We start from the raw sequence: 72,089 nt of genomic DNA on the forward strand, positions 1-72,089 counted from the left end.
TACAGAGGGGTTACAGGTATTGAGTGCATTTCTTTTTGAACAGTGTCATCTCTTCCCTCTTCTTCTCCCAGTTCACTGGATATTTTTCTTGACCTACTTCCTTAGGTAGATTTTACTCTCTGGTAAAATGTGATGCATTTTCTTTAAGCAAAAAAAAAAGTACCTATAAGATTCTTTTATCATCCAGAGCAAAGAATATAACGATTAAGATAACTTTCTATATCACCCAACACTAAGGTCATGGTAAGAGGTAACAAAGTCAGCCATCTTGGCAACCAGACATTGGTGATTGGTTTTATGTTTTAACAACAACAACAAACCTTTACATAAAGACACAAAGTTGATATTATGAAACTGGGGATCTTGCCAGCTGTTGGCTAGTTGCTTAGTTTCGATAGTTGTGATCCTAATTTCTGTAAAATAATGCGCTTCCCCAATCTCTTCTAACTGCTAGCCTTGCTCACGAAGGCACTCTGTGTGCCGCTGGCTGTGTTCTCCTGTCCACATCTTCAACGGCATCCGGCAAGAAACACAAAACACAGGGATGCGCATGAATAATGCAAGCTTTCCAAGAGAAGGGCATTCAATACTGACCTCACATAAACCTCTGCCGTCAAACAACAACACAAACAACAACAACAACAACAAAAATCCTGAAACAAAAAGAAGAAAAAACTAACCCCGGGAAAGCGAACTTCTTCTAGACGGGCCAGCACGCAAGTCAGTTCTGACTTGCCAGCCCGAGAGATCTTCAAATAAGAAAATCAATTCAAACCCAAAGTGACATTTCGGTTCTATTAAGTCAGCATTGTCTGGCTTGCATTATTTAATAGGGTGTATCTATCACGACCTCTGAAAAGTTAAGTCTCATGAACGGTGAGAATGGAATGCCATCTATTATCATTTCTAGTTGAATGATCAGAATTCATTACTTGGCTGAAAGTGCACTCTGAAAGGATTTTCATTTCAATGCACCTATCCCAAGGAGCAAAACTCCGGAGTCTGCTCACCTCCTTTCAATCTCATGCACCATTTGTTTGAGCTTTGAGAATGGATACTCAAACATGAGGAAGAATTTGGGCTGGCCTGGGTCTCCAGGGAGAAAATGACACCTTGCTCAAGACAGAGCAAGGACAGAGCAGGACCCCAAAGAATAAACTACAAGCTTCATTGACAATGTGAAGTGCTCTGTTTTTTTTTTTATTTTTAATTCAGCAATTGTAGGTCTTGAACTCAGGCCTTATGCTTGCTAGGCAGGAGATCTAACACTTGAGTCATGCATTGGATGTCTGAGTTTGTAACCGGACAGTGATGGAACTCATCCTAATGACATGTGGCTCTAATGTCAGCAACTTCTTCTAGACTTTCGTTCCCAAGATTCATACTCTGTAAAGAGTGTTACAAATTAGGGAAGTATATTTGTATGAATTTTGGAGTCATGTTATCACTTACACCACCATTTGACCTTGGGTAAATCATTTTTTCTTCTCTGAAGTCAGATGACTGTGATTGGTTGATAAAGTTTCATACATTCATAGGATTTTCCTGGTGACATCTGGCAGAAAGATTACTCAATGAATGTAAAGGTATTTTCTACATTAATATATTCAGACTATGAATTTCATCAAGGTACCAGGCTAACCATCAAGAAAACATGATATTTAAAAATAGGATTATAAGCCCATAGCTATTGAATCTTTCTGATTCTCTCTTAAGAATATCCTCCTTTGGTCTGACTATGTGAACGTCTAGAGTCCTGTATAATTTATCGTGTCCAAGTATATTTTTTGTCTTTTACCGTCCAGTGTGTTTACTTGTAGATTTATAGGCACTTTCTAGATACAACAAATGAGAGAAACCACTTAACCTGTGTTTATTTGGGTCTGGCTTACTTCCTTAATATAATTTTTCCGCCTTTCCATTTCCTTACAAATGGGGCAATGTCATTCTTTCTGATGGAAGCATGCAGTTCCATTGTGAATATGTACAAATTTTCTTGATCTGTTTATCCACTGAGGGGTATCTGGGTTAATTCCCTATCTTGCCTATGGTGATGTATGCTGCAATGAACATGTTTGTGCTGGTCGTTTAAGCATGGCCTGGTTTGTGTTCTATTGGATAAATGCTCCAGAGTGGGATTGCTAGGTCATAGGGAAGCTCTATGTGTAGTCTTTTGAGGAACCTTCATACTGCTTTCCAGAGTGGTTGAACAAGTCTATATTCCCACCAAGAGTGGTCACATCCCTGCCAGCCTCTGTTACTGTTAGTTTTCTTGATAATGGCCATTCTAACTGGGGTCAGGTGAAATATCAATGTTGATTGAAATAAACTCCAAGAAATGGAAACAAGAGGTTTTATATTATTTTGATTCTTCCCTTTCCTTTGTCACTGTTTATGGTATCTGTACCTTTTATCTTGTATATAAATTATCTGTTTGGGAGAGGGTAAGGGGGAGCATAGAAATGGTGGAACAAAGGGTGAACAAAGCAGTGATACTCACCAGAGACTATGTTGAAAATGAACTATACAGCTTATGGGGGGATCAGGTGGGAGGGAAGGAGAGAAGAGGAGACATTGTTCAAAAAGAAATGTACGCCTCATCTAACTTTTGTACCTGTAACCCTCGGTATATCACCTTTACAATAACAGTAAGCTTAAAAAAGAAAACTCGATCTTAAAATCACATAGGCGGAATTGGACTAAAACCCCACATTTCAGACCCACCACTTCGTATCTTTCCCACCGACGTCTTTGCTTTTCAAGGCATAACAGATCCTCGTCTAACACCTCACACCAGAGAGGGAAAAAGGTAAGAAAGCAAAAACACCCTCATTGTAGCTTGCTTTGCTAAAATTTCCAGGCTCATTTCATAAATTTAATTGGATTGGCATAGACAAGATTTGTCTTATGTTTTTTTTTTAATGGCATTCATGAGGTTGTAAAGTACAGTCCCAAGCAGGAGACAGCATGTGACAAATTACAGAAATAACGAGGCTCTGAGTGGCCGAGCGAACACACCTGCAGCCATCCCACCGGCGGCTGTGATTTCATTACCCTCATAAACCAAGTCCAGGTCAGCCTTAGTCAGACGTTAATTAAGAGGCCCCTAAGGAGGACCCAGGTGCAAAGGGAGTGGATGGAGATGCAACCAGAGATACATGAGAACTTCCCTTTCCTGTCCTGAAGCAGGCCTTGTTGGGCAGCCATGACAGGGGTAAGAGGTAAGACTTTCCCACAAAGCAGTGGGCCGAAGCCAGGAAACATGGGTTCAATTTGTTTTCGGTCTTTGTTACGAGTGGAAACCAGGGAAAGTTTGCATAAACTGTATTCGAACTTCACCTCGCCAGTTTGTTCAGGTGCGGCAGTTTCTCTCGGGGACAGGAAGAATAAATCTGTTCCTTGATTTGCTGGTAAGTGGTCCGTCTGCTGTGTGAGCTCATGAGGATGGAGCCAACGTTCTTGGACCCTGGGAGTGGCATGTGACTCCTGCTGACCTGGCTGCATTTCAGGTCTCCCGGCGAGATCTGCTTTTCTAACGGATTCCTGAAGTTTCATATTTTCCTTCTCAGAACTGACCGTGAAAAATGATCCCCGGTGGTGGCATATCTTTTTCCAACACTAGTTGGCAAGCCGTCTCGGGCACTGCCTGGGGCAGGTGTAGCCATGCTTTCAAGGTACAGATAGAGATACAGATATCAGGCCATCTGAGGAGTTACTTCAGAGACCACATGGCTAGGAATTTAGGGATGAAATATTCGGTGCCTTGAAGACCGAGGGTTGTAGACAACGTCCAATGATTACAAACAAGTGAAACGGGATATTTCTTGATGGAGCACCAGAAGGCAAATGTTACATCTGGGCAGGTCCTCATCTCACTTGAACCTACAAATCATTGGCATTGTCCTTGGTTTCTGAGGTTGAGAACATTCCAAGGAGTCTGAAATGTTGGGGGTACGACATGGAGCTAGGCTGGCATGGGACTTCAAGTAGGTTGATCAGGCCCCGCTGGGGCATGTGTGTGTGTGTGTGTGTGTGTGTGTGTGTGTGTGTGTATGTGTGTGCGTGTGTGAACCCTGGCCAGTCCTAAGATGCAAGAGAGTTAAGTCAGTTGATGTCTGAGGAAAACACAAGTGTGTCAGAAAGTCTGCAGGTACCACCAAGCAGGAAAGGATTGGTACAGCAGGATCTTGCGATATTCACTTCTGGTTAGAGCTACAGGTTTGTTTTTCCCCCCTTATTTTATTCCATTCCATTCCATTTTGTTTGCTTGTTTTGGTTGGATCTGTGGTGCACAAACATGCCTACTTTGAGCTCTTCCTAACTTCTCTGAAATCTGTATGCATTGTTTTTACCTTTTTTTTTTGCTAGAATTACTCCAATTAAATGATTCTGAAGGATATATACCTTGAGGCTTAGTTATTGAATCATTTGGTGAGGCCCAAAACCTAATTTTTTTTTAAAAAAAAACTTCAATTATCTAGCTGATTTAGGTCTATAAATACAACTGCAGATTTTTTTTAAAGCAGGGCAAAATATCACAAAATCAAAATAAAATTTGATTAAAAAATAAGATAGGGCAGGGCTGGGAAGGTGGCTCAGTGGTAGAGTGCTTGCCTTGCATGCTCGAGGCCCTGGGTTCGATTCCTCAGCACCACATAAGCAAAAAGAAAAAAGCCGGAAGTGGTGCTGTGGCTCAAGTGGTAGAGCGCTAGCCTTGAGCTGAAGAGCTGAGGGACAGCGCCCAGGCCCAGAGTTCAGGCCCCACGACCGGACCCCCAAAAAAAAATAAGATAGGGCAGATGCCAGATTCCCAAAGCATCAAAGTTAGTAAGGTACCCATGTGGGTTTACTGGGCAAAGAGATTGCTTTGGCATTTTAGAAATGAATGATTTTTTTTTCTCCCAGTAAGCAAACATCAGATTCTAGTAAGCAATTGCCCTTCCTGCTAATAAAAGTCTAATGATAAAACCTAGAGCTATATCATCTCGTTTTTCCTCCTCCTTTGTCTTTCTATCTCTTTCTTCCCCCTCTTTCTTTCTGTTTCTGTCTCTGTCTCTCTGACTCATACCAAACTGGTACTAATTTGGTTAAGAGTCTGAGAGAAGGATTTATTGCCCTCAAAGGAACTTATAAAGTCCATGTCCCTTCACATGCACCTCCATGTTTATTGCAGCTCTGTTCACAATAGCCAGGATATGGAAACAACCCAGATGCCCCACCACAGATGAGTGGATCCAAAAATTGTGGTATCTATACACAATGGAATAGTAGGCAGCCATTAGAAACAACCAAATAATGGCATTTTCAGAGAAATGGATGGAGCTAGAAAAAACCATGTTGAGCAAGGTAAGCCAAGAGCAAAGAGACAAACAGCACATGGTCTCCCTGATAAGTGGATGTTAAATCTAAAACGTAAGGTGATACGACAAAATTAACAGGACTTAAGAAACAAAGGACTTCCACTCATCTGGTCAAATCACTACTAAATAACCTCATACTGCTGATCACATGTATTGTATATATGTGCACACCGGAGGGGAACCAGGAAGACGACACAGAACTAGAGGGAATCAGGGAAAAACATACAACAGCGGGACCCATCTGCTGCACTGGACATTGACCAAAATGAACTAAGCAACTCAAGGGCAGCGATGGGAGGGAGGGAACAAGTGAGAAAGAGGGAACAGCTGATGCTATGCAAAACAAAAGAAATGTACATACCATCCAATGTGGAAGAAATAACTGTATCGCAAAGCTCATAGAACTCATAAATGTTATAGACCGTGATAGACAATTTGCTCCATGAAAGTTGTAATGTGTTTGTGACTTTAACTCAGCTTCAGTATCCCACAATACTGTGAAATTTGGGAAATTATGTAACCACTTAATCACAATAAAAAAATTTGAAAAAAAAAGTCCATATCCCTAAAAGCTTCCTATCACCTGCCCAATATGAAGTGTGCTGACGCCAGAGAGAGAGAGAGAAAAACGCAACAGATTATGCCAGCCCTCAGATCGCCAAGGCCAAAGCAAATGTTCTCTGGAGAAAGGTGTGGGTTCTTCTTCAAGGCCCCTTCGAGAAAGCTCAGGGAGAGGGAAGGGTGCCAGGCAGATCGCCACTATTGGGGTGATCACTGGATCTGGGTCATTTGAGATACTGGGAGTCTGGTGGGGTGTCTTAGTCCCCCGAGGAGTTAAGCGTTAAGAGTGAGATGTGACAGAGCCACGTCGTGAAATTTTGAGATGCCCTGAGATAAATTGCCAATCTCTTGAATTTTCGGCAGGTGTGTGAGTTGCTAGTAGACTTGTCACTTCAAAAAGATAACGAGTTAGGAGCAATGAGTGGTCTTGTCTTCGTGAAGGCACGTTTTGATGACTTGAAGGTCATGTGTGTGGGAAGGAAGGGGAGAAAGCGCGATGGTACTAGTGTCCTCTCACAGCTCGCTGGTTAGCTGGGCAGCTGCACATTCTAAGTCTGCTCTGGTGTCTTAGAGCCAGGTTGCTTTCAAGGATCCAGGAGAGATCCATCCTTTGAGGCAGTCTGGGGTGTGGTGTCACACAGTAGGGCTTCTGGAAGACGTACAGCCGGATTATTGTGAGGATTAAATAAATGAATTAGCCCGTGTCCAACTCTTGAGATAGTGTCTGAGGCTGGCTGGGGGTAATTATTGCCAATGATTATTCAAGGGTTTGATGAAAGCCATGGAAACTCAGCCCACACAACCCTACATACCCATAACCCTCTGACATTGGCAAATTACTTGCATGTGAGGTAGAGTCAGGGGCTAAAGAACAACCATACCGTGGATTTAGATTATTTTACTACTTTTGCTGCAGATCAGAGACTGAAGACAAAAACAAAGAGGGTTGGGGGGGGCAGTGTGGCCCAATGATAGAGTTGATCTTGCAGTCTCTCTCTCTCTGTTACACACACACACACAGCAGATAGAAAAGTATTCTATTTCTGTTTAGTAAGTACATTTTCAAATGCAACAGGAATTTCATGTGATAGTCAGAAGCTATGAACCCCTTAAAAGAGTGTACCCCTGGAACTTCACATTCACTTATCACAGAATGCAATATACATACATACGTATATATATATATATATATATATATATATATGTATAGTTCAGTGATTGATATCGTGGCACTTGACTGTAATTGCAGTATCTGGGATGTGCAGACAAGAAGATTGCAAGTTCAGGGCTAACCCAGGATACACAGGAAGACCCTGTCTTAAACAAACAGACAAAGAATGTTCCGTTGAATGACAGCAACTTGCTTGTAATGATATTGGTATTCCTATACTCACGTCCTTCCTCCTGTCCAATACTGTACTACTCTTGTTGCTAATGGTGTAGTCAAATTCTGAGGAGGGGAAATGTGCTAGCTTAAACACACCGTGGTGTTGGCTTGACACCAAGAGTTTTCCCAAAGAGAGATGGATTTCTCTTAGTGATATGGAAATAGCCATGACAGCATCGCCCCTTCCCTGTGAAGGCCCAGGAAAACACCCTCCTGTTGTCACAGTGATTAGAAGGTGAGGACTGAGGTGTTTTGAATCTGTCGGTGTCTTTTCTAGCGCTGAGAAGGTGCAGCCTGGTCACTGCAGTTGAATTAACTCTGTAGGCTCAACCTGGCCACAAAATTGGACTTAATTGCTGCTTTTGTGGGGAACCACACACACACACACACACACACACACACACACACACACCTTTAGCACTCAGTAGCTTCTCAGAATCCCCTTGTAGGTCCCCTCTCCTCCCCTCCCAGGGAGGCCTATGTCTTTCTCCTCTCCTCTCCCCATCTTCTTTTAGCTTGAACGCAAAGATTCAATCCTGGGGCTTCCTAGAGATGTTGGTCATGTATTGTTTAAGTCCCCATAGTTCTGGGGGGTATATTGTATTCAGTTTTTTTTTTGATAAATTTTGTTTTTGTGCCAGTCCTGGGGCTTGAACTCACGCCCTGGGGTGCTATCCCCGGCACTCTATCACTTGAGCCACAGCTCCATTTCCAGCTTTTTTCGGTGGTTCATTGGAGATGGGGGGGTATCACAGATTTTCCTGCCTCAGTGGGGTTCCTGAGAAGCTAGGATTGGAGGCGTGTGCAGTTTGTATTGGACTTTCATTTGTTTTGTGTTTTGCCAGCCGCGGGGCTTGAACTCAGAGCCTGGGCACTATCTCTGAGCTTCTGTGGCTCAAGGCTAGCACTCTACCACTTAAGCCCCAGCACTACCTCTGGCTTTTTCTGTGTATGTGGTACTGAGGAATCGAACCCAGGGCTTCATGCATGTGAGGCAAGCACTCCACCACTAGACCACATTCCCAGCCCTGTATGCGATTTTTAAGGGGAGTGATTCACAAGAATCGCCACTCGATGTCCGCTCACTCTACGGAACACGCATGACTACTGGGTCCACGACTTCACCACAATGCCGCTGTGTTGCCCACCCCGGGGGGGGGGCGTTCTGCCTGAGGACCCAGGATAGAGTTTTCCCTCTAAGACAGGTCCTTGAGCCTCGTTGCTCCCGTTCCACGGCAGTCTGTGACAGAGACGTGAGTTTAGCTTGCACAAGTGACATGGGTGTCGTTTATTTTTTAGATCACACAGTTGGAGGGCCTGTGGTGGGGGGTGTGGGTTGGGCACAAGGAGTCTCTCACATTTAGAGTGAATAGGGTGGTGCATGTCATTAAGTACATTTGCTACTGAACCAAAAAAAATGCTAATAATGGAGCAAATTAGAGATGTGCACTTAGTACATTATTCATGGCAGCCAAACGCCCTCTGTGGTAGAAGTCTGATTAATCAGAGATGCAGAGATGTGTGTGCCCTTCCCCCCCTCCCTCCCTGGCCCTGCACACGGGGCTGGCTCCAGCTCTTCCATTTTCAGGAATGAAGATCCTGATAAGAGAGACAGGGTACCAGGGTGACTTCAAATGTGCGTGACATGTTGATAGAGTCTTTGAATCGTGCATGCCCTTGGGTCATCATTTTCTAATCTGTCGGGAGACGTTGGAAAGTGGGAGATAGAAGAGGACAACCTTTAGAAAATTGGCATGTAAGGACAGAAAGAAAAAACGCCACACGAGGAACTTCTGTGGCCAAAAGGTAGCTATGGGAATGGCGTGGGAGAACGCCATTTTCTTGAGGACCAGCGTCGAGAGTGACTTCTTTGTATCTGGTGTCACCTGAGTTCATTTGTGCCCTGAGAATTTCGGAAGATGCCTCATGCTATTGAGATTTGATTTTCAGTTCATTCAAACCACATCTTTGGAGATTCCCCTGTGGTCACAAACTATTAGAAACACCTTTCTTCCTCCTTCCCTTGATGGTTTTAGAAGTGATATTCTTTTTCATGGCCCAGTGGCTGAGCTTTTGTACCTGGGCATCGAGCCTCTTAACTCAAATAACACAGATTCTAAAATGAAGAATGTGGTGTGCCTTTTTCCCTTTGTATTTCTTTAATCCAGTCTCCCTCTGGTCTTAATGAAAACGGAATGCTCATTAGCCTCATGTTTATGAAGCATTTTAAATGATTCTCGGTGCCCTAGTGTGTCAGTCTTTGTTTTAGGCCCTTGGGATGTGTTAGGAAACGAAACAGACAAAGATCTTTGCTGGCATAGACACACTCACTTTGGGAAGAAGCAGAAAATAAAAATAACAGCAAAACAGCAATTGAGAGGGAACGGCAAAAGGTTTAAGTGTTGCAGTGGAGTGAAATCAGAACAGGAAGGAGAGATCCGATGTGAGAGGTGAGGGAAGGTTTGATCATTGTAAGTAGTACAGTGTGGGATCAACTTCTTGTGATGACGTTGAGTTTTGATCTGTTGCTGGACTGAGTTGAAGGCATTTGAAGGTGATCTCATCTTATTGCTTGCCATCATCCTATTTAAATGGTTTCTAACCTCTCGGCTCCATTTTGGTAGGTTGAGGCTATCCAGGGAATCATCCATTTCGACTAGATTTTCTAGCTTAGAGGAATAAAGGTGTGCTGAGTATTCCCCCATGATCCTGTAAAATTTCCTGTGACATCTCCAATTTCCACCCCTAATTTCATTCATTCCGGTGATTTCTTCTTTCGAGCAGACTGGGTAAGGCTTTCTCAATTTTGTCTATTTTTCTGAAGAACCAACTTTCTGCTTCACTGATGGTTCTTGTATAGTTTTTTTTAAAGTCTCGATTTCATTGGCTTCTACCATTATCTTTATCATTTCTCCACCTACTGGTTTTATGTTGGGCTCCTACATGTTTTTCTAAGAGCTTAAGGTGCATCATTAGGGCATGAATTTGAGCTCTTTCCATTTCATTGATGTAGGCACTCCTATCTATAAACATTCCTCTTAGAACTGCCTTTGATGTGTCCCAGTGATGCTGACACGTTGTGCTTCTATTCTCACTGGACTTTAGAAACAATTGGATAGGCAAGCGTGAGATTCTGCAGTGTAACCCCTATGAACAATGAACGGTTTGATAAGATGCATACGGGGAGCGGAGGCATGTCTTGGCTGGGAGGCTGGGGGCTAACACTGGGAGGCAGATGAATGGAAAGCACAATGGTGGATGAATAGCCAGTAACGCTCAATGTCCGTACCTGAAAATAGAGCCAGGAGACTTGATAAAGTGGGTGAGATGGGGACAGGTGGGAGGAAGGAGAGCAAGGGAAGAGGTCACTGACCAAGATGCACTGTACAGAAAAATGGACATGTTAAACTGTGACCCCTTCGTACAATGATTGAAGATAATAAATTTAAAAAATTACTTCCAATGGTAAGAGGTAAAACTAAGGAGTGAAAAATGGTCAGTTAAAACTCATCTTCTTTTAAAAAAATACAAGGCACAGATCAGTGATTGATCTGTGTGATGGATTGAGGTGTCTAACGGTAAAACTTCAATTAAGAGGTTGCAGCCACTTCACCTTGAATCTTAAAAAAAAAAAAAAAGAAGGCTTAGATTAATGATACTCAATGTGTGGCCCTCCCATAAAACCTAGGAAATTCACAGTACTTGGTGATAAAATAGAGGAAGATCTGGCTATGGTATCAACATAAAAATAGAGAGACAGAAGCCGGTGCCGGTGGCTGACACCTGTAATCCTAGCTACTCAGGAGGCTGAGATCTGAGGATCACGGTTCAAACCCAGCCCTGGCAGGAAAGTCTGTGGGACTATCTCTAATGAACCACCAGAAAACCAAAAGTGGTGCTGTGGCTCAAAGTGGTAGAGTGCTGGCCTTGAACAAAAAGTGGTCTGGAATAACACCCAGACCCCAGGTTCAAGCCCCACGATCAATGAAATAAATAGATAATAGAGAGACAGAGAAGAGAACTGTGGATGTGACCACAGATACAAGTAATTGGCAGGTGTCAGTGGATGAAGCAGTTCCTTACATTGGTTCGTCTGTCATCCTATTATGATGGTGGGTTATCTCCTCCGATTTTTGGATACTTGGAATGGTCTTTGACCCCCCAAGATCCTTGGCCTGAGAAGATGGCTGAGAGAGCTGTTTCAATCCCGTGAGGACTATATCTCTAATCTCTACTCTTCTAGATGTCATCATAGAAGACAATGAAAAGGAAGAACTTTACAGCACCAAAGGCCAAAGACCCAAGGGCCCTTCCCAGAGAGCAGTTCCCCTCCTCCTCACCCCCCCCCCGCCCCGGAGCCATTCAACAGGTGTTCAGTCTGGCTGCAGATTTAGCCCTGCTGTGTTACCTCCCACTCTTCCCTTTCTGAGTTGTGTTTCCTTCCAGGAATGAATGATCTCTTTTTCATCCTTGCTTCATGATGGATCTAGGCTCCCTGTACCTAATTTAGTCTATTTCCTTTCTCCCCCCCCCTCCCTTTCTCTCTTCTCTCCCTCTTCTTCTCTCTTTTCCCTAGTACTAGGAATTGAACCCAAGCCGTTATGCATGCCAGTTAAGAGCTCTACCCCTTGAGCCTTATTGTTTTTACTTTGTTTTTGAGACAGTTTCTTGCCAACTTTGCTTTGGTCGGGCTCCAACTTGTGATCACCCCTCCTCTACTTCCCAATAGTAGCTGGATTCCAAGCAACCACCATACCTAACTCCATTCTCTTTTAAAGAGGGTGGGTTGAGCAACACAGACATCTCAAGAGATACTAGAATTGTCCCACTTTGCTGAAAAAGTATATCAGGATTATGGTTTTCTTTCCCCCTTCACACCCTTGCATCACGTTCCATCCTCTGTCTTCCTTGAATTTCTCCTGCTCCCTCAGAGTTGCAAACATTTTGTTCGATATTATGTGTTGCCCTTTCTTATGAGTAAAATAAATGCATAATCACTTTTAAAAAATGTCCATGTTGGTGCCTTTAATTTTTCCTTTGTGTTTCCCTGGGCTGTGACAAGATAATGTAATTTAGCATAACATGCTGGCTAAGAAGGGGTGAAGAAGAGCAGAATACCAAGTAGGCTGGTGGTATTCTGAAAGGGGTTGTGTGTGTGTGTGTGTGTGTGTGTGTGTGTGTGTGTGTGTGTGTGATGTTGGGTCTTCATCTGTCCCACAAAAGACTGACGGGGTCCGAGGAAAGGTAAGTGCGGCGCTCACCCGTTCCCTAGCTTCCCTCAGCCCAGGAGACAATAAGACACAACGGGGAGCCAAATCCAGCTGGTAGAAAAACTCATTTATTAACAGAGAGCAGCAGCCTCTTTTAAAGACAAAAAGGGTGGGTGGTATGGTAAGGGAGGAAGAGGAACCAATCACTGTCAAGGTCACACCCTATCATTCACCTGAGCCTTCAGGGGCAGGTTAGGCACTGATCAGAAGATCAGTTGGGGTCTGCCCACTCTATTCTCTCCCAGAGCCATCTTGGCTGGCCATGTGCTCTTACGGTAAATTAGGCTCTGCCCACTCAACCCCCTCCCAGAGCCATCTTTGCTGCCCATGTGCTCCACATGTGTGTGTGTGTGTGAAGTCGGTAAGTGCTGAGGAAATGTGAGCTCTGGCCAGGGGTTGGAAGGTCTACTGCAGGCTTTGTGTCCTGCCTGCATCTGCTACCGGTGAGATTTTGAAGTGAGGCGGAGGGAATGAAAAGGTGCAACTTGGGATCTAGAATGTTTCCTGATTTTCAGTCCGACTTTTCATGTTGTCCCATTGTGGGTTGGGACCAAAAAAAAAAAAAAGAGAGAGAGAGAGAGAAAAAGGTGAGAAATTGAGAGGGTGATGACATAAGTCCAAAAATGAAGACCTGAAAACAACAACAGCCACCAAACCAAGCAGGAGCAACAAACTGAGCAGGAGGCCTCTATTTCCAGCAGAGTCAGTTCCTCTCACCCGGTGCCAAGAACTGATTTGCCTTCCTGATATTAATAAGATACAGGTGAGTGGAGGTGCACGCAGTTGGTATGCTCAGACAGCCCTCAGACAGAAAACATAAAAAAAAAAGAAGTGGCTTGAAAATTATGCCTTGGAGGGCCTTGGGCTTGGGTTTTCCATAATTGGATACAAATACTTGGCCCTGGAAGGGAATTACTGTGAGATTTAGCATGGGATTATTTAATCATGTATTTAAAAGGCAAAATTCTGTGGGCACCAAGAAACCACAGGATTTTAAAGCAGAAATGTGGTTACAGAAGAATAGGCCCACCACCTGTGTGTCTGCACCTGCTTACGATGAGCCTGAGAGTTTCATTGATTCGGCCATAATCTCCCCATTCCTTCCTTAGGGTGACACGGAACACTGTGTTAGGAATTGCTTGGGGTTGAACTGTGTACCTCTTAAAGGTAGGCTGAGAGGTACATGGGAATATGATCTCACTTGGAAAACAAAAAGAGAGCCTTTGCAAATGGAATTAAGATACAAGGTAAGAGGAGAGCATATTGAAATAGGGCGAGCCCTTCGTGAAAGATGACTGCTGTCTTTATAAACAAAAAGTAGGGAGCTGGTGGCTCACGCCTGTAATCCTAGCAACTCAGGAGGCTGAGATCTGAGGTTCATAGCTCAGCCAGCCTGGGCAAGGAAAGACTATGAGACTAATAAACTACTCAGAAAAAGCCGGAAGTGGTGCCACGGCTCAAGTGGTAGAACGCTAGCCTTAAGAAAAACAATCTCAGGCCCAGAGTTCAAACCGTAGGACTGGCACCAAAAAGAGAAAAGAAAAGTAGGGATGGTTAATTATACCAAATTTTGGGTCACATTATGTTTTTTATAACAGGGGCAGGGGAGAAGGAAGGATGAGTAATAGAGGAGGCATGATCAAAGTTTATTGTACACGTGCAAAACATGCATAGAAATATCATAAATCCCCTTCGTGCAACTAATAGAGAAGAATCATTGACAAAAAGAACAAAAAGTGTAACACTCTACAGGGTCACAATGAGAGAGGAGAAGCAATTCTGTGTCTGAGTTTCTGATTTCCACACTCTGTAGTCTAGTTTTTCACAATCGTAATTTTGCCCTCCCCCACCCCCAACCATCATGGTTCCCTGGGTTTCCCTGTCTTTGAAATCAGGGGTCCCATGCACAGGTACTCACAGAGCAGCATTCCACCCACTTCTGTCGTCTGTTCAACACAAGTACCAAGCATTGGACTTGCTGTTCTGAGCTGGAGCTATTGAGAATGCTGTCTCTTCATTTGACTGTAGGCATTGGGCCGATTGCTCTCTTCTCCTCCAGGGTAGACCCTGGCTTTGAATGCTTTGTTAAAAAAGCAAGAGAGGGCTGGGTGCCAATGGCTCACACCTATAACCCTAGATACTCAGGAAGCTAAGATCTGAGATTCAAAGCCAGTCAGGGCGGGCAAGTCCCTGAGACTCCCATCTCCAATGAACCACCAGAAACCCAGAAGTGGTGCTGTGGCTCAAAGTGGTAGAGTACTCACCCTGAGCAAAAGGAGCTCAGGGACAGTGCCCAGCCTCTGAGTTCAAGCTCCATGACCCATGTTTCTCTACACATGCTGAAAATTTCTTTTGCTTAACATATAATGGATAGTTGTAGCTTATATATAGATGCCTACATGTACATCTAGGTTGGAGGTTTAAATATCTTCCTGGGACTATCTAGTAATACACACATTTATGAAGTATTAAAACAATATAACCTCTAAACAATGCCCATGAGTGCTTCCATGTTTCAACAGATTAAAATGTCCCTGACAACTCAGGAGATAGAGATAAGAAGATCCTGGTCCTTGGCCAGCTTAGGCTGATAAACAAAAGCAAAAGTACTGGGGGCATAGCTCAAGGGGTAGAGCATTTGCCTAGGAAGCAGTAAGTAGGTCCTGTGTTTGGGCTGAGCCTACTCCCAGACTCTTCAAAATGTAGTTGACAGTCTGGCCTAGTCAGGCCTACAGAGACAGAGCAACTGTGTTATCAGCTTTGGATAGTGCCCTGAAAAAAAAAAAGTCAAGGGCATTAGGTAACAACCAAGAAATCTGAATAAGTCATTGATTTTAGTTAACAATACTGCATTGATGTTGGTTTTATTCATTGCAACAAGTGTACCATCCTGATTAAATAAAAATTAATACTAGGAGAAAGTCAGTAATAGACCATATAGGATCTCTGTGTAGCCTCTTCACAATTTTTTCCCCTCTAAATCCACAACCATTGTAAAAAATAAGAAAAGAAAATGTAATCGACATTTTTCTCTGGGTGAGTCACTCTGTCTCTGTCTCTGTCTCTCTCTCTCTTCCCTTGGATTGGATTCTTCTTTGCTTTGTCAGCTATTTTTCTGTGATTTAGAAGGAAAGCCACATTAGATAGCTAAGGGGCAGCTTGGGCTAGAAGCAATGAATTCTTGCCTTGAAGTGTGGCTGTCACTCGTGACAAATTGACAGACAGGGACAAATGAGGAAGAATTCTGCCTGAGAAGTGTCTCGGGGCAAGGTGAAAAGTATGCGAGATTCCTGCCAAGAGCCTTGAGGAAAATTCTTCCTGGAACCAAACTTTATTGACCAGTGTAACTCAATCGATGTCAGAGATCATCTTTAAAGTAATACTTCATGCTGTATACATCACAAAATCCTCTGAAAAGTATTCTCAGCGTGAACTTTTCAGAACACAGATTTTTTGCCTATTGCCTTTTCAAGTGAATTATTTTTTTCTGTTTAGAAACAGTACATATTCATTTTAAGGACTATAAAATTAATGATATGATTTAAAAAAAATCAATGATAGCTGGATGCCGGTGGCTCACGCCTGTCATCCTAGCTCAGGAGGCTGAGATCTGAGGATCATGGTTCAAAGCCAGCCCGGGCAGGAAAGTCCGTGAGACTCCTATCTCCAATAAACCACCAGGAAACCGGAAGTGGCGCTGTAGCTCAAGTGGTAGAGCGCTCACCTTGAGCTGAAGAGCTGAGGGACAATGCCCAGGCCCTGAGTTCAAACTCATAGCAAGAAAAAAAAAATCAATCCTTTGATACTCTAGCATGAAAAGTCTCTTATGTAGTGTATTCCTTCTGGTTGGAGGGAATCTTGCTTTCTAGAGAACTTGGTGCAGGCTGTTCTTGTTTGCTTGTGGAAGCATGAGAATCTCTCTGTAGTTTTAGCCCACAAGGAATGAACTGAATCCCAGCACATTCTCCCATCATCCCTCACCTTCATTTCCCACCATCACTGGCTGAGTTCTGGAGAAGCATCACTAAAGAGTGAAGGATTCTGGGAAAAATTCCATTTTCCACTTTCCTACCTTCCCTTCATTCCCCTTGGTTTTTTTTTTTTTTTTTGGTCTGGTCGTGAGGCCTGAACTCTGGGCCTGGGCGCTGTCCCTCAGCTCTTCAGCTCAAGGCTAGCGCTCTACCACTTGAGCCACAGCGCCACTTCCGGCTTTTTTTTTCTTTTTGCTTATGTGGTGCTGAGGAATCGAACCCAGGGCCTCAGGCATGCAAGGCAGTGCTCTACCACTGAGCCACCTTCCCAGCTCCTCCCCTTGGTTTTGATTCCAACTTTACTTACGTTCTCCCCCTTTGCTGAAGTGGTCAAAAGAAGGAAGAAATTCGTACTTCAAATAGCATTGGAGGAATTTTTTATTTTTTTACATTTGGATTTTCTGATGGTTAGTCTTTGATCAATTTCATTTTGGGTCTATAGATTTAAAATGAAGATTATTCTTTCTCCTGTACATACATTTAAAATAATCCCACCAGGTTTTTCTTTTGTGCCCCCTATGCTGCACTTTTTAGTGGAGGGAAAAAAGTCACTCTTGCTTTTTAATTTGATCTTGCATGGAGATAGCCCATCCACTGATTTAATGACGTTCTGCTTGTCTTGATGTAGGGTAATGTTTCTATCCTCAGAATTACCAGAAATAAAAAGAAAACACAAAGTATCGTTGAATGTAAAAAAAAAAGTTTTAACAACAACAAGGACAATATCTCTGGCCTTTCCAATAGCTCTCAGCTGCTTCCTGCCCATCGAAGTGTTACCCATCAACCCTGAACCAAGCGAAAAGGTGTCCTGCATCCTCTGTGCTTGGACCACTCCTGAGTCTCCCTGGAGTGTGACCTACAGCGTATTAAAAACCAGTTTGTGTCCAGGATTACATCATCCCTTGAGAGGCCCGTATGGGAAGGGCAAGAAGCCATGGAACACCCCCCTCCCTCTTCTTTTAAGTCATGTGCTACACCACCTCGCAGTGTTTACATATTTAATAGGTGATGAGAGAATTTTCAATAGAGTGTGTACATCTTGACCCAAATAGGGAATGATTTGAGGAGACCCTGGCCTTATATGAATAGTGAGCGTTCATACCCCTCGACTCATTCATCACTGCAGAAGGCTGAGCTCATGTCTGCTTCTTACTACACAAAGAGTCTATAAATTCTACCCTGGTCAAACCATTCTTCTAAATCATTAAATTCTGGAGCTGGGACTTTTATCATGCGGGGCTTGGCCTTTGAAAATTCATCATTCTGAAGAAGGATTATAGCTGTGTGTTGATGTGGAGCATCCCCCAGGTAAAATATTCTACTTGGAGATCCATGGGGCATTTTCTGCACCAGGAATCAATGATGACCGGAGGGTTTCTTCTTGTTTGGTGTACAACAGTGGTTTTACTTTTCATTCTGAGCGCAAGGTTAGAGGCTTTATATTAATTAAACTTGAGCAGGTATGTTATAGAAGCTTGTGGCTGTGTTACCGAAATGGCTGAGAAACCAGTCAGCGGGGAATCTACAAAAGATAACTTAATTTTCTCAGCTTCCAAGTTTCTCTTGCACAGCGAAAAGAAAAGCCACAGTTTCCAAATGAGCCATTAAATGTGAGCATGACTATGAAAATAAAAATCCTTCTGTTCTTGTAGCTTTGCTTCCACAGTTTATTTTCTGCTTGCCCTTTAAGTGTGTGTGGTAAGGTCTCACAGTCGTGAAAATCCCACGATTCAGAAGGAATTGCCACAGCAGGTTGACTTTGTAGGTCTGGACAAGCGGCACCTGCAGCTCTCCAGAGATTTCCATGAGACGTCTGACAGTCAGTCTGTATTGCTTCCATCTCCCATAGCCTAGACCTGGTACCAGGCTGGAATGGCAGTGACTGAGATTGAATCCACTGTTATCGACATTTAGATATCAGGCGCTCACGTTTAATTTCATTGTAAGATCACAGGAAACCTTTGAAGAAGAGACTCTTACTTTAGTCCACTTCAGTTTACACCAGACAGGTGAATATACATACAAGATTTAGGACTTCAGTAACCTGAAAGTTAGATGTCTAGACTTATCTCACATTGCTGAAGTTGACTGACAAGAAGAGACGCAGCTCCTGAGCATTCCCCCTCCTTCCTGAATCATACTGTAGATGCAACAGACATCCAGCACATGAGCACAGTGCTGTCATTTGAGACTGATCATGAACCAGGGCCAGGCCCCTGAAAATATGGAAGGAGTGTCTCTCAGAGATGTAATGTGAACCAAGGGATATGTCTTTCAATACCTCCCCGATTTCCTTCTTCTCATGTTGCCATGGATCTAAAAATTAGGATTAAAGAAAAAAAATACCCCAGGAGTGAAGGACAGCCATGGAAGGATTCTTTTCTGGAAAGAGGCTGGAGCTGTCAAATTCATGCATCAGAAACAGAAGGACAGTTGGCGAAGCTTGATGGGGTGGGAGGATTCTGTTCCATAGAGGTGGGTGGAAAGATCTGGAGATGGATGGTAGGTGTAACAAATGCTACACATCTCTACGCTTAAAGATAATTGAAAAATGTAATTTTCATAATATGCATGGTTTACCATCATAGAAAAAACCATGAGTGTTCTATATACATTCACTAGTACATGGAGACATTGTTTACAAAGCCCAAGGACCCAAGCCACAAGATCTGACACACAAAAGGAATAGAACAGCATTTTTTCTCTGAGAGGGCACAGTTATCTTTCCCACCTCAGATCTTGTTATTCCATTATTTGTGTTTCAAAAGCTTTCTGGAGGTATTTTTCTCTCCTTTAAATGGGGGTGATGAAAGGGGCTCTCTTTTTAAGAGAACCCTATTTATCCTTCAGTGATTGAAGCCATGGGTGTCACGAAGAGCCACACATAAGTGGTGTGGGGGAAAGATGTGCAGGACAGAGCTGTAACTTTATTTCACTTCCAGGGTCTAACGAAACCTTGAATGGGGAGAGGGGCTCACAGAAAGAAGACCTCTGCCCAGTTGCGGGTATTTCCAGGAAAAGAAGAAAGGGTGGATGGAAATGGAAGGCAGAGGAGAGAGGAAAGAACACAGCAGATGCAAATAAGATGCACCGAGATGCTGCTTCCAAGCACCAGCGAGCAAGGAGCGGTGATGGAGCAGATGGATACAGGCTCTATAATTTTTGCTTTCTGACGTTCCCTTGGTTTTGATCTCCACGGGGAACCATTTAGCTCTAATTAACTATCATTGCCTGGACTATGTATAGCAAGCTTCTCAGTCAAGTAGGCACCAAGCCCACATTTGCTCAGTTTAACTGAAAACAATAGTCAATTTGAAGAAGCAAGATCAGCCATCGTACCCAGCTGGCATGTGGCAATGAGTGGCTAAGGGAGTCACAGTAGCTCTTGCCATCTATGAAGCCAGCAGTTAAGAAAGGAGTGCTGGATTGCCAGTGCTCCTCAGATAAATCAGAGAGATGCTTCACGTTGTCTTCCTTGGGATGTCCCAGCCCGGATGACCTTCGAGGAGAAATGACGTGAAAGACAGCTCAGGAGCAATGAGGGTGTGGATAAGCTCCCCGTGAACCAGGTTTTATCTTGTGGGTTGATATCAAGCCTGTGTGTATATGCCGGAGGTATTTGTGCTTGCAGCTGAAAGATGTTTGGATATTTATGAGCTAGCTGAGCACTGTTTCTTAAAATTAATTTTTACGTTTTGTTGTTATTATAAAGGTGATGTACAGAGGGGGGTTCCAGTGACGTAAATCAGGTAGAGAGCACATTTCTTTTTGGACAATGTCACGCCTTCCTTTGCTCTCTCTCTCTCTCCCAGTTTCTCCCTCCCCTCCTCACCCACAGGTTTGTCCAGTTCATTTTCCACACAGTGTCCAGTGAGGAGCACTGCTGCATTGAATCACCCTTTGTTCCTCCACTGCAGAGCTTCCTCTTACTCCACCCACCAAGACCGACAAATGAACAAGCAAGATAAAAAGAAAACAACAACAGAGAACGGAACCTCTTACAAATATTATTTCAGATGAACAGAGCCCATAGGCCTTGTGCCTTTGTGAGAGTCATTTTCTCAAGAAACATTCTGGTTCAGCAAGGAGCCCGGAGGAGAACAGAGAAGAATGCTTTCTGCATACACATGAAGGAATCGGAAGGCCTCCCAGAGATGGCGAGGAGGGACAGGGCGTTAGAAGTCTTATTTTGAGAGAAACACGAATGAGCCCATCCCAGCACTCTGCCGACAGAGATGACTGGAACCAAAATCTCCCAAATGTTCTTCTCCCTTTTAACCGTGGCCGTGTAAGATCACGTCAGTCACGGCTTCCTCCCCCATTTCAGAGACAAAAATACAAAGAACTTTGTATTTATTTATTTATTTATTTTTGTTTGATCGTGGGGCCTGAACTCTGGGCCTGGGCGCTGTCCCTCAGCTCTTCAGCTCAAGGCTAGCGCTCTACCGCTTGAGCCACAGCGCCACTTCCAGCTCTTTCTGCATATGTCGTGCTGAGGAATCAAACCCAGGGCCTCATGCATGCGAGGCAAGCACTCTACCACTGAGCCACTTTCTCAGCCTTGTATTTATTAAAGACAGAATGCATTCTACCCATGGTGTGAGGATTTCCCTCCTGAGTTCTTCAAGGACCCATGAAACCTTCATCCACCCTGAACTAACATTGCTATGGGCGGCTGCCCTTCTAGCTTCAACACCCCCGGCTACCACTTTCAAGTAGATCCCAAACTCTTTCTCAACACTGCCTTTTTGAGTTCTGCCTTCTCCTCCTCCCTCCTCTTAACTCCCCTGCTTGCTGGTGTTAAACGCTCCTGTCAAAAGCATCTATTAACAGGCCATTAACAACAGAAGGGATGATTTAGGCTCTGTCTGTGCATGAATAATGCATGCTACCAGTCAGTGATTTTTACCACCCAGGCCTGGGTGGACAGCTCTCTCTGAGAGCTGGATATTGCTCATCTTCGGAGATAATTTGTGTGTAGGGAAAATTTTAGTCTTTGTGAGCTCTGATTTTTTTGTGTGTGTGTTTTATGGCTTGAACTCAGGGCCCTGGGGTGCTGTCCCTGAGTTTTTGTCCTCAAGGCGAGCGCTCTACCACTTTGAGCCACAGTGCCACTTCTGATTTTCTGGTGGTTTCATTGGAGAGAAGAGTCTCATGGATTTTCTTGCCTGGGCTGGCTTTGGAGTGGGAGCCTCAGATCTCAGCCTCCTGAGTCTCTAGGATGACAGGCTGAGCCACCAGTGTCCGCCAGAGTCCAGCTCCACTCTGCTGCTCCTCCCCCCCAAAGGTGTGTTCTCAAATGCATAGACCCTGTGGTCCATTCATAGACCCACTTCAGGTTGGATTTTCATCTTCCTTTTTATTTTAAAAACACTATATTTTTTTTGCCAGTCCTGGGGCTTGAACTTAGGGTCTGGGCGCTGTCCCTGAGCTTCTTTTGCTCAGAGCTAGCACGCTACCACTTGAGCCACAGTGCCACTTCCACCTTTTTCTGTTTTTATGGTACCAGGGAATTGAACCCAGGGCTTCATACATGCTGGGTGATTACTGACAGCCCCAGCATGCACTTATAGACACGCGCCATTACGTCTAGCGCGAGGACTGCGTTCACCTAGTTTTCGGAATACGTCATTGGAGGGCTAAATATATCTGGTTCCAATAGGGTTTTGTAGGCACATTAACACGGTGATTATTTGGAAGGTCTGGATCTGCAGGGGGAAAGCCCTGGTCTGGCAGTCTGGAATTCCAGTGCCTGTGCCAGCTGTGGGACCCTGGTGAGTCACCGTCCCTCTCCCCCTTCTTCTGGGATGTCGCATTTGTAGGAATAACAAGGACCCAGTGATTGGTGGGCTTCCTTCCTCCCTCCTCCGCCCCTCTGCGAAGGTCGAGTGTGGGTCTGGATCTGCCAGATAGATGTTGGGTTTTCAAACTGAGTTTGTGAATAAGTCTTTCGTGTTGGAACGGGAGCTTTCCCACCCAGGCAAGAGAGTCTTTTTCTTGGTTCGGGTGGAGTGAGGGAATTGGAATTTTCTCTAGAGAGAGGTGTTTTCCTTTGGGGTTGAGAAGGCTGGGTGGTGTGGTTTGCCCACCGGGAGAAGTTGTTAGCTGGAATAACATCCCACAAGCAATGAAGAGAGAAACACAAGTCAGGACGAATGACTAACCTTGGCCTTGCCCTGGCAGAAAAGCTGGTGAAATGTAGAAATATAGTTATGTCTCTATTCACCCAGGCTCTCTACCTGAACTAACAACGTGTGAAAAGTTTCCACATTAAGCCTTCAGTTCCAGTAAAGTTCATGGCGGCCTCTAAAGCCACACGGGAAGGTGACAACACAACATTCCTTTGAGGCTTATGCCTGGCGGCTGAAAAGGAGGCGGCCAAAGAGAGCATCAGGGACCAACCCCGGGTCTACCAGGTGCCAACAGCACCCAAGGATGACCTCTGCTGAAGGTTTATTGTGTATTATTTCTAGTCTTTCTCAAACTCTAACAGACCAGGACACTTGAGGACAAGAAAACTGAGGCCCAAACCTGGGTAGATAAACAGCCCAGTTTTATTTAGCTCTAAAGTGTTCATCTGACTTTATTTTGGTGCCAGTCCTGAGGCTTGAACTCAGAGCCTGGCCGCTGTCCCTGAGCTTCTTTTTGCTCAAGGTTAGCACTCTACCACTTGAGCCACAGCGCCACTTCCAGTTTTTTCTGTGTATGTAGTACTGAGGAAGCAAACCCAGGGCTTCATGCATGCTAGGCGAGCACTCTACCCCTGAGCCACCTTCCCAGCCCTTCCTCTGACTTTTGAATTCATGTCTGCCTGCGTCTCTTTGCACATGGCCCTATCATTTAGCTCCTGTTCTTGCTTGGCTCCTGTCTCTATAACGCTTTCTTTGGCCTTCCAGAGAATCTGATTCCTTTCTCACCCCCCTCTACGGTTGTTTTCTCGTGTGGATCGGTGTTTTATTTCTGCAGTCACATAATTTTCTCTTCTACAAGGCTGTGAATGTCTGTAAAACACGGACAGAGTTTTATTGGCCTCACAATCCTCAGTCCCTGGCAAATGCCAGCTGCCCAGAAAACATTTGCTGAGCCAAAGTCCCACAATTCCCTGCACAGAGAGCCAGAGTGAAGTCCAGCCCTCTCGACACCCAGCCCAAACTATTTTACCACCCCATAATTACTTTAAAATTCTTCATCACATCCAACTACCAGATAAAACCTCCTTGTTTCCTTTCCCCGGCTTTCTGTGGGCAGAGGCAAAGTTTTCATCACAGTTTGCAAAGGCTTACACCTGCTGCGGACTTGATGTGTGGTAGGGAGGTGCAGGCTGACTGCGTGCTAAGCCCCTTCTTGTGAAATCTCTTTCATCTGGAAAATTCCCCAGAGGAGTCACGATATTAACCTCACCAGGTTCCTCTGATCAACGAGAAAGCTGAGGAATAGAGGTGGTTATGTGGTCAAATTCTCAACTCTGGGGATGAAAGCGTATCATTCGCTGCAGACGGTCCTGGAAGATGGGGTATCCTACCTCAGGGTTGGGGCCCAGAGCTAGCAACATTGTGCAGGTTTCATCTCTTGCCTGTGAGATGGCAGGTAGGATTTCTTTTCTTCGGTGGAGGGAACACTGAGCTGGGGATGCTTTAGGACCTAATTGAGCTCACCCACTCCCTTTAATCCCTGAAAACTTCCACTCAGAGCTTGGGGGGAGGGGCACCCTAGCAAGTACATCCAGTACTGACTCTCCTCATATACTGATTTCTTTACAAGGTCATATGGAGGACAAGATTTAGAGAATTCCGGGGGGATTAGGCTCAAACTGCAAAAACCTGAAAAAGCAATTGATAAAGGCTTAGCTGCATTAGCCCGGGGAAATTTGGTGCTGTGGTGTAATTATACCAAGAGACCCTCATGAGGTTCTGAGGTTTATGTCACTTTATACGAATTTCCCCCCTCCCCCACCCTTGGTGAATCCAAATCCTCCCTGGAGATTAAAACGTAATGACACAGTGAGATAGAAAAGCATCGAAAACGTTACGTGGAATCACCGGAGGCTGGAGCTGATATTATGCCCAGACACGGGAATTTGGTGGGCAAGGCGACGCATAAATACATTTCTATTTTGATGAAGACTTAAACTTCTATACCTTTGTAGGAAGGGTGGCTCTACAGAGGCCCTCCCTCTCCCCCACCCCGCCCTGTGCCAGCCAGAGGGAAGACCGGAGAGAAAACAGCTGCATTTGAGGAGTGACAGTGAAGTATAAGAGGCAGGACACCAAGCCTGGCCATTGACCTCTGCCGGTGACTGTGATCGCTGACACCCTCCATAGTCCATTCCCTCTACGACGCTTTGCTCTGTGTCATTCTTGGCACTGGAAGGGGGCACAATCGGGGACAGAGCCAGGCAACAGTTCCTGCCAGCTCCAAGTTGAGGTGGCCATGGGATTAAATAATGGGGCTGTGTCCATAGTTTTAGGATTTTTTGCTTGATCTGGAACAACTATCAAATGTGGGGGTGTCAAGAAAGGCAAAGAAAACCATCGCGGGGGGCTGATTTGGGGCAGCAGCAGGTGACAATTATGATACAGGGTCATCTGGAGAGCAGTAGAGAGAATGGAGCTCATCCAAGTGCGTTGTCGCCAGGTTTGGAAATGTCCAAGGAAACCCTTTTGCCCGTTGTGTATGTGCTGATGAAATGCCGTAATGCGGGAGACGTAAATAATCAGTTCTGGAGGATGGAAGTCGGGATGCAGTGGCCAGCTCACTGGCTTTTGGAAAGGAGCCTCTTCTTGCTAAGCCCTCCCTCCCATAGGCTTTCTTAGGTGTCTGCAGAGAGAGAGAGAGAGAGAGAGAGAGAGAGAGAGAGAGAGAGAGAGATCAGTTGTGAGCTAGGCTGTGTGCCCCAGGGAATTAACACATCTGGAGATGAGCAAGTCATGTGGCAGGAAGAGGCAGCTGCGCAGAGGAGCAAAAAACATGAACATGACCTCCAACACTGGAGGTGACCTTTTCTGCCTCCTCCCTTTCCTCCTCCTCCTCCTTCTTTCCCCCTCCTCCCCCTCCACCTCCTCTCTCTTCCTCCCCTTCTTCTTCCTCTTCCTCCTCCTCTTCCTCCTCCTCCTCTTTCTTTTTTCTTCTTTCTTGTTTGGCCATTCTGAGATTGAGATATTGTTCTTGAGGTGAAGGTTGTCAGTCAGCCAAGTTCTGAGCAATCCCTCTTCTCAGAGGAGAGAGACACTCTTAAGTAACCGGTGGCTGCAGCGTCCCCAGCCCCGTCCGAATTTTCTTAGGTAAAGAAAGAGGATTTAATGAAGGCCTTGTGAGAAGTGCACACATGGCGGCAGATTAAGCAGAGAATAGTGAGTTGTGTGTGTATGTGTGTGTGTGTGTGTGTGCGCGCGTGCGCGCATGTACACGCACTTGGCTTCTTTGCTTATGGCAGGCCCACTTTTTTGCTGGTTAATTAAAGATGCCAAACTCCTGGATTTTTCTGGCGGGGATGGCTTTGACCTCAGTCTCTTGAATAATGAGGATGACAGACACAACAGCCAGTATTGTTTTCATTCTCAATCTGGGAGACATTTCCTATATTACCTCTTTGCTATGCATTGTCTACTTAAAAAAAATACTTCTTTGGCACATTCCTTGGGCTGCTATCAGAAGTAAACCAATCTCAGACGAGAGATCTGTGAAGGAGAAAGTGAATCCCATGCGCCACTCAAAGTTCCTTCTCTCTTGGTGACAACTAAAGACTGTTCTAGAAGATTTCTCAGACCCTGACTTGACTCTCCAGCTCCGCCTACTTCCAGTGCTGTCACGTTTGCTCTATCGCGGTGATTTGGCCAAAGACATTCTCATTTTAAAAAGCTAAATGAGAGCCATTGGTTCAATGAGGACACATGAGATCCGTTTATGTAAGAGTTTGGAGGAGAACGCTAAAGGGTGACATTGCTCAAGGTGCACGGACCTCATCCACCCAGTACGCGTTGAGTGAAGCCCCTTACGACTAAAGATAGTAAAAACGAATGAGCATCTTTCAGGCATGCTGGAGAATCTTCAGGCGAATTAAAGAAGCATTCCAGAATATTCCCCTCTGCTAGGGGGAAAAATATCTCACCATCACCAAGAGAACCCTCTGTTCTCTTCGACCTTCCTCATGGGCGCTGTTGGTTTTCCAGATCTGCATGGTATAAATATGAATGGCATTCATACATCCCCGGGCACTAGGAATTATATTGAGTATCTTCTTCATTACATTTGCGGTTGTTTTGCTACCATGGTGAAACGATTTTCTTGAAATTAAGTACCATAAAATATTGGCGAATATGTCGCAGCGGAGCACTTGGGAAGACAGATGTGATAAAATTAAAGGAATGCACACACTGTACTGAATTGTGAATAGACACACTGGAACCGCTCCTTCCGTGGATAAATGGACTACATGCTAAGCTTTTAATTTCTTATTTTCTTAACTATCTAAAAAAATTGTATTATCTTTAAGTAGTTGTGCCAGGGAGTTCCATTACCAAAGCAGTTTATGAATACAATGCGTCTTGATCGATGTTCTCCATGAATTCTTTTATTCAGCAACCCCCTTAACCCATTTACTCTCCAGGTCTACCGACTATGGGTGTCAGAGATGACCCTTTCTTGATAAACAGACTCAATCACATGACACTTGCAAAACTAGATTCTGAGTAAGCTATTTGTTATTTATGGGATGTTCTCAAATAGTTCCTTTGGCATTGTATGAACATATAATTTAATGCTGGGGGGCAAAAGGGGGAAATTAAATACCATTTATTCAACACCTACCATGTGCCAGGCATAGTACAAAGCCCTTTGAAGCCATCCTTTTCCTCAGTACCTACCTTACTCTTGATCATATTGAAAAGCTAATGGAGGCTCAGAGAAACCCAGTTATCTTCTCAAGAGCACACTTGTAGGATTTGAACCCCGGTCATTCAGTAGCAAGTGCCACAGCCTTTACTGGTGTTGTTAGTGAGCAAACAGGAAAGGTGACATGGGCTATAAATAATTTTCACTTGGAAGAACCATCGTTGTAACAAGTATGACCTTCACATTCAATTTAAGGGATCCATCTTAATGTGGGAAGACTCTTGGGTGTCTCCCCAGTAATACTGCTAGCAGCCTCTTCCATGAAAACCAAGTAAAGACAGACTGCCCTTGACCTGGAGGAAATTGTATTAGATGCTCAGAAAAATCTGTTCAAAGACACTGTGTTTACTGCTCACTGAGAGTCTCTGCTCAATGGAAGGTTTTTAATAGGCCAAGCTGCAAGAAAAGACAGATTGTCTCAGAAGTCCTGAGTTTATGGTCACCTTTTGGGGAGGAAGCCATGACAGACATGACAGGTGGGGAGAAGTTCCACAAACAATCAGGTGACAGCAGTCTCCTGGTCCCGGAGTCCATCTCAACCAATGGCTGGGCGTGGTGGTCTATCTTAACCAATGGCTGGGCATGGTGGTATATCTCAGCCAATGGCTGGGCGTGGTGGTATATCTCAACCAATGGCTGAGTATGTTGGCATATCTGTCATCCCAGCAGAAGAGCTGAGCCCAGGGATGCACACCCAGCAACACACGGAAAGCACAAATAGGAGGATCACCGTCCAAGGGAACCTGAGAATAGTGTGAAACCCTATCTAGAAAATAATCAAGGCAAGAAAGGGGTTAGCGACCTGACTCAAGTAATAGACCACCCGCCCAGCAAGAGCAAGACCCTGAGTTCAATCCCTAGTACTGCTAGAAAAAAAAAAAAAGAAAAGAGTTAAAGGAGGCAGAGGTAGAATAGAACTTCCCTCTTCCATCATTCCTGGGATTCTCTAGGCACTTAAGAAGGGGTATAATTGCATCAGTATTCAGAGCAGGGATTAACTTGCAAAGTCAGTGAAACTTCCCACTTGCTTCTCTCCCCTGGCTAGGTTCTCAGGATCTCCCTGGGTGTAAGCTTCTCGGCGTGATGAAGATCCACGCCCGCTGGCTGGGCAGGTAAAGTATGCACTTCTCACCACAACAGACTTCTTTCTTTCGGGTCATTATAATCCTAGCCGTTCAGGGGCAGGAAGTGGGCAGAAGCGATCGGGTAGGATTTCAAACTCCAGCCACTGGTTGGCTGTAATCCCTCCAGGTAGAAATTTAATTAAGTTGACAAAGCCGGTGTGTGACCATCCATCGGGAGGCTGGTTCCAGCTCACACCGTGTGCTGTCTCTCCGAGCCATCGGGTATCAAAGCAGGAAATGAGTTTCGGTGTGAAGGGGAATGACATAAAAGGGCCAATGGCTGACTCGGCAATTCCGTCTGATCACGAGGAGGCTGTTTTTCCTCAAAACTCACTCAGAAAGAACAGGTGGCTCCCATTACAGGTGCGGAGAGCTGTAACCCAATCGCAGTCCTGACCTGAACCTGCCGGTGTGATGTCATAGCCCAACCTGTTTGCTTGTCTGGACGGGCATTCTTCCCCGCTGCCTCACCTCGGAAGGCTGGTGAGGGGCTTGGTGTGGGGATCTGAGTCGACTTGCCTATGGAGTGATGGCCATCCTCACAGAGAAAAACAACCCCAACAGACGAACGACAACAAAACCTGTGGGTGCAATCAGAAAGATTCTCGTGGTCAGTTCTGGAAGGTCAGGGTAGACGGATGGCTCAATTCTGCATCCCTGGAGATAGAGATAAAGGTGACGTAGGCCTTTGTATCCAGGAAGAACCCCTCTTCACAGTGGGTTGTGTTTTTTTGGCAGGATGCCTCACAGATGGCTGAGTTGTCTGAGATGGTCAGTTGCAATGAGGTCCAGGAAAGGGAGAAATGACTGAAGCCAGGGAAATCTGGCACATGAGGTAGGATTTTAACTTTGTGTGATGAATGGCCTGTAAGCAGATGGAAGCAAAGGTAGGATGGGCTGGGGGAAAAGCAGGTTAGAATAACCAGTTACCTGTGGTGAGTGCTAGAAGGGAGAACTGAGGCAGAGGCCGGGAGTTCGTCAGAGATCTGGGTCAAAGCGAATAGGCGGATCGCTTTCCTCAGCCCCAACGACCTTTGTTCCACTCAGATCTCTCTGAATCTTACCTGAAAGGGGGTGAAGATAAGAACTTCAGCGAGGAGAAAAGGAGAGAATTCTTGTGCTGATATGTAATCCATTGGTTGGCCCAATGGAAGAGTTCACCCAATGGTGATTATTTCTTGCCTCTTGTTAGGCTATCCACAGATGGCAAATAAGCACGCAAAAGACACTGGGTGTGCTTATTGAATTAATCTCCTTTCTCTGTCTCTAGCAGAAATGAAACATTTTTCAGGGCAGGGATGCTCTCTGCGTCTGGCATGTGAAATCTTGTGCTTGGTGCCGGGTAATTCAATATTCGTTGGATAAATGAGGAGGTGGTTTGGGAAAGCTGAGGGCATGTCCGACGAAGAGCTAGCAGTGATTTCCCATTGAGAGTGATGGGAAAGGAATCGGGTTCTGTGTGAGTCCATCCTTCCCCACCCCCCAGAACGCACTCTGGACCAGGATGGACGCTAGGTTCCCCAGACACGCCTGCTGCCTTTGTGTTTCTCAGAAGGGTCAGTGACCTCAGGGGCACTGGAGCCAGCCATTGTTCCACCACCCCACACGCCTGCCCATCCTGTCAAATCCGTGCCCGAAAAGTATCTGCGTGTTTCCCGCAGTGACAAAGGCAACGCATTCTGCTCTCCTGCCACGCAGCAAAGCAGGCATCGGTGACAGATGATTGATAGGTGTTCCCGTGACAGCCTCTGGCGCAGAATTCTCCTCTCCGTCAGCAAGAAGGACAGCTGAATTTGTCAGCCCGGCTCCCTGTGACACCGCACCAGCACACGGCACCATAAATGAGCTAACATTCAATTGACCTTTTGCTTATCTATAAATGCAGCGATGAGCAGTATGGGCCCTGATTTACCACGGTACCATTTCAGGGGTGTTTAGTTCCTTTTACTACCCATAAAAATAAATGGTTTCTCACAGAGGAGAGACAAAAAATAATATTCTCTTCCCCTAATAAGATTATTATGAAAGGCTGTTAGCTCTGAACAGTCATTACTAGGTAGTGTGCTGTTGATTCCTTTTTCTAGCGAGGTGGACTTTCTTGTTCTTATTGTGGCTAATCGCGAGGTGGGAGTCAGATGTGTGTGAGGTGGGTACATTTCTTATCCATGGTCCTCCATTTCCCCCCCCTCACCTATAGGACAAAAGCTGACAAGTAGAAACAGCTGCAGACAGAAGTAAATATTATGTCTAGGCATTAATGTGCCTAGACACACTCACCCACTCACATTTATTCTGAGTGGGGACTCCACCGAGAGGCTGGCCCACAGAGGTGTGACAGATTTCCACCACGACAGTAAGAAAGACATCTGCTTTCCTTTGCCAGTGCTACTCCCTGGTCTTCAGTGTCTGTGATGTTTGGCTCAGCTGGTCAGAGTGACTGAGCTAAATGTCCCGCTGAACCAACTTTGAGACCAAGAATCAAATGGATGCAGGTAGAACTCTACCTCATCCCCAGAGGATATATTCCAAGGATATCTCTCTGTCTGCCTATCTCTCTGTCTATCTGTCCATCCCTCTGTCTGTCTTTCTGTCTGTTAGCCAATCTATCTCTCTGCCTGCTATCTCTCTCTATCTATCTAATCTATCAAGGTGGTGTTGTGGCTCAAATGGTAGAGCACTCGCCTGGAGCTGAAGAGCAAAGGGACAGTGACCAGGCCGAGTTCAAGCTCCATGACCAACAAAAACAAAACAAAACAAAACACCTTATAGTTTATCTAATCTATTAGATAGATTCCACTTCATCTTCAGGGGAAATATTCCAAGATTGCAGATCTCTGATCATCTTATAAGGTAGGCCTCATTGAAACTCACCATATCATAATAAAAATGTATACTATCATTGAAAGTGACTTAACATGTCTGCGTTGTTTCCTTGCAGGATTTTCTAGTTCACGTTTTTGGACCATGTGTGACCATAGGTGATCAGTTACATATACGAGGGCAGAGAAGAGGGGATTCCAGAGTGAGCTGGAAAGATTCTTTTCGCTTTACTGAAAACTCTAACCTTAGCCCTCAGTCACCGTCTCTGTGCAGATGAAGGAATTAAGATTTGGATACAGCGTGGGCTGAGGCCGCAGCACTAGGGTCAAGAAGTGGCAGGAGAGTCTGCCCTCTCCAGGCTTTCAGAGAACAGGGCTCTCTTCTTTTAAAAATTGAAGTTGCATTTCATAAAATGGGCAAACACAGTGTTGCAGGGAAAGAGACTAACCACCTCTCCATCTCCCTTGATGTATTTGCAACAAGGAAATATTAGTCGACTATTTCCGATACTTCGGAGCCCTCTCTGTGGTGCACTTACTTCTGACTTGCCTCTTTGCCCACAGCCGTGCCTTCCACATCTGGTTCATTTTAAAGTTGGCTGTGCCTGTCAGTGGGGGGTTTTGGGGAGCAGGCTTTACTGAAATCTTAGAGCATCAAGGTGTCTCTGTGGTTCCTAGTTATCATGGGGTCTTTCCTATGGGGGAGGCAACCAGGAAATGGGAGTTAACATTTATGACTCGATCCCATCACTTAGGTGACCTTTAACGCAAATATGGACTCTGACGACAGAGCTGAGTCCCCAGAGAAAGGAGAACTGGGGTTGTGTAGGCATCGTCGTGGTGAAAACTCATATATTTATACATGTAATTCGCAGGTACGTTCTGATGTGTGTCAGAGCTGAAGTTCCGGTGGCAATTGATAGGGACAGCAAGAAAGAACAGGTAGCAAATGCCTACACGTGGTTTTGGTTAAAACTTCCAGGTCCAGAAATAATAGGCATAGTGACAGGGTGCTTGTTAGGAGTTTAATGCTTTTTCTTAGTTCAAAAAAATACGTTAGCATTCAGGAGAAGCATATTTGAAAATCTACAATCTTGAATATTAAGTAGCCAAAATTTTTCAGTCTGAGCGCCGCCAATCAGTGTGTGAAAAATCATTTGTAAGAAAAAATTTTCAACAGGCATCTGAGTTATACTAAATATGAGTAGGAGTTTAAATTTTTTCTACTGTAGACAAATAGTAACAATATAAACCTCCGTGTCATCATTAATATGATTCCATATAACTGAGTAAAAGAAATTTCAGCCGCTTGTTAAGGCAAGACAGAGGAATATAGTATTTCATAAATCTATTCATTTTTTTGCCAATGAATGAATTTGGTGTAAATGAATTATCATTGTAAATAAATCTTTCTCAAGCGATGTTTTATTTTGTTAATTCGGCTAACAAAATAATTTGACTATGTGTTAAATGCTTTACCTCTGTGAAAGCTGTCTCTGTAATTCTGTTTTAGTAAGTTTCGTTTAAAATGGATAAGGTAGTAAATTGGTAGGGTAGTAGTATCACTTGTCTCCTCCCTCCTCCCCCCTCTCTTTCCCTCTCTCTCTGACTCTTGAGTTTTCTGGGAACTCCAAGGAGGCGTCTTCTCCAATGTGGAGAAACCTTGTTCACTGGAAATATCAAATCTCTCTGCTCCGGTTCACTAGGCCTTGACATGGGGGTCTTGACCTTCCAAGGTCAGCTTTAGGAGCCCCAAGAAAACCCCTTTCTCCTGTAACAAAGCTGAGCATTTGCAACTAATAAATGGGATAGCTGGTTGTTTTTGATGTCTTGGGTCAATTTGCTGTTTGTCAATGAAGACATGGGAGAGAGTCATGCCTGGTCAACAGAAGAGATGAAGGCATTTGTCAACTCTAAGTGGCACCCTCCCGAAGAACACGCATGATGCGAACATCAGGACCCATGGATTAAACAACCAGCTGCAGCTATGGGCGAGTGAAGTGGAAGGCACTTCTGAGGACACTGGGAATGTCACACTTGTAACCAAGGGGGCAAATGATGAACCCGAGGCTCAACACATTGATGCATAGACTGTGCCCCAAACACAGCCCTTCTCAGTGCTCATAGTGTAACAGAGGGTATTTCACCGATCAGCTGTAATCTTTATCATTCGTAGGCCAATTTTCCTGAACTCACTCTATTCTAAATGATTTTTGGAAGATGCAGTTCTAGCCTTGGGCTGAGATTATGCCTGAGATGTGGCCCAACATTCCCCAACCTTGTACACTTGGTGAAGAAATAACAGGGAGTCGCCAGCCAGAAAAGCCGTTGTTCAATCAGATAAGAGAAATCTCCCAAGCTACCGTTACAATTCCAGTCTTTGGTTCTTACCTTGGCAATGCTGCTCAGCCCCGCCCCCCCTCACACCAACAGCCAAGGAATTTCCAAGCAAGGAAACAATTAATTCAGACCCCAGAGCTAATTGGAATCAATAGTTAAGGTTTCTTTTCAACTCTCCAAATTAATTACAAAATGATGTATGTTCACACCGAAGCCAGACTATATAGATTTCTATCTAAAATTTCCCTCCAGGGGAGCCTTCTTTTTCAACAAGAGGGCAGCTCAGGGTAGTTTGTCATGTCATTCCTACCACCCCCAAACCCACCTTCTTAGTTTTTCTCCCCCTTGAAATTTCCTGTCAAGGGCAATGTTAATATTGCGGTGATGAATTAGGCATCCTTGCGATCAGGAGAATGTGGCTGTCAGCAGCACCGGAGGTGGGGGTGTGTGTGTGTCATGGTGAAGGTGAAGGCCAGGAGAAAGGTAGCAGGAAGATGCAAAGCATGGCAGATACCCAGCTGGATCCTTCCGTTGCATTCCCTGGGGAGCCAGGTTGCAAGTCAACTCAAGACAGAGATGTGACGACCATATGGTGAAGCCAGTGGCTTTGGTTCTGACCTCTCAGGATGAGGAGGAATGGGGGAGCTGAGACCTGGGCATGTCACCAGGGAGCTTTAGTTTGTGGCATCTGGAAGCTTCTATCTGGAGATTGTATGATACCTTTCCCAATGGAATGATCAGCAGACCGCTGGTATACAATGAACGCTCCAGGCACATGTGTTTGATTTTCTTTGGATCTTGATTTTTCCAGTAGAAGAATCCTACATGAATTCTGATGGTGCGTAGGACCGTTCTTCTTTTGCTCTATTTGTTCCACATGCTGTCCCTAAGAGAAGAAATAAAGATAACGTTGTTCCAGCTGGTTTTCTCCCTCTCCCTCTCTCCCTCTCTCTCTCTCTCTCTCTCTCTCTCTCTGTATGTTTGTGTCAAGAGGAGTTTGAAATTGAGATACAGTCTTGTTTCTTCTGACATTGCTAAGGTCGAGTGTACAGGAATGTAGACCTCAGTGAGCATGCTTTGTTGCCTTCAGGAGACAGTCTCCTTAACAATGATCCCTCCCTGCCCAGATTTGAAAAAGCATCTTTCGCCTCCTAGCCACCCAGTCCCTCCATCATCTATCTGTTAGTCTTGGTATTCTGTCTTTCAGCGCAAGGTGTTAGGTGAATAGATAGTCAACATCCCAGAGGGTCCCTGTCCTCGGGAAGCTTCTGGATTTAGAAGGAGCAGAATAGAAAGAGCCTCACACAGAAGAGAGATGGACTCAGATTCAATTGCTATAACAGATTCATAGCAGCTTGGAGAGACAGGCCCCAACAGCTTTCAGGAGCTATTGTGAACACATGTACACCTTTCCCTACTAGAAGAATTAAAGAATCAACTGGAAAACAGCTGATCTCAAGTTGGGAATAGAACAGATGCTGTAGAACCAGGCCAGTGTTGACAGTAAGGAGAAGGGACACTAAAGAGTAGAATCAGAATCCCAGAATTCTGTTTATTGATAATGTCAGCAAGAATAGAAGGACCGATTATTGGAGTCCTTTTGAAATGGCACCTGGGAAGTCCAAATGGAAGAAGAGACAATGTGGTCATGGAAATAGTTTGATTTTTTTTTTACCATAGACATGTTTTTCCCAAATACCAAATACCATTTAAAATGGAAAAGACACTAAATGAATAGCTTCATATGTGTCTGATGGACCAGGTGTGTCCATAGTGAAAATGCTATTCTAAATATAACTAGTTGTTTTTGTCCTGGCCGGGCTTGTCAACTTGGAAATCTTGAATCAAGAGGTAAAAGTTGGAGAGAAGGCTTACATGGACCATGACGTTAGCTGATGGGGGGGGGCACATGAAATAAGCTGGGCTCCTGAGCTAGCTTACTACCTGGGGTGAGCTCAAGCTTCAATGCTTTCGTAGCTCAAAATAAGGATGCAGATAGCAACTTCAGTGTCAATTCAAGAGGATAGCAAGGCAATGGAGAGCGTGTGTGGATTTGATTGCCACTAGATATTATGTGGCACACTTCAAGTATATTCATATGGTTTCTATAATGACCCATGATGCCATGTTCCAGACATGTTCCAGAAATACGGACAGGTCACACCCCCAGGTCACAGAGCTAGGGGATACTGGGACAAGTAGCACAAACATACAGAGTTACCAGCAAAGTAGGCAAGCAAGGTCTTCATACAGCACATGTACCTGAGAGTTAACAGGACTGACATCTCATGGAGACAGCTTCGGGTGTCTGTCTTCCTCTGAGACTGGGCATAAATGTTGTCTGTAAAAGTTCTATGGCTCCTTTCTTTCACCATAAGGTCAATTGTAATGTTTCAATACTCCAGAAGTTCCTCCTCTGTCTTGAAGAAGAAAAAAAAAGCCCATCTACCCGCCAGTGAGAGGAAACCGTAAATCCTTCACGCTGCCAAAAGGAATGTTTACTTTATGAAGGTAAATGCAATTTCGGCTCTGGAGCATGTAAAGTGAAGTATGGAAAGTCAATGTAAGCAAAGAGCTCGGGATCACAGGCAGCAATGTGGAGGTTGACAGGACTTGGGGGCAGGGGGGCTGGCTGGGCCAGGAAAGGGGAGAGCCAGCCACTGAGATGTTGCGGAGTTTAGAGTCAGGTCCAGCTGCTGGCTGCAGTGTGTCTCCAAGAAACAGAGAGAGGCAGACACGGGAGCCCAGGAGGGGCTGCACATCTGGAAAAATGACCCCCGGGTGAATAATGCGAGGATGATCCTGCCCTTGCCCAGGAGTTTCTGTTTATTCACAGAATGGGAGCATGAAGAAGGAGACTTGTTTCACACCTGGCATTGCATGTAGACAGGATGGCTTCTCCAGCTTGAAGGAGAAGCCGTGTGACCCGGGCAGGAGTCCTGGCTGTGCCTTAGGGCTCTGGCATAAGCAAAGACTCTTATGAAAACCTGGTGTGCTGTTTTTGAGATACAGAGAGTCAGAGAGAGACAGAGAAAGACACAAAGAGAAAGATGGAGACACTTGGTGTGCTATTTTTTTTTTAAGAAAGAGACAGCAAAGAGAAAGATGGAGACACTTGGTGTGCTATTTTTTTTTTAAGAAAGAGACAGAAGAGAAACAGAGACAAAGTCAAAGATTCTGTTTGTGTATGTGAGTGTGTTTATGTATGTGTGTGTATGTATGCATGCCTATTGCCACATGGGGTAAGCACACAAATATAGCTGATGAAGTAGATATGAACATTATAATCTGCAGAGCTCCTCAGTGTCTGTCTTTCCTTTCTGTCTCCCTAGCAGTCACCAGCACTTAGCAACGCCCCAGCCAGCTCCACAGCCAGGCCTTCCCCTGTGGTCCGAGTTCTCCTGACCCCTTGAATTTCCAAAGTGTATGAAGTCTCTGGAGAAACCAATCTGTTCTCTCTCTGTGTCTCTCTCTGCCTCTCTGTCTCTGTCTCTCCCATGCTGCTCTGGGGAGGTTTGAAGGTGTCTGTTACAGAAAACTCCTTTCTTTCCCTTGCATCCTATTTTCTTGTAAGCAACCTGGAGACATCCTTGAACTTTTGTGCTCATGGCTAGTGCTCTACCATTTGAACCACAGCTCCACTTCCAACTTTTGATGGTTAATGAGAGAGAAGAATCTCACAGAACTTTCCTCCTGGGGGCTGACTTTGAACCACAATCCTCAGATCTCAACCTCCTGAGTAGCTAAGATTATAGGTGTGAGCCATTGGCACCTGGCAGAAATCCACACTTTTATATCACAGAAAAGGGGACTTTTCCATAACAGGAAACCATGGAAAATGATTGATGAGAGAACTGGATCTAATTTGCAAAAGATTTATTAAAATACTAGCTTCTCTTATACTTTGTATGTGATATTCCTTCTGTCTGGGTCATTGGTTTTGTTTTGTTTTGGGTTGGTCCTGGGACTCGAACTCTGGGCCTGGGTGCTGCTCGTGTGGTCTTTTTTGTTCAAGGATAGCACTCTACCACTTGAACCACAGCACCACTTTTGGCTTTTTCTGTGATTAATTAGAAATAAGAGTATTATAAGCTTTCCTGCCGGGGCTGGCTTTAAACCATGATCCTCAGATCTCAGCCTCCTGAGTAGCTAGAATTATAGGCATGAGATACCAGTGCCCGGCTTGGGTCATCCGTTTTAACACTGCATTCCTGGAAGCCATCAATGGAGCAAACAAGGGGTACGGCTACCTGGACAAGGTATCATGTGATCTCCCTCTGTTCTCACGTTCCTGGGGACAGATCTGGACTGCATGCGTCCATTGCATGACTTGTATCTGTTTCCCTCTTGATGACCCTAAATGGTCAGCAACATGAGATCAAGGGGCTAGGTCTCTCTTTAGCTCTAGCCCCTCCAATAGCTGTCATAATGCCTGTAATATGAAATACTCTCAAACTATGTGCAATGAATGAACAAAAGAAAGAATAAACAGCTGTTTGTGTCCCTCGGCTAGGGATGGGAGAGAATGACGTGGGTGTTACTCGCATGCGAGGTATGCTCGAGTCTAGTCTTTCCTTAGCCGCAGTAACAAAACAAGCAAAACAAACAACCCTGGGATGAAACAATTTTACCTTAAACCTTTACGGGGCAGGAATTCTTCCATCTGTTAGTCAAGTTTATTTTTGAGAACCAAGAAATGAAAATAGATCTCTGAGCATCCCCAAACCAACCAACCAACCAACCAACAAAAGGCAATGGGAGGAAGGCCATGTCTCTTGCTCTTAGCTCCAAGAGCAGCTCTGGGCTGCCCTTCTTCTGAGATCGATTGCTATCTCCCATATCCTGACAACCCCTGTCTTGCAACATTCAAGTCATTCTGGGGGTGGGACAGCCATATATAATAGATTGAAGCATATTGGTGTATTCCCTTTGTTCCAGGCTGCACTGCTAAAGGGATGGTCTCATAAATGCCTGGATGGCTAGATAACCAGGAAGAACTAGACTATGCTGTGCATATTTCTGGGATGGATTTCTCTTCTATTTTGGGATGTAGAAATCTCCTAATATTATACATCTTTTTAAATCACAAGCTCAAGGCAACTCATTCTTATCAAATCCAAAAGAGATAGTGCCCTATTTCCAGATAATACTCTCCAGTGAACAAGGCCTTCCTTTGGAAGAGTTGGAGAGCTTTACATTAAAACAAAATTGCAATGGGATGTGGAGCAGAAGGATGTAGAAGGACCATTCTAATGTTGCAAAGAGGGCAGATCTGAAGAGTAGGACGAGCAGAATAGGTTGCTTCATTTACTTGCCAACCTTGTAAATTTGTTTTCTAGTATGTTTTCCTATGTGGAGAGACAATTATCTAAGTATCAAGTGCATAGTTTGAAAAAGAAGGGGGAAATGTTTCCATGTAAAGTACTTGCAAGTTCTACCCCTAATTTTCCTTCACGTGAAAAGGATTCCTAGGGTCTGACTGTGTCTCCCAAATGTATTCATTGAAGCTTACCACTGGTATGATATGCTTTAGAGATGAGACTTCTGTAGCCCTGCTTTAGTGGCTCATGCCTGTAATCCCAGCCACACAGGGCCCCAAGATCTGGAGCATCACTGCTGGAGAACAGCTAATTCAGAAAAGCCTTGGAGAAAAGAAACTGGCTGTGAATGGTGTGCACTTGTAAACCCAGCAGCTACAGGAAACCCAAAGTAGTGGATTAGAGAGCAGGCACATCCTGGGGGTGGGAAGTGAGACTCTATCCTAGAAATTACCAGAGGAAATCAGAATTGGGAGTGTGTTTCAGTGGTAGTGTGGTAGTCTAGCAAGCAGAAGGCCCTGAGTTCCAAGCCTAGTACCAATAACAACAACAAAAAAAAGGAGAGAAAGAGAGTCACAGAGAGAGATTTCACAGTTCTAGGTTTTGTTCTAGTTTGTTTGCAGCCAGGTAATGGCCTGTATGTGGAAGTTCAGTGTATCCACCTGTTTAAATGCACAGCCATAGGAAACACTTCGTACATGTGTTTTATTTGGGGATGGTGAGGAGGGAGGAAAAAAGGAAGGAGAATGAGCTTAGCTTTCTGTTTCTTATGATGACCTGAGGTTTTCATGTGAATAAAGAATTCCTTTCTTGGTAGAGAAGGAAGACAGATGTTCTGTCTTTAAGTATATCAAGTATACTTCCTCCACCTTGTTGCTGTATAAAGTATGATGAAGGGAAATGAACGCCTGCAGCGAAAGGTAGGCTCTGCCACCCGGGTTTGTGAGATGGCTTCCCCATGCAGGGAGTGGAGGGGTTTTCCTGCTCCCCCACCTCCTGCCATCTTCATCCACACAAGACTTGTAAGAACAACCGTTAGTGCAAGGGAGACCATAGGACTGGGCCAGTGAATAGCCAGTTAATAAAACACACTCAGGGCTTCCCAGGAATACTTCAACTAACAAGGAGATGTCTAATTCTACCTCTTCAGGAGGCTGAAATCTGAGGGTCACAGTTCAAAGGCATCCTGGAATGTCTGTGAGACTCTTACCTTCAATGAACCACCAGAAACCTGGAAGTGGCACTGTGGTTCAAAATGGTAGAGCGCTAGCCTTGAGCTGAAGAGCTCAGGGACAGCACCCATGACCAGAGTTCAAACACCACAACTGACAAAAAAAAAAAAAGAAGAAGAAGACAAAAGGAAAGAAAAAAGAGATGTCCTTAATAGTTTTAGGTAATTGTTAAAATTGTCTTAGACAATGTAAGATACTTGATCATTCTGAAAAATGTTGTATGTGTCAATATGTCAATATTTTGTTGGCTTAAAAATACCTTTCCGTAGGATATATATATATATATATATATATATGAGATTGTCTTTATAGTAGGAGTTGACAATTATGGCCAAATTTTCCCAAAAGATAATTGAGAACTTTCTAGGGAAAAAATCGATTGGATAACTATCTCAACAAATCTGTATTTAGCACACATATTAGGTGGATTTCTCTGGACTCCAGTAGACAAAAAAATACAACTCAGAATCATGTCAACAAGAAAGGTATTTATTGGATTGTAGGATTGGAAGTCCCCACAAGAAGAACTTAGCGAAATTGTTCCTGTCATATTTCTCTGTCCCTTTTGTTTTGTAAGCTGTGCCCTCCTGTCCATATTGATGCCAGCCTCAAGTATTCTTCAGGAAGGATGAAAAGCATTTCTAGCTCATATTTGTGCATTTGAGTGTTCAGAGCAGGAGACAAAGCAGTCCTTCTGGAAAATCTCAGACAAGTGAGAGGGGAAAAAAAAACCCTAACCAATGTCTCCTTACCTCATGACAGACTTCCCTGCTTCCCTTGGACTGGGTCGAATTCAATGAACCTTTCTTTTGTTTCAGACACTGAAACCCCAGGATTTATTTTCAACCCCTTGTCACTGGATTCAGAAGAGATTTATTACATTGCTGGGCTGTTTCTCACAGAGAAAAGAGTGTACCTGTCAACCACAGCAAGACTAGCTGAGTTTTCAGCCAGCCACAGGTTCCCTCTCTTCTTCTCCCTCCCCCCAAAAAGAGAATTCTTTTCCTACTTCTTCTGCTCAGTGTTGCTAGGTCCCAACTCTAGAAGGTCATATCAATATCAAGCCTTATAGGGTAGAAACCTGGTTTCTTGGGGTATACGTGTGTTTGGGTATAGGGGTGATTTGGGGGGGTTGTAGATTAAGGGGTACAGCTGAGCTTATGCTGACTTTTTCTTTCTCATTGGGAGCTGAAGAAAGGGAAGGCAACTCTTAGCTGAAATTTAAGAGAAGTGCAAGTTTCCTACTCTTTTGCAGTAAGGGGGCGGGGGAGGGGGCTTCAACTCAAGGCCTGGGTGCTATCTTTGAGCTCTTTTGTTTAAGGCTAGCTACTACTTTACCACTTTGAGCCACAGCTCCACTTCCTTCTGGTGGTTCATTGGAGATAAGAGTCTCATGGACATTTCTGTCCTGGCTGGCTTTGAACCACGACCCTCAGATCTCATCCTCCTCAATAACTAGGATGACAGGTGGGAATCACCAGTGCCTGGCAAGTCTTCTAGTCTTTCAACCTTGGCTGCCATGATGAATAGAGGACAGGTCTTCTATGTGTGTGTGTGTGTGTGTACATGCACATGTATGTGGGGTGCTAGACTATAAAAAGTGCCGCCGATTGAATATGTGGATTCATATGCATTAGAGAGGGGCTTGGACACTACACGGGGTTTATGAAGAACACATGCCTCAAATAAACTTACAGGATCTTGTCCTCTTGAATGGTAGGTTGTGAGAGGAAAGGTGATGGGCTGTTCCTGCGAAGGATCGGAAGTGCCTAACTTAGTTCTAGGCAGGGCAATTAACCATTCGGCTTTTTCCTAAGAGCGTTCTCACGTGAACCCTGCCAGTCTCAGGTGCTGGATAAACTGGAACTGTTCACCCCTTTAGCTACAGGATGGCAGTAGGAGAAGGGGGAGCTGCACTGGCTTAGAAGTCCAGAAGAGTGCAGAGTCGTGGGAGAGCCCAGAGCTAGTCTGGACCGGCTGAGGTCAACGTCACAGGGGTCAAAGGCAAGTGGAAAAGCTTTGGTGGCCAGACTTGTTGACCCCAGTAGTTATTATCAGAGCTCATCTTGGCCTTAGATCCAACCCTGCCATCCAGCTGGACTGAGAGAGAGATGCCTCAGAGCTATCTATGTCCGCAAGTTCTCCACCGAGTGTGACCTCCTTGAATCTGCTTCTCTGGGTAGAGATTACCTGTATTCTGATAGACTTCATGATGCCTTTATTCCTTCTGTTCCCTCCCACTCCCCAATCATCCAGGGGGAGATCCCTCTTCTTTAAAGAAGCTCCCCCCCAATCTCTTTCATTAGTTCATTAGTGTGGTCCCAGGGATATTTTTCCTCTCACTGCAAACCATGAAATTTTAATAGCACCCATGTGCTTTCTATCTGTTTATGTAAGACAGCCCTTTGGAGAGCCAGGGTTATATATATAAGATTTTCTTTTTTGCTTGCTCCCCTAACAAGAATCAATGTTTGCTCCCATGGAGAGTTCATGGGTCCCAAGGAGAAGGCATGGATGAGTGGCATTCTCCCATAGAAAGTTCCAGTTCTCTCACTCTCTATGGGGCGGGGGGTGGGGAGAAGACTTCTGTCTTCATAGGCCTCAGTCAAAGCCTGAGGAGGATAATTGTAAAGAGTCCAGGGAACAGACATTTTACAGGGGTGTGGGGGGGCGGGAGGGGGGAGGAGGTCAGACTAAGACATTACCAGAGGTTGATGATGTAGGCTACCACGAATAAGAGCTGAGGAAGTGGGATGAGGAATTTGGCTTCATTCTCCTCCTATCCTCTAATAGAGGAACCCCCCCCCCATACTGGCTGTCTGTAGCTGGAATCTGTCATCCAGGAGTCCACCTGCGGTGTAGAATAGGACAGAGAAGGGCAAAGGATTAGATCGAGAAGAACACATGGAGGAGCACAGGCCCAGAGGCCGAGACCTGATGGCAGGAAGTCTGTTCAAGTGCTGCAGATTGATTGAGTTGGCCCACTCTCAGTGAGTGACATAATATATTGCAGTCACAGATGGCGAGATCTGGGCATGGGCTGGGGTTCTGTGTGGTTAATGGATTCCCAGCCTGGACACGAGATCCAAGAGGACCAGAGACCCCACCTACTTTGCTCTCTGCGACACCTCACTCCCTGAGCATTATTCCAAGGCTGGCTCTGAGAACAGCCTTGATCGGATGAGTCAAGCCCGACCCCGTGTATCTGTGCCTTGGGAAAGACAATGCCTGGCTCCTCCTTTGTTCAGAAGAGTTTACTTGTCCGTTCCGATTCCCCAGCCTATCTGACATGGGAAGATGTGTGAACTCTAGAAGCTCAAACTGAGTTACCTAGAAACAAGGAATCATTTCAAACACTTCTGGTGCTGACTGAGATGAGCCTCAGATCTAGCATTTGGTAGATTCACTAAGAAGCATGGACAGAACTCACCTTTATGTGGCCCCTATGTGTCAGGGCCTGGCAAAGTCAAAACCCACTTCTTCTGTTGGCATGGTCACCTGGTCTCTCACATGCTTTCACTGTTCAGATCCCTCCCATTAAAAAGCACGTTCCAGAAGAGATCTAGATTCATAGACAAGATATAAATGGACTTGTAGTCAGTGAGGTAAGCTGAGTCACTTGGAGAAATGCCCTTTCCCATGTCACATGCATGGAAAGGGTGAAAAGAAGGGTTAAATATATAGCTAAGGGGCAGCTCCCCTGACTTGGTGGTTCCCAGAAGCAAAGTATGGAGAAGCAACGCAAAGCCAAGGATGTATAGAGATGGAAGTCCCTAGGCTCTAGGTGCAAGGAAAGAAGGCAGACCAAGGAATGGCCTAAACCTCCCTTGGGGGAGCTAGTGTCAAAAGGAAGCTCTGTCTGCTTGTATTCCCCTTGCCACAGGGACAAACGCACCCCCCAGGCCCACCTCCGAAGTCGATGAGAATTTCGAATTCAGGATACTCGCGCGATACAATGGCTCTCACCCACCACAAAACAGACATGAAAACAAACGCGCATGATGTGTGGACACCTGAAACGCACACTGGGCTTCTAGTTCAAGCTGCTTGAAAACTGCCTGTCAGACAGCTCAGGGTGCCACTGGCTAACAGAACAAGCAAGAGACGGAGATCATCATCTGTCAGTTCAGAATCGTGAGACCTACGGCAGCCATGAGAAACATGATGACCTTGTGAAGACAATGACGTGCAGTGTGTGGGGCGGGGAACAGGCTCATCCCCAAGGCGACAAATGGGTGTTAAACGTCAACCAGCCCCGCTCGACTGTGACACTCATGACAGCCTCTGTGATAGGCGAATCACGATGGGATGAAAATTATTGTGAGCAATACACAGACAATGGGTCCGGCTGGAGTCAAACTTACCTGCAGCTTTGTGCATAATGATAAGGTTGGACAACCAGGTAGTTTTAGTGATGTCTATACTACACCTGCGCTTGTGGCAAGAGGCTGTTCTGGAAAGAGTATTAGAGAGAATTGGTTTGAGATAAACCACATCAAGAGGTATGAGTTTGATGCTTACTTATAGCATCATAAATGCTATTTAGAACAGTTGGCGATAAAGAGAGTTAAGAGGTGTAAGTATGAGACGTCATAAGATAATGGGAATGTTCATCTCCAGAGACACAGAAAATAAAAAAAGTTGCATGCATCCAAAAATGTGGGTTGGCACTAAACAGCGATAGCAAAGACCCTCACCAAATTACTAGACCAAACTGATAGACCCGCAGTTAACCTCTCAGAAACATAGATGAGATACATTGAAACCTAGTGAGACAACAAAACATTTGAACATTTTCAATAATCCTGCAGGTGTACACAGATACAACTATAAATATATAATTCAATATATACACCTGTGAACATATATGAGTTCTATATGTCACATACATTGCATATAATGCACAAGTAAATTACCTAAATATATTACATATACATATATGTGTATATATGTAGATGTATGTATATACATATATGTAGACATGTACATAATATGTATATATTATGTATGTGTATTTATGTATTTATGTATATATACATATATAATTGAGTTAACTAAATCTATACCTTAGCCAACTTTACCCTTAATCCCTTATTTTTCTTTCATGGAAAAAACTCCCAGAATATTAATATTTGTTATTCTGGACACACTATGAATTTTACCATTTCCTTCTGTGCTTTTCTGTAGTTTATTAAACAGTTTGAAATTTTTAAAAATTGAAAGAAAACAGTGAAAGTATACCAGCCAAGTTCTGATGAAAGATGTGCATGTATTTCTATTTCCTAAAGACTGGATTGTATGCGAATATCTTGTCTAGACTAAGATTGACACATGGTCTTTCAAATAAGTGAAAATTCTCATTTCAACTGATTCAATTGGTCAAAATAAGTTACCATGCTAATGTGGTATGTATGCACATAATTCTTCAGTTACAGACAATAAATCACATTGCTGTGATTTGCAATGTGCAATGCACACACAGGAGAGAATTAGGGAAGTGGAATATTCTAATGGACTCTGAACAACCAGTAAAATATTGGGAGAACAATTAGCAAGATCTAGTTACTTTGAAACCATTTTTTTTAAATAAAAAGAATAGTAGTAAGGTGATGGATGGCAGAGAAAATTCACCCCTTAGGTAAAATTATAAAGAAAAGAATCTTTGCTATGGGAAGTAATAGGAAGCACACTTTTCCTGACTCGATGACGAAGGCATTATTTCTCATATTAACACGCTTGCAATATGGTAACTTCTCAATCAGGTTTGCTTACTATCACCAACTCTTTGAAGCTTTCACTCAACTAGCTAAGTGTTACCTTCCCTCTTAGGCTGGTAGACTGCTCCTGAGACAAACAGCACTGAGTTGAAGGCTCATTTCTGAAAGAGCCACAGGCAAAAGGAGAAAACTGACATGATCAGGTTAGGTTTATGGGCTGGCCTCCCTGTTGGTGAGTGAAATACTCCTGATTCCCCTCGTGCCTTTCCTGCAGGGGTCATTTTCTTCCCCTGCTTCATGATTTCTAGGCTTTTCCATTTGCAGAAGGTCTTGTTTTCCTTTTTGCTCACAAAATCACAGAACCAATTCCCCTCGCAGTGAAGGTTCACATTTTAGACCTCGAATGGTCAACCTGAAAGGTCTTCGGAAAATACACCAAGATAAAATCGTGGTGAGTGACATTTGAAGTGGCATTGGTCATAAAAGCCCTTATCACACGTATGTGGAGAATTACGTTGGACTTACATTGGGTTTCTACAGATTTCTGTGGAAATACAGACCTGGAAGCCTTTTGTGAAGGCTTGATTTTTGTTTTCCCCCTCACTCCCTAACTTGAAGAACATGTTGGTACCCATCTGTTGAGTCGGCCTTGAATGCAGTGTGAGTAATCATCCAGACTCTGAGGGATTAGGGTTCACGCCACAGTGACTGGCTTTGTTTCCATCCAAGGTCTTAAAATGAAAGAATAAGCGGAGCTCACGGGTGCTGACTGGCCCCGGTGACGAATGCAGCCCTTGTGCTGCAACCCAGGGATGGTGACTAGTGTAGAGTGCTTTCGCTGGGAAGCACACCATGGAAACTCTGATGTCAGCGAGCTCCATTCTTTGGGTTAAGTGCACCCCATTTGGCAAGGCTCGTCCTATTCTTCGAAGCAGCGAAAGATCCAGGATCTGGGAGCTGTAAGTGACATCCTGCCAAGTCAGGCTGGAAAAATGAACCCACTGTCAGCAGAACACGGGTCACATCAAACTTCAAACTTCGCATGTAGACTTTGACACGTGTTTGTGCTGGCCTGTCATGTCTGCCAGCTTTCACCAGGATAGGAAGGCCTTATCTGGCCTTATCACTGGGCAATATCAGGGTGCTTGGCCTTGCAAACATGTCTCCCGACAGGGGTTTTAGCTGTCTGGGCTTGAATGAAAGGTGTGAGTCCCCTACTTCTACTGACTCCCTACCCATCTTCCTCTTTCTGTTGTCTCCCATGCTCTGTGAAGAGATTCCTTTCTCACTTCAGATGATTTTTTTTCCTCCTAGAAAGCTACTCTTTTTTTTTTTTTTTCATGGCACTGAATGATTGCCAGTGAGGGGAACGGATGAAATGTATTTCTTCATGGTCGGACCTGGTAAGACTTCTTCAACAAGTACAATCTGCTTTCCTGCCTATGTCACCTGTGCTATCACACATACATGCCAGACACTTGTCATCAACAGGATCCCAGCAGGAAGACACAGTAGCCTTACGAAGTCATGCGAAGTCACCAGAACTGAAGAAAGATTGAGTGGAATGTTTAAAACATTTTGACTCAGTGCAAATGGAAATACAACCTATCAGAATTTATGTGGTTGTGGGTTCAAGTAGTATTGTCCATACATCGCATTCCTGGAGTGCTGAGTTGAAACCTCTGTACAGCAAATACATAGAATACTCTCTGAATCTGTACTTCCAATAGTATTATTGAAATAGGTGTATGGATCCGTTCTAAATAATATATACTGCAAACTCTATGTGACAACTGGTTTTATTAAAGACAATTTTATTGAATCTGATGAGATATAAAATAGAACTTTATAAAGTGCTCCCTCGAAAAAGAAGAAAGAAGCCAGGTGCCAGGGGTTCAAGCCTGTCATCCTGGCTACTCAGGAGACTGAGATCTGAGGATCCAGGTTCAAAGCCAACCTGGGAAGGAACGTCCATGAGACACTCAAGTGCTACAGCACCGTCCTTGAATAAAAACAAACCAAGGGTGAGGGCAAGGCCCCCAGGTTAAGCCTTAGTACCAGTATGTGCATGCACGCATGCATGTGAGTGTGCACATGCATGTACACACACATACATGCACACATGGCTCCAGAGACAAAGAAACAAAAGCCTTGTGAGTACCTGGGTTGAAACAAGATTGGCACTCATCATGTTCACCATTGTGAAAGAAGCAGATTTCTTGCTCTTTTTGCTCTATTTTTGTGACGAGTTGAAAATTCCCACAGTAAAATACTTCTCACAATTGGTTCTAGACCTTCTATAAGAAGAAAGAAAAAAATGAAAAATGTATACGAGCAGATGGATAGATTTCTAGAGGTGCTGCTCCTGTATACAAACACCATGTTTTTAATTTAAAAAAGACATGAGAGATTTCCCACAGATTGCCCTTGAATTTTGGAATCATGTCAATGACTTTCTTTTTAGGCATGATAACAGGTACTTTTTGCATTCTCCAATTTTGGACTTGAACATTTTGTTGTTGTTATCTTTCGTGTGTGTGTGTGTGTGTGTGTGTGTTGCTTTTGAGCAGCATCAAAACCACCTAAAGGGGGCTGGGAAAATGGCTCAGTGGTAGAGCACTTGCCTTGCATGCATGAGGCCCTGGGTTCGATTCCTCAGCACCACATAAGCAAAAAGATAAAAGCTGGAAGTGGTGCTGTGGTTCAAGTGGTAGAGTACTAGCCTTGAGCTGAAGAGCTGAGGGACAGCGCCCAGGCCCAGAGTTCAGGCCCCACAACCAGACCCCTCCCCGCCCCCCAAAAAACAAAAAAAAAACACCTAAAGCTTAAATGTATTCCATCCGCACTCTCAAATCTGCTGCCCGGAATGCAAAAATCTCATCCTCTTTAAAAAGAAAAAAACATTTTTTTTCTCCATGATTTGAATGAGCTGACAAACTTGACCAAGTGTAGCAGGGAGCTGCTCGATTTCCTTATGCTTTCTTGCTAATTGCATATTGATTGGTTGGGGAACATGGAGATGGAGGATTTTACGTTTTCTGTTGACTGCAGATGCAGAATTGTGAAGGCTGAAAGCTGGCTTGCCACCGTATTAGTCACATGCGTGGCCCGATACCTGGCCCATGGGTGGGGACCGAGCCCCTTTCCTGCAGGCTGGCCTTGTAGGCCTTGTCTAAAGCAGACATGTGTGCAAACCCTCCACCTTTCCCATTGTTTTCTTCATTTTTCCTGGCCACTGTATACTCCTCTAATGTGTAACGCTGAGGGTGTGGCTCAAACCTAAGAGCACAGAAAAAGAGTGAAAATCAGGGGAGCATTAGAATGAATTCCTTTCCCTGAATAACCCTCAGAACCCTTTGAAAACCAGGGTGACTAGAGGCTCCCAAACAGCATTCCTTAGCGCTCAGAATACTTACCCAGACATGGGGGCCACCCAGAGTTTATTATTTCCTTGTGTTTGGAGAGTGTTTGTATGTGTGCATTGGGTGTGCTGAAACACATGTATTGGATGGTCACACACACACACACACATACACACACACACACACCTGGTCTTGACCTTAAATGTTCAGCTGTGTCTGTTCCACACCCTGACATTAAACAAACTGTCTTTTGGAATAAGATTCTGTTCCCAAGTCTCCTCACTAGAGAGGATGTTTGAGCTTATGAACTCTGCTAACCCAGTAAAAGAAAATCATAGGAAAAAAATAACCAACCACAAGGGCATTTGTGGGAATCAGCTAGATAAATCAGTGATCTTTCAGCATAAAACCACCTAAGGACACAATCAATGCGTTCTGCCCAGTGGGTTTAATCCATTGCCCATTAATATTAGGCTCCACCAGCGTTTGTTCATCTTGGCAATGCTAATATTGAGGTAGAATAGAATACTTCTTGGTTGTGAAGAAGCGGTGTACAGCACCACTCGATATTTATCAGCTTCCTTAGATTCTACCTATGGTACGTCAAGACCCTCTCTCCCATTGTGGCAACCCCAAATGTGACCAAAATGTTGGGGAGGAAGAGGGCAGGTGAAGTTGTGCTCTTGGTTGAAACATCTGTCTTAAGCATTTATCTTTGTATGATGGGCTGTGATTGCACAGATTTTTTTTTTGGTTGTTCATGGGGCTTGAACTCTAGGCCTGGGCACTGTCCTTCAGCTCTTCATCTCAAGGTTAGTGCCCTACCACTTGAGCTACAGCACCACTTCAAGTTTTTTTCTCTTTCTGTGGTGCTAAGGGATTGAACCCAGGGCCTCATGCAAGTGAGGCAAGCACTCTACCACTAAGCCACCTTCTCAGCCCGCGATAGTATACATCTTTAGCCTTGGAAATTAGTCAGAAATCTCAACATCTGATGTGTAGTTTCTCAGGGAGAAAAAAAATATGTTTGCCAGACCCTAATTTATAATTCCATTAAAGATTCCAGGGCATATAGCATGAGATTACATCATCTGTTTTGTTTGGTTTAGTTGATGATTTAAGGGGAAAAGCAAAGCAATCTGGGTATACATGAGCAAGATAGAGAGGGGTATTTTTCCTAACACAATTAGAACGGGGAGGGGGGATATGGCAGGCCATTAGATTGAAGAATGCCTTGTTTAACATGCGCTTGGCATAACATAGCCAGCAGGTTGCAAATTAGGGGATGTAGATTTTCATTAGCACGTCTGCCTAATGTACTTCTTGCGTTGAAAGACCCAGATTGGAGGTTTGATGGGAAGTATGCAAATTGGTGCTATAACTCAGGGCTTAACACAGTCAACCTTGAATTTTTATTGCGGTTCTTTAGTTAAAGCACATTTTCTATGACATTTGCTTTTTTTCCCCATTGTTTTTGTTTTTCTAGTGTATCTGCATCATGGTACTCCCATGGGCTTTTAAATTAGTATGAAAAGTATCTCAGTCTTCCCAGAGCTGGAGTTAGCAGAGATAGGAGGCTGGGCTCTCTCTCTCTCTCTCTTTCCCTCTCTCTCCCTCTTTCTCTCTCTTTGGTCAGTCGTGGGACTTGAACTCTGGGCCTGGGTGCTGTCCCTCAGCTCTTCAACTCAAGGCGAGCACTCTACCACTTGAGCCACAGCGCCACTTCCAGTTTTCTAGTGGTTTTTATTGGAGTTAAGAGTCTTACTGACTTTCCTGCCCGGGCTGGCTTTGAACTGTGATCCTCGGATCTCAGCCTCCTGAGTGGCTAGGATTACAGACATGAGCCACCGGTCCCCGGCTAGGCTGGGTTTTCTCTAACCCAGGCTACTGAGATGCCTGGGAAGATGGCAGGATTGGTTTCCTTCATTTGCCAAAATAGAGGGAGTGTGGTTTCTGCTCATTTTTCACTACTGACTTGAACCTCCCTGACTTTTCCATTGTAAACCAGTCTCTGGGTACTGGTGGCTCATGCCTGTAATCCCAGCTACCGACGAGGTTGAGATCTGAAGATCTCGGTTTGAACGGAGCTCAGGCAAAAAAGTCGGTGAGACTATTATCTCCAATAAACCACTCAAAAAATGATGACGATGATGACAACGATGACGACGACAACAACAACAACAACAGAAACAAACCCAGAAATGGAGCTGTGGCTCAACTGGTAGAGCACTAGCCTTGAGCAAAAAGAAGCTCGGGGACAGTGTCCAGGCCCCAAGTTCAAGCCCTAGGATCAGTTACACACACACACACACACACACACACACACACACACACACACACACGTGTGATCATTTTAAAGATTTTAAGCAATTAAATTTAGCACTACCATTTTCCCCCCAACATACTCCTTTTGTCCTTTATTTGTGCCACTAGAATTCCTCCTTGAATCTATAGGGAATTGCTTTCAGAAAAGCTCCACATATACCCAGATCTGTGTGCTCAAGAACTTATATAAAGTGGTGTGCTATTTGCATTTTACCTATGCACATCTTTCCATACACTTTAAGCCATCTCTAAAATTACTGATCATACTCAATGCAATAGGAATGTGATGTTATCATTAGGCTACTGTTTAAGAAATAATAATATGATAAGCATCTGTTCATACATACTCAGCATTAAGTGTACATTAAATAAAATTCCTTCCATTCTGGGTTAATGGAGTCTGTGTTTGTAGAGACGCATAGGTATGGGAAAGCCAATGAAATCCATCTCCCCTGGTTCAAATCCTCACTCAGTCTGGTAGAGGAAAGGTGTACTTAATTTCTAATAAGGAGCTATACTCAAAACATGTACATTTGATGGGGTCTGACCAGTTTGAACAGATGGCAGCACAAACCCAGGGTTAAATACTAGAAAACATCTCTTGTCATTGGAACTAACCCTTGGGTTGCCAAACCTTTGGAAAGCCAAGGAGGAGTCCACAGGAGCTGATGAATGGCTCCGGGCAGGGTCTGGAGTCATTAGAGGATGCAGACCCTGTAGGTGGGTTCAGGTAGAAGATTTGCCACTGGTGGAAAGTGATTCAATAGCTTCACCGGCAGACTGTGGACTCCAGTGCCTGGTGAAGTCCCACTTGCCTGGGACAAGATTCAAGTCAAAATAGTATTTATTGGTCCAACAAATAGGGTCATTGTGGTGCTTCATTGAATTTCTGCAACCCAAGTACACAACATAATATTGTCACACACCCCAGCATCACTGCGGCTTAGCTGATATTATCATCTGGCTATTTTTTTCCCTAATCTCTTTTGTGTGTGCTAGATATCACGTTGAGATCTAATGTCTCTTACCCCCTACACCATTCCTTTGTCGTCTTTAAGGAATAGCGAAGAACCTTCAGCTACTACAATACTAAATCACAAGCTTCAACTCTACAAAGGAAACCAGTCTTCTCCTTCGGCAGGCCTGGTCTATTCCCAGGGTAGGATGGAAGAGCAGGCCGGAGTGAAGGAGGGCATGCTGGGAGGGTGAGGGGCTCTGTCTCCCAGCTGCTCTTATGATGAGAAAATAATTACTTAATGGCCGGGCAATTTGTAAAGCAGCTGCTGGTGGTTTAGAGACCCAGCTGTTCCAAAAAGACAAAGAAATTGGGCCTTTGCTTTTCCCTATCCCATGGTAGACAAATCAGCAATGTCATTTCAAAATAAACTCCTTGCAAGGAGTTTTCTTAAGAGTCCCTGGATGAGGAAGGGGCTGCAGGTGGAAGTTTTCTAGTCTGCATTTTAGAAATCAGCTGTTCTCTCCTCTTTCTGGCCACTGCATTGAGCGGAAGAAAAAGTTCTGCTTTTCAGTGGCCTGGCCTGGGCAAGTTAGGCGTCTGGTGCGTGCAGGAGAAGGTACTGGTGAGAGTGGACGTCAGGTGCCTGTTTAATATGTGTTTGTGAGCAGTAAGCTGAGCGAGAGGCTCTGCACATTTTTCATCCTCAGCTCCACTATGGGTAAAGATCTCGATCGTCTCCATGGCGCGGATGAACAAAACCAGAGAAAGTTCAACCGCTGTGGATGTCCAGACTCAAGCCGAAATGCTGGCACAGGGCAGGGCAGGAGGGAAACAGACCTGGAGCTTGGCTGCTTATCTCCTGGATTTGTCAGTATCTGATGTTGGCCAAGTGACCACCTTTCTACCTTGTAGGCTGTATGTGGGAATTCAGTGCACTACTATTAACTTTTCTGGCTTTTAAAAAGCCAGAACAGAGCTATCGCTCATATACTACAGCTCCCACCACTAAAAGTGACATGGATTCTCAAGAAAAATAAAAAATCAGTCCATTTGGCTGTATGAACACTGTCTTAAACATCTAAGCAGGACCAATATTACCTCTGGAGAATGCATATCCTACCAAAGCAGGAAAATTGAGGGGACGGGGTAGGGTTAGGATGGGTGGAGGAGAATGATAGAAGAGGCGATTTTTGATCCAGATGCATTATTGTCACCAACTGGCATGTTGAATGGCAAGCTTTTTGCACAACTACTTAAAGGTAATAAAAGTATAATTAAAAGAAAGAAGGAAACATGAATCACGAAGGATGAGCTTCTGACTGCTTTCAAGAAGGCAATCATCGAACAGCCTTTATTCTCTTCTCTCCTCTGAGTATTAACTCCTGAGTTATCAATGGTCAGAACGGGGCCTGTGCTATTGCCTGCCTTCTGAGAAGTGGCAGGCTCCATCGTTCACTGAATACCCCCCTCCCACCCCATCCCTGGAAGGAAGGAAATAAAAACCTAATCTCATCATCTCCAGATTGAACAAGATCTGCTATGCTACAAATCTGCTTAGCCGACGGGCTGCTCTCCCGACCAGCTGTCTAAATATTACCTAGCTCTAAAACCTACCTTTCTCATACTTCTTCTTCCAGCGAATCTCCCAGAGCCTTACGGGCACCCTTTTTATCTTCTCCTTTCCAGACTTCCGAAGTTCTTTGCACCTGCGCCCTTTTGGGATTTGCTTGGACTGTCTTGTGTCGTCCTCCCATTCATTCTAACACAACTTGTGTTCCCTGAGAATACTAGAAACTAGGCTAGAAATCTCTTTGTTCACTGAGGAGTGTTGCATGCTGAAGGAGCAGTAACTAATAAATAGACGCTACGCTCAGTTTTCAGATTCCGGCGTTGGTGGCGAGGATTACTTCTCTCTCAAAAATCCTCATTTTTTAACGTGATGGAGGCAATGTGAAGTCACGCCATACTGGCAGTCAGCAAGCTTCAGTTTTCATCTTGGGCTCTCCGATTATTCCAGGTGTGATCTCAGTGTCTTCACCTACAAAACGTGAGCATTGATACCACCCCAGAGGTTGGGGGATTAAGTGAACCATACAATTCATAAAACAAACCTCTAAAAGTTGATTAATAGCCAATGCTATTTTTTTTCTATCTTGTTCTTTTCTATCATAATCATAATTGAAGAGATCGAAGTTTCCATCCTAACTGAGAGGGAATCTGGCACCAATGGCTCATGCCTGTAGTCTTGGCTACTCAGGAGACAGACGTGAGGATCCAAGTTCAAAGCCAGACTGGGTAGAAATGTCTGTCTGTGAGACTCTTCTAATTAACTACCAAAAAGCTAGAACAGGAGCGGTAGCTCAAGTGATAGAGTGCTATCCTTGAACAAAATAAAGCTCAGAGACGGTGCCTATGCCCCGAGTTTAAGCCCCAGGACCAGCATAAAAAATACTGTTTTTATATGTATTATTCTATATTCATAATATTTAAAGAAGCAGGCAATTTGTAGTTTATCTACATTATTGTTGGATGTATTGTCACCAAGAATTCACATATTTTGTTTGGAATTACCTAGGAATTGGTAGCTGCCCCTTTGGCTTGCAAAACATAGAAGTTATTGATATCTTTGCATGTTTAATCCATTCATGGTCAAGGGCAAAATATAAACATATCTGGACTCTGAGCTGAGTTTGCAGTATCTTCTGAAAATATCAAGCAAGTAGGGTTTCATTTGATACCTTCCTAAGAATTTACTCCCTTTCTTGCTTAGATTGCTGGAGAACAGAAGCCGGCGACTTGTGCCAGTCAACTTGTTATCTTTCTCCTGACAAAAAACAGGTTAGCATTTTCTTTAGTAGTGTACTCTTTTCGATGATCGGGAACATCAGCATTTTACAAGAAAAAGAAATTAAAATTCACCATTTGGAAATGAAATCCATGCAGCAGCATCTGGAAACGAAGAAGCTTCCCAGTGAAGGTCTGCTGATGTCTAGAGTCACCGCACCTCCCGAAGGTCACCTGCTATTTGAAATGACTTCCTTCCACCATGCTGTCTTGTTCACCTTCCCACCACTTGCTGGGGACTCAGCTTGGAAAATCAACAGAAATAGACATGGATGGTCAAATTCTTAGCTTTTAGTGGATATTTTGGGGGGTGGGGTGGGGAATATTTTGAGTTCAAGATGAATTGCAGGTCCATGAGTCAAAGTCAACATCTTGGCTCTTTTTATTTCTCGACTAAACTCCACATTCAGAAGTATGTATGTAGAATCTTTCCCTGGAGCCAAGTCCTGGGGTGGAGATGGATGATTCAGATGAGCATCTGTGTATTCCCTCTGGGTGGAGCATTTCCTTGAACAAAGTCCTCCGGGTTCCTCCTCAGAGTTGGGCTTCATGCAAGTCTGTCTTCACCCAGTCCCTTGAATCTGTGCATGCACAGCATATGACTCCTTAGACGTGTGGGCATTAGGAGCTGATTTTCCTCATAAACTTAATCACAGCTGGCGAGATTTTATTCAGGAAGAGCACCCAGGAGCACTCAAAATGCTATTTTTAAAACCAAAGATCTTGCAAGGAATTATGTTCATTAATGTTACTCTTTTCAGTGAGTGAGTTGGGATTTATTTTTTTGTGTGTGTGTGGGGAGACCTCAGTATGCAAATCACACAGCTTAATGCAATTAATCCTTCTGTGCTCCCAAATTAGATGAACTTCCCTGCCTGGCTAGCTAAGTGTCCTGATGAAAGGCACTCCGAGGTTCATGTAGTTCATTAGTGATTATTTCTGAGGTCGAAGGCAGGTCCGTGTTCCACTTGGATGTCTAGATGACCTAAAAGAATTATACTTCAATTTCTTCTAGAACGAATGCAGTGTTCATCGTCAGGATTAATCTGTTCACTTTCTTACCAAGGAGAGTTTCTTTTGAGATCGTGGGGGCACAAGCTGTTTGGTAGATACGTCTGCCCTTCCAGGGTATGTACACGTTGTAAGGCAAGAATCATGGAGAGTTTGCTACCAAACTTTACCTCTCCCCTAGGAAGGGCTGCTTGTCTTCTTCTGATTGTGAATACCAAGAGACTTCCTACCGAGAGACAACCTTCAGTTAGAAGGAAGCTCAAAGGTATCTCACAGAGTCCTATTGGATTCTGCAGAGAGAAAACTTCACACATGCAGCAGGGAGCTTGAGCATATAAAATTCAAGCCTTTGGAGTGTTGATGGGACCCAGCTTCCAATGCGACATTCCAAGCTTTTGGCTCTAACATTTAGACTGCATACTGCAGAATGAAGGGCCAAAGCCCAGGGCCTGGGTAGAGACCTCAGGCACTCAAAGAAGCCCAGGGAGGAAAATTTCAGAGGTCAGATTTGGACTGAATGCAAGGTACAAATGCATGGCACTTTCTCAGTATATGATCATCATATTTGTCAACCAACCAACCAACCAAAAAACCCCTCATGTATGAATCAACTTCTAGAGATGAGGTGGTAGTGTTCTGGTTAGTGTATAGTTTGGAACTGATTTTTAAAAAACTCATATGTAGCCTTCCGACTGTGCTATAACCCTTCCCACTGCTATAAGCGATCCATAGGTGCAGAATTGTAGACTGAAATTAGACAATTCTCAGGCAAACAATAGCTTTTTAAAAGTATTTTTGCTTAATATTGGGCCAATGTATCTCTCGTCCCTAGAAGATACTGAAGTCCGATTAACGTTGTGAGAGGAAGGTCAGGGGAAGGAAAGTCACTGCAGGCAAGAGCTTTTGACGGCTTGAAAGCACTCAATGCCTCATTTTAAACAAGCAGAGTTCCTTTCTGGAAGGATTTAAACCATATTATATAAGTGGCAATTACTGGCTTCCCACAAATTACAAATCACTCTAGAAAGCGCAATCTCTCTGAAGTACTTTGTTGACTGATTCACCAGATTGTACTTCATTGTTCTTCAGAAGACAAAAACTACACTGTTTTGGTGTGTGTGTGTGTGTGTGTGTGTGTGTGTGTCTATGTTGGAGCTTGAACTCAGAGACTCAAACTCTCCCTTAGCTTTTTATGCTCAAAGTTCATGGTGCTCTACCACTTGAGCCACAGCACCACTTCCGGCTTTTTTCTTTTTGCTTATGTGGTGCTGAGGAATTGAACCAAGGCATCAAGCATGCAAGACAAGCACTCTACCACTGAGCCATCTGCCCAGCCCTCAGGTTTTTTTTTTTTTTAGTAATAGTGAATAAAAGACTCAGAGCAATGAGAAGACCAATTTATAGTAGTAAACTTTGGCTCACTTGCCATTCCTGAGTCAAAATGATTTTGTTCCAATGATAAAAAGGAAGCTAGGAAGGGGAGAGGAGAGGCAGCTGAAGCTTGCAAAGCCTTTCATTTGAACTTCTGTAGAGAATCTGTGTGACCCAGCCGGGGAGTCTTTCTGTTAAAGACTCTGAGCCTTTGGAAAGACTGCAAGAGAAAAGGTGTTTTCTAAAGGCAAGGGTGGTTTGATCCACCCTTGCACAGCACTCCGACTATCACATCAGTGTTCAAGTCGAAGCTGAGTTTGATGGGATAGGCAGCCTCCTCCGGTGGAGGACCCCTGCTGGTGGCAGCCAGCTAGACACCTATGTGGGCATGGTGCTGGGCTCATGAGTGTGGCTAATGGCAAGGATGATTTTTTTTTACTTGAATAACCATGGCAACCATTGAGAAAACAAACAACAAATGATGGTGATGATAAAAGGAGAAAAGAATGTAAACGTTGCAACCACTAGGGGAGTCAGTTGGGGAGGGGGGGTTCTTAAAAAGCTAAAAGGAAACCTACAAGATGCATCTGCATGTTTTTGCAGCTCTGTTTGCAAAAGGCAAACAATGGAATCAGCCAGGGTCCCCCATAACAGATGACTGCATAAAGAAAATAGGATGTGTGTCTGCACACATACACATGAACACAAATGTATGTATGTATGTATGTGTGTATATATGGTATATGTACATGTATATGTAAATATGGTATATATATGATATATATGCATGCAAAATATGACTCAGCCATAAAAAAGAATAATATGATGTTGAAGACCATCATGAGTCAGAAAAGTATTTTCAGGCATCTATGGAATCTAGACTTAGAAGATAAACACACACTCTCTCACACACACGCACACATTTATAAAATGGAGGATGGATAACATTGACATGCTTGGTGTCTATGTATGAAGATATCATAAGTAAACTCACTGAAAGTTGCTGAGGAACAGGTCGGGTAGTGGGACTGGGAAAGAGAAAGTCATAGACGGGGTTAATCTGACAAAACTATAATATACGCATGTGTGAATTAACATGGGGAAATGCTTTGCACAATTCATATGCATGGAAATAAAAGAGAACCACTGGTAAGCAAAATGGGCCATGTATGCTGCAGAGGCGGAGGGGTCAGGAGGAGGGTGAATGTGGTTGAAGTGTGTTACAGGCATGTGTGAAAACAGAACAATGAAGCTTGCTGGAAATATCCTAAGAAAGAGGAAGAGGGATAAAGGAGAGCGACAGGTGGGGTGAGTTTGATGGGTGAACATGGAATGCAAGCACGGAACTATCTGGATGAACCCCCTTGTATAACTACTAGATGCTAATATCTTTTAAAAGTGAAATTAAAGCCAGGTGCCAGTGGCTCACGCCTGTAATCCTGGCTACTCCGGAGGCTGAGTTCTGAGGATGGCGGTTCAAAGCCAGCACAGGCAAGAAAGGCTGTGAGACTCTTATCTCCAATAATCCAGTAGAAACTGGAAGTGGTGCTGTGGCTCAAGTGGTAGAGTGTTCACCTTGAGCTGAAGACCACAGGGATAGCACCCAAGCCCAGAATTCAAGCCCCACGACCGACACACACACACACACACACACACACACACACACATACAAAAGTGAAATTTACATTGAGCACCAGTAATGACACTTTGATATTTATTTCCTGTTTCTAAAATTTGAATCTGAGTGAATTGTCCCCATTTCTGATATCATAAAGTGACAGATTCCTAAAATAATCATCCCATCTTAAAAAAAAAATTGAGATCCGAACCCAGATCGGTGTCTTCCTAAATCCTACATTAGCAGGCAGAAATTCAAATGACTAGCAATAAATCACCATTCAAAGAAAAATTGTGGGTAAATAAAGAACAGTGATAAGGTAGCAGTCCAAAGATAAGACAGGCTAGAAAAGAATCATACAGAGTTTCAACAATGTACTGTTAATTAGGTCTGCTATTTACATCTAATGTGGGGTTTCCCCGGTGGTGACATTCATAGACCACTAATTAACCTGTGCGGCAAATTCATTCCAGTGACTGCCCTGGCTCAGCCGATCAAGACCAGCTTACTATTTGCTGAGCTGGAAGAAGATGCTAATTCTTATTTAGATTTAATTGCAGTTCAGAGGTCCACAATTATCTTCTCTATGGAAACATTGGATGGCTTCGATATTACCGTAAACATGTACCTATAATTATGTACAGAATTTGTCTTGCAGAAGTTGTAACCCAGGCATTATCCTGTAATTAGAATCACACACACACACACACACACACACACACACACACACACACACACACACACACACACACACACCAAATTGGAAAAGTGGGTTGGTAGTCTGCTAGGGCCCTTATGCTATGAGGATCCGTATGGAGCAGTGAGCAGGAACTCGGTAGCCATCAACACCTCTTGGGCTGCTGTCCACTGTGAAACATAATTAGGAAGCACAGAAGCAAGGTGAAAATTATGATAGAGTGTGAAAGCTTATCACAATTGCTTTTCCGGGACTTGAGTGGAATCATTGGGAATCCCACAGGCATCTCAAATTCAACTCTTCTGAAATCGAACCCATTATCTACTTCCTGCCCTGCAGTACCTGCCTCTTCGCTTGTCTTTTCCATTACAGATGATAGCTAGGTATTCTAGAATCCTCTGCAGCCATTTGCTATTGGATTCCATCTCCCCAACAGGAGGTGTAAGTCTAATCTGTTGCTCCTATGCCACGCATCTCTCTGCTCTGTGATGCCCCTGTAGTTCTGACTTCATTGTTGCTGTGGTTTGGGTTCCACAGGAGTATATGATTAGTTCTGCCTCCCTTTGGCCTCTCTCCTCTGCCACCCAACTGCACTTGCCTAGGTAAGAGCATCTCTAATCACGCTACTCCACTGATCAGTGCAACTGAACATGTCTTCTTGCTCTTCTAAAGCAGTTAAGCTGGCATCTTAAATTTGGATTCAGTGCCAGCTGCCTGCGGTCCTGTTCTGCTCTGCCATTTGGTGGCCATCTCCGTGGCTTACTGAGCATAGAAAGCAATGGGCTTCTTACTTCCCTTCGGTCTGGCAACAGCATGGATGCCCTCTAAAGTCAGTGGCTGAAAGCTACTGTATTTTGCTCATGGTTGTGTGGGTTGGGGATTGAGGAATGGTTCAACCAGGTGCTCACTAAGAGGAACAGAATATCAGGGAAGGTGGAGGAAATTGGTTGCAGGTGGCCTTCCTCTTCACTCGGAGCTCCTTGATGGCTCTCCCTGTTCGTGGAACTGCTCATTCACCAGGGTTCTGCACTTGAGTTAGCTTCTTGAAATATGGATAACTAAAGAATGCGTCACTTCTTCCAGGAGGGCTGTGTCTCAGGAGGCCAGCACTGGAAATGTCTGGGATATTGAAGCATTAAGACAAGAGAGCATCTTTCTACCACAGTCTACAGTGGAGCTTCTCAGATGGAAGAGTCTGAAGAAATAATAGGCTCTACCTTTTGATGCACATATGGCCAATGTCATGTTGATGAAGAGAACGCCTTATCCTTTGGATATCATCTCTTCTGCATTTGGGCCATTCTGTCATTCGTGAAATGCCATTCTTTCTATTCTCTGCAGCAGCTGCTAGGCTTTTAAAGCAGAACTTTAAGATTGCTTGCTCAGTTTGGGATTCTGTAGGAAATACAGTGATCTTCCCCCATACAATCCTCCGTATCTTTATTAAATGATGGTTCCGGTATCTTTTAGTCTAGAGTGGAACAGCATTGTCTGTTTACTGATGAGTGTATCTCTCTTGCCAGAATGTAAAAACGAGGTCATGGACTATTTATTGCAGAATCCCTCTTGAATAGCACGGAGCCTGGGATGTAGTTGATGTCAAGGGCATGTGTTATTGATCTTGAGACTGGCTGAAGGGGTGAATGAGTGGTCCTATTCATATTTACAGAGATGTCTGGTCTACTGCCCGTGGCAACTGTAGTATCTTGTGATTCTCAGATTCCAAGATGATCACAACGACCTCTGTCTCCTGGAATACATTCTGCGAGGATCTAGCAGTATTCCTAGAGGAAGGGCAAAACCCAGGGGTGGCCAGGCTGGTGAGGCAGCCTTTGTAAGCCCGCTTTAGCTCCAAGGAGCTGGGAAGCAGCTTGATTCAATGAAGGAGGTCATATTTGCTGGAGTTCATCTGCTGGAAAGCGTTTGGATTTTTGGAAGGCTCTACATCAGAACTGTGTCTGGGCGCTTTCTTACAAGGAACTCTTCACAATCACTTGTTCCAAAATGCAGTTTACTCAGTGACAAGCGATCAAAGCCAGCTAAACAGCAGCAGCACAAAGACTGGAAGGAAATCAAAAAGAAAGAACAGAGGAACTTGAAGGACAGAATACACACACACGCACGCACACACACACACACACACACACACACACACACAGAATAGACATCATAATTAAAATAGTCAAAATAATTAGGATCAGATATGTTTGATGCAAATGTTAAAAACCTTATGGAATAACGATCTCTATAAAGAAGACTCTAGTGTCCAAATGTAGGGATGCTAAGAGAGATGATTAATCTTGCAGAAACATACAAAAGGTAAACTGAAAAAAAATTGAAAATTTTGGGAAAATAAAACAATGACAGAAATCAAGACAGAGTTGCAAAACATTTAAGAAAAGAGAGAGAGGGCTGGGAAGGTGGCTCAGTGGTAGAGCACTTGCCTTGCATGCATAAGGCCCTGGGTTCGATTCCTCAGCACCACATAAGCAAAAAGAAAAAAGCTGGAAGTGGCGCTGTGGCTCAAGTGGTAGAGCGCCAGCCTTGAGCTGAAGAGCTGAGGGTTAGCGCCCAGGCCCAGAGTTCAGGCCCCACGACCGGACCCCCAAAAAAAAAGAAAAGAGAGAGAGAGAGAGAGCAAACACGGTGAAAGACACAACTAAAGACGCCCAAGATAGAAATGAGAACTCAAATGGAAATATGGGACATAAAAAGTGTAGTGTTTAGAAGGAAAGTAATAAATAGACTGTCCAGTACAGGGCCACAGCTTTCCGAATCTCATATTCATGTCATTTAAGTCCTTGAAGAAGAATAAAGCCAAACTATAAATAAGGCATATAAGTAAATACAGAATTCAGAATGATTTCCTGCTGCATAAAAACTATGAACCTTTGCATTGAAAAGACACAAAATATATCAGGAAGTAATGGTTGATACCAATGGAATACTTAAATATTATAAATATATGCTGGTGATATTAGTAACCTGCTCAATAAAAGGAAAAAAACCCTCATTGGCAAATAAGACAAGAGGACAGAGCCACTTCCATGAGGAAACCAAGCTCAAGCTCATTTTATTTTTATCTTAAGCACTACTCCTTGAGAGAGAATTGTGGAGAGAATTCCTTGAGAAAAGGAGATGTGAAGTAAGGATTTCATATCCAGCTAAGGACTTTTGTGCAGATAGTTCACATTTTCTTTTGTTAGTTGTGGGGCTTGAACTCAGGGACTAGAAGGTATTCCTGAGCTCTTTTGCTCAAGGCTAATACTCTACCACAGCACCACTTCTGGCTTCCTGATAGTTCATTGGAGATAAGAGTCTCAGACTTTCCTGCTTGGGGGTGGGACATGCGGGGGAGCTGGTTTGAACTGTGATCCTCTAATTTCAGCCTCCTTAGTAGCTAGGATTTACAGGTGTGATCTACTGGTGCCAGGCTCAGTTCACAATTTTGAATGTGGGAAAATCTTGAAAAGAAATATTAGCCATTGGTTTTTTATTGATGAAACTAAGGGGAAATAACTTTAATAAACAAAGAAATAACTAGAAAAATAAGAACACAGATGTGAGAGGCAGCTAATACATAGAAATACATTTTAGTGGAAAAGTTAGATTACAAAGAGACATATGCCAGGGTGACAGGACAGAATGTGTACGTGGAAACCCTCCCTAATGGAGACATGACCTAACACACACAAACTGACAGAGGAGGAAGGAGAGAAGTAGACTGAGTTCATTGGTTGCCTTGAAAATTACCTAAGGCCCAGAAATCATGTATTTGACACTGATAGATCACCTAAGAGAAAATCAGTACATTTAGGTACATAAACTTAACCCAAAGGAAGGTATTTTGTTGACTATACTCTTTGACAGAGGTAGAAAATTATATTGTTCATAACAACCAACTAACAATTACTAGCTAAAGAAACAAAAATAGTAGTAAGAGTTTATTGAATTTATGTTTGTTTGGTGGTCTTTCAAATTTTTGTGATTTTTTTCAGAACCAAGCAAAAATATAGGATATCTAAATATCTTAGTGAAAAAGATAGATCTGATTGAAATTTATCGGACTTTGTGCAATAAGAAAGATCATTCCTTGCTGACAGATTATAGAGAGAAAAAAATTGCTACATGTGAAGTCACTAAGAAAGCCACTGTGAATACTAATAAATATGTCAGTGTTATTTGTTAACCAGTCAATAAAACTCTAATATTAATTGCAATCAGTGAACAAGTGCTTTCCCAGCGTGGATAATCATAAATTATTTCTTCAAAAACTCTCAGTACTAATGAAAATAAGCATTGCATAATTTCGACTTGTCCAGAAAACTGCAAAAATCAAAACAGTGTGTAAAATGTCACAGGAACTCAGATAAAATTTCATCACCACTAAATCTAAGACTTCATTTAACACTTGCTGAAAGAAGTTAGGAAAAAGAATAACAAAATCGAAATATTAAATGTTAGAGGCCAGTCTTAAAGAGAAGGAAAGCTGGTCATCTACAGGTTGACTTATTAAATTATTTGCTAACCAATGAAGACAAAAATAACACACACACACACACACACACACATACACACACACACACACACACTATAGGAGAAGCGTGAGAAACTACAGAAGAAAGTTGTTGGATACCAGCTCTATATGAATCCACTTGTGTGTATCAGAAAAAGAGTATCACGGACTTATGAGGAATGACCTCCGAGTGTCCTTGTTGGTACCCAGGAAGACATTTTTTACATTGACCCAAAGGTTTTTATTACCCCCACATTGAATCTTATAGTCATTATTATACCTTACATGAATTTGGTTGGAAGATTGGGGCAAAATGAAGAATTCTTCTTCTAAATCAATGACAAGCCCTCAGCAAATAATGTGTTCTAGAGATCAGATATTATATATACTCACATTTATACATGCACAGATATATGTATATGTATATTTGCAGAAAAATCATATGCAATCCAAAAAAGCCAGAGACTCAGAATTATAGGGGGAAATTCCAGCCTCCCCCACCCCAGCCAATTAACCAACAATAAGTGCTGGCAAGAATGGCCCAGTTTTAAGAACACCAAGACGCTCTCCAGGAAAGGCATTTTCCCCCTCCCTTTCTACTCAGTGACTCTCAGAGCCTATCCTAAAGCTTCCCATTTTCCTCCAGGTGAGTGTTGGCATGGAAAGACGGAGCATGGTGTCCAGAGGAGGAGCAGCAAATCCTTCATTTGCTCCTTCTATTAACACCGGGTGACAAATGCACCCTGTCATTTGCATTCATGTCGGCTTTCTCGTGTTATTTGTGCTAATGGATTGGGATTTTGGAGCCTTCCTGGTTGGCAATATTCCTGAGGGCTGGGCGTGGGGGTGGGGGTGGTGTGCACCCACATCTTTACACTCATAAAAAGAAGCGAACTCAACGTTTCTGCCTTCTGTTCCAAGGGAAGAGTTACCTCTCTCAAGTGAGCTTCTGATGTGCACTGCCCTGGTGGATTTCTCAGTAAATAGCAATTAGCGGTGATGATGGATGCTAATACGTTTTGAAAATAAACCCAGAAGGCCAGCCGAACACGTAGGAGGATGGAAACTCTCTCTATAGGAGAAAGATCGACGCACACCACACACAGGTAGTTCTCCTCTGGGAAAACAAACAGCCACATGCCAAATAGTCAGGTATGAATCAGTATAGACAGACAGACAGACAGATTCAAATTTGGGTTAATAATAAAAGTTGAAACCTGAGAAATTATTTTTTAACTTGGAGCAGGGCATGTACAAAGCACTAAATTTGATCACTCTGGCATGTACGCAGACAGACAGACATACGCACACAGACTCCTTTTAGCTTTTGACTGTTGATTTCTCCTGCTATCTAGACACCTGCCTGCTGCAGAGGGATGTACAGGGTTGTAAGGAAGGCTAAGGCGTTGGCATCGGACACGGTTTGACTCCTGGCTAGGCCCCTTTGCGTGTGGATCCCGAGCTACAGCGAACATCATAGGAGATAACAGAAGCTGAACAATGGCCCGGCACGTGTTGAGTGCTTATTATATTTGTTGGCCTTGTATAGGCTCTATACAAAAACAAAAAGAAGCAGCATCTAACCAGAAAGTCGCCAGATAATTCTCACATCACCGTGGCTTGCTGATGAACCGTGTCTCGTTGAAACATTCTCAGTGTCCAACTCCAAAAAAAACGAAGCAAGGTCAGCTGAAGAGAACGAAGAGTCAAAGCACCAGCAGCTACCGTACACTGCCTGCGGGAATTGTGTGTGTGCCCGTGTGGGGTGCAGACACACAAAACCCCAGCTTGCTTTAGAAATGGGCATGTCTACCATTGATAAACACTGCTGGAATTCAACGGGCTAGCAGGTGGTTGCGTTACTATCTTTTTTTTTTTTTTTTCTAATCGGATCGTGGGTGTACCCATGTTCATAAGAAGGATGGGTCTCTCTTTAAGAAGAAAACAGACTTAAGTCAGCGCCATTTCCACCATCTTTGGCACTAGGCTCATTGTTGAGAGGACAGGTATAGGGAAGGCTGGCTCTGTGCAGGGCGGAGTCCTGTGTACCTAGGACCCCAGGGCACAGCTCCCATTCATCTCCCTGGGGCCCCGTGCACAGGAGTAGCTGCTGGTGGAGAAGGCTTTCTGGAGCGGTCCCCAGCCCTACCATCCAGCAACCCGCTTCATCTTGGCTTCTCATCAGCTGTCTTCACTGAAAAAAAGAGCTCATGCCCGATCTCTCCATGAGACACGGGACTTGGCAGGGCAGCCTCCTTTGGAAGACCTGATCATTCAGACAGTTGCTTAATTGGTGTGATGATGTGTGTCTGCACTGAGCACCAAACACCATAATTACACCGTGAACTTCAGAGACGAGCTCCATGCAGTGGAAGTCAGCTTTCTAGGTATTTGCTTGTGTCACGGGACTGAGTGTTGCTCACTTGTTTTAATCCCCTGAGGGGAGGTTGGAGTAATGGCAGATTTGGGAGCTTGGTGACCTGTTTGTAGCTCACTTTCTGCCACTCATTGGCAGAAGTGTAATTTGGGACACGATCCATGAACTCTGTGGCTTAGTTCTCCTTTCTGATAAATCAGTGTGACTATATTTCTGTCACCAATTAAAATATATTAGTTATGTATTATAGGAAATGTTATGTTCTAGGAAATGCAAGAAAATATTTGCATAGTTCTTACCTGGAATGCTCATTTGTATAATATAAATACTTGGATTGGCTTGCTAGATTGTGTGAATAAAACCACTGATAGAATTGGGCGCTGGTGGATAACGCTTGTAATCCTAGCTACAAAGAAGGCTGAGATCTGAGGATCCGAGCTTGAAGCCAGCCTGGGCAGGAAACTCTGTGAGACTCTATCTCCAATAAAGACTGGAAGTGGTGCTGTGGCTCAAGTGGTAGAGGCTTTACCTTGAGCAAAGGAAACCCAGGGATAGATCCCAGGCAGGCTCAGAGCTTAAGCCCTAGGACCAACAACAAACAAAACAAACCATCAACAAGCAATAAAAGCAGATAAATGGTGGTGTGAATGTTCTTAAGTTTTTTTTTCCCTTGCTAAGATTTCTGAATTTAGATCTCGTAATATTTAATTCTCAATAATGAGGACATTGGGTCTCTCAAATCTGGACTCCTTCTGTCTTGGTTAGTGAGGATAAAACCAAGTGAATTCTGTTCTCTGGAGAGAATTACTTAGTACTAATTTTACAATATTTTGTACAATCTGCTTTTCACGGATGGTCCTTCCCTATAGATTTGCTAAAAGAATAGCCTCTGTTTTCTCTTAAAAACACACTGACATTGTCCTGAGAGCAATTATGGCAGAAACATCAGTCTCTCTCCCTCTCTGTGAAAATCAAAGTCTACTTGATCAGAGAAGAGAAATATTCTCTGAAGTCTCATGTAACCCAACCCCACAGAAAACCCTGGGCAGATGGACTGATGGCACTAAGAATAGATGGCTCTTCCCTTTCCCTAACCCTACATTCTTCAAGTAGATGGACACAGACACACACACAGACACACAGACACACAGACACACAGACACACACACACACACACACACACACACACACACAGTGTATGGGAATGAGCTGCTAGTGCTAGATTGAAAATTTTTAAAAAAAGAGAGAGAGAGAAGGACTTGCCCAAAGAATATTTGCTTTTCCAGCATGTGAAAACACCTATTAATGCAACTCACAGAATTCACAGTGCTGCTCTCTAGGAGGGTAAAGAGGCCTCGATTCATTATGGATTTTTAAATTCCCAGCACAGTCGCCATCAACAGCTGGAGGAGCCGAAGGGACCTTCAGGACGTGTGTTTGGGTAACAGGATCGTTAATGCAAAGCTTGCTGAGTTTGTGCTGATGGGTGGCAGACCTGAGGTTCTCTAAATCCAGTCCGAGAGGAATCTACCTGTGGAGTTCTCTGCAATGGTCAGGTGACTTAGCATGGAGGAGAAAGGACCACACGCTTCTGTCTTCTTCCATTTCCTTCATGGAGATTCTACTCACAAAGCTGCCTTGCAGCTTGTTATTTTTGCATCGTGACCCAAGGAACAAATTCTCCCTCCTCTATCCCCATCCTCTTTTCGGGATCCCGGAATCCCAATGGAATAAGCAAAACCCTGGATATCCCCAGATTACATATTACCTTTATAATAGGGAACAGGAGATAAATTTCTTCGTCTGGATGAAGGCATGTGCAGTTTCTTTTGCTCGTTTGTTTTTCATAGCACTTATTTCTGGATATAAGACACTTAGAAGGCACTTCCTGTTGATAACCTTAGAATTCCCACTTTCCTCACCGTGCAATAATGCTTCTATAATCACAAGGAACACATCTTGTAAAAACTGTTTCTTTATTGGCTTAATCAAAATGGAAAAGAAAAAATGAAATGCAGTTCAGATTTCACCTTGCCCCAACTGAACGGCCTGAGACCCGGATGTGAGTCAGGCCTACGCCAAGCCTGGTAGCCACCCAGCCAGATCTACTGGATTTAGCCACGGAGAGCTTTGACCTTGAGATTCACTGGTGTTGAGCCATCACGTGTCTCTTACTACACGCAGAAACCTGACTCTATCCAGGCTCAATGACTTGATTCATTTCTATTTAAATAGAAGCTTACTTTGGAGAAGCTGATCTTTTCTTTATTTTATTTTTTCTTCTTCAGCTGTCTTGGCAACATCAGATTCCAAGCTGGAGAGGAAGTATGTGAGTCAGAGGTAGAGTAAAATAGCTTTTCTGGTGCTGTTCCCGGGCCTCTGAGGAGGAGGACCATTTCTCCTGGAGCTTTCTGCAGATCTTCGACAAATGGCTCCCAGAGATCCAGAGGAGGAGTCTAGTGGCATCCAACCAAAGCTATCCTCTTGTCCTGATCTTGACTGCCTTTCAAAGAACGGGACCCACCAGTTCAGGACCTGTCTCTTCAGCATCCGTGTGCAGGAAGCTAGGCCCTGTGGGACTGGCATGAACGGGAGACTGTAAAGCAAGGACAAAGCGTTGTAACTCAGCAAGGAGACTGGATTTGTGCCTACACCCCATCATTAAGAGAAATGGGGCACGTCCCCACCCCATGTTCAAACTCTGAGTCTTGCATTCTGAAAGCACCTTCACTGATCCAAAGAGATGCCTTACTATTTCGTCTTCCCACAGCCTTCTAGCTTTTGACTACGAATTAGCATAGCACAGAGAGAACATTCTGCTTCGTTTGAAACGTTTGCTGAAATGTACATTATTCCCCTGGTTTTCCTGAACAAGCTCCACTGGGGGCTGGATAGGGCAGAGGGGTGGCTACATCTTCGGCTTTCCCCAGCTCCCTAGGTAATTTATAACTGCGAGAGAAAACTGCATTTTTCTGTATTTGAGGTGGCCACCCTCCTGGGAAGATGCATGGCCCTGCTTTCCGATGTGATTCACGTAATAGATAGATGCAAAGGCCCGCCCGTGGAAGGGAGGCCGCTAGATCAGGGGGCCGCTGTCTAGTAGCCTCTGTTTCGATTCAGTAGCCGTTCCTGACATGTGACTGCAGCTCTGCAGCCATTTCTCAAGGCCTCGTTCCTTTGGCCCATCAGAAAGAGCCTGTCTGAGCTCCGTGTCTCTCGACGGGCAGAACCGGGCTGTAATAGATCAGGGCCCCGGCTTATCTCGGTGCTAAATTGGCTTCTGCAGCCGAGTAACACCTGGGGAGGAAGAAGTGACTGGACCTGTCTGTGCCTCAGTTTCTTCACCTGGGAAAGTAAAGCAGGATGACCTCGGGTGTTTAGTAAGAGTTCAGTAAAAGCTGAGCCAGCACCAGCTTTGGAAGAGAAATTATGAAGACACACTTCCTTCAAGGAAAAGCGTGCTGGGACCCTCTGCCTTCCACACAGGCTGGGATTCCCATCCACCCTTGCGCTCATCCGGGTCCTCACGAGTACATTTGAATTCACTGTCTGACAGAATCAAATGGATTCCAAGGGATGACCTCCTCAGAACTCAATGGCGCCGAACCACTTCCCCACAGATGCTTTTCTGCGGTTCAGCTTTGAGGCTAAGAGGTGTCTTCACTTCCAAGAAAAAAAAAAAAAGAGAAAGAGAAATAATAAGTGTTGGTTCTCTAGCTACATGCTGGCCTTTGGGAGGAGGGATCACATCTTGCAACTTTTTCTTTTTCTTTTTCTTTTGTCAGTCATGGAGCTTGAACTCTGGGTCTAGGTGCTGTCCCTGAGCTCTTCAGCTCAAGGAGAGCGCTCTACCACTTGAGCCATAGCATCACTTCCGATTTTCTGGTGGTTCATTGGAGATAAGAGTCTCACAGTCTTTCCTACCCAGGCTGGCTCTGAACCACAATCCTCAGGTCTCAGCCTCCTGAGTAGCTTGGATGACAGGCATGAGCTATTTGTGCCCAGCAACATCTTGCAACTTTGATGCCCTTAGATGGCCTGTGAATTCACACAGTGACTTCTCTCTCTTTCCCGCTCTCTGGTCCAGTCCATTGAAAACCCATATCGCTTTCCAAGGTTCTTGGCAAAGATCCTGCCAGTAGAGTTTAGTAAGACAACCAGCCTTCTCCATCCATGTTGGATCCAGTTCGGGGCAGAGGCAGGAGGGGAGAGGAGAGGCGCTCACAGGACCATTGCTGTCTCCAAAAAAAGAAATCTTCTCAAACATCCTCTCTAACTTCAGTGTTTCATGGGTTCACACTGGATTAGGAAAACAGGAGGAGCCCGCCCACCAAATATCATGTATCTTCTTCTACCTTATACATTTTGAAACTTCAACACTGTGTGTGTGTGTAATGTCTTGGTGTCTGGTGGAGATATAACTTTTTTTTAACGTCATGGAAATGCGTACAACTCTCTGGGCAATTTCGCTGTTTGCTCCAACTCTTTGTTTGGAGACCCAAAGTCTTCCAAGGGTCCCATTCCCATTGGAACTCTCGGGGTTTCACCACCATGTGTGGGTGAACTAGTAGGTGGCTCTATGTTTCAGCCACCATTCACAGAGCACCGTCCAGAGATGAAGCGTTCAGATACCGCAGTGGGGATCCTCCGGGCTCAAAGGATGACGTGAAATGATGACACTGAATTCCAGTCCAGGCTTCTACATTTAAGCAGATGGCCAGGCGCCCAGGAAGCCTTGACCGATTCGCAGGGATTAGCGGCCCTGCCCTTGGTGTAGGGGAATGCACACATCCCCTGGCTTTATGCATCTGCTAGTTGACAGAGCCGAGGTGCTGCATTACAGGACCTGGTGTAGACCCACGTACCAGTTCTCCCCTTCCCTATGCCCATCACCTCTGAAGTCCCTTAGACGCTACCTGTACAGGAGGCCATTGCCTTGGGAGGGAGAACAGGGAACAGAA

The sequence above is a fragment of the Dipodomys ordii genome, unplaced genomic scaffold (genome assembly GCF_000151885.1).
Source record: "Dipodomys ordii isolate 6190 unplaced genomic scaffold, Dord_2.0 Scaffold15, whole genome shotgun sequence".
Classification (NCBI taxonomy): Eukaryota; Metazoa; Chordata; class Mammalia; order Rodentia; family Heteromyidae; genus Dipodomys; species Dipodomys ordii.